Here is a 72,089-nt window from a genome sequence, read left to right on the forward strand (position 1 = left end):
TATGACAGCGCGGTTCGCGCTCAAACGAAACCCATCCCAGGTTCCACTATTCGTCGAAGGCCTCCCAATCCATGGTGGGATAGCCAATGTTCCAAGCTTTATCAGGATAAATCGAACGCATTTAAAGCTTTTCGGAAACGTGGAACCATTGAGAATTTTCAAACGTATTTGGACCTTGAAAATCAATTTAAAAACTTGATCAAAGGGAAAAAACGTGCTTATTGGCGAAATTTCGTGGGAGGTTTGTCACGAGAAACGTCAATGAAAAAATTATGGAAAGTGGCTCGAAACATGAGAAATCGCTCTTCATCGAATGAAAGCGAAGAATATTCACATCGATGGATTTTTAATTTTGCACGGAAGGTTTGTCCTGATTCCGCTCCTGTGCAAAAAATTGTTCGAGATATACCACAAGATAGGTGCGATCTTGATTCCGAGTTTTCGATGGTAGAATTCTCTCTTGCTCTCCTTTCTTGTAACAATTCTGCTCCAGGAACGGATAGAATTAAGTTCAACTTATTAAAAAACCTCCCTGATGTGGCGAAACATCGCTTGTTGAATTTATTCAATCGGTTTCTGGAGCATAATATTGTTCCAGATGATTGGAGACAAGTGCGAATTATAGCTATTCAAAAACCCGGAAAACCCGCGTCCGACTTCAATTCGTACCGCCCAATAGCAATGCTGTCTTGTATACGGAAATTGTTGGAGAAAATAATCTTGTTTCGCCTTGATCAATGGGTTGAAACGAATGGCCTCCTCTCAGATACACAATATGGGTTCCGCAGGGGCAAGGGGACGAATGATTGTCTTGCGTTGCTTTCTTCAGAAATTCAAATGGCTTACGCCGAAAAAAAACAAATGGCTTCAGTATTCTTGGACATAAAGGGGCCTTTGATTCAGTTTCAATAGAGGTTTTGTCAGACAAATTACACTCTCGGGGTCTGCCGCCTCTGTTGAATAATATGTTATATAACTTGCTTTGTGAGAAACAGTTGAATTTTTCTCACGGGGATTCGACAGTAAATCGGGTCTCCTACATGGGCCTCCCCCAGGGCTCATGTTTAAGCCCCCTTTTGTACAACTTCTATGTAAACGACATCGACAATTGTCTTACACAAAATTGCAGCCTAAGACAACTTGCAGATGATGGAGTGGTGTCTGTCGTAGGATCAAACGAATCCGACCTGCAAGGTCCCTTACAAGATACTTTGAACAATTTTTCAACCTGGGCCATTATGCTAGGGATCGAATTCTCCACGGAGAAAACAGAGATGGTGGTTTTTTCTAGGAAGCATAGACCAGCAAAACCAAAGCTTCAACTTTTGGGTAAACCGATCACTCATGCTATGTCATTCAAGTATCTTGGGGTCTGGTTCGACTCCAAATGTACTTGGGGGGCCCATATTAGGTATCTGAGTAAAAAATGCCAACAAAGAATAAACTTTCTCCGTACAATTACCGGCACCTGGTGGGGAGCCCATCCCGAAGATCTTATAATGTTGTATCGAACAACTATTCTCTCAGTGATGGAGTATGGCAGTTTCTGTTTTCAATCAGCTGCCAAAACACATCTCATTAAACTCGAGCGAATTCAATATCTTTGTCTCCGTATTGCGTTGGGATGTATGCCCTCAACGCATACCATGAGTCTCGAGGTTTTGGCAGGCGTACTCCCACTAAAAGATCGCTTCAATTTATTATCTCTTCGGTTCCTCATCCGGTGTAAGTTTATGAACCCATTGGTGATCGGAAATTTTGAGCAGCTTACCGAGCTAAATTTTCATTCAGGATTCATGAGCTCATATCATGAATTCATCTCCATGCAGGTTGATCCTTCTTCGTATACTCCCAACCGTGTTTGTTTTCCTGACTACATCAATTCCTCTGTACATTTTGATCTGTTCATGAAGGAGAAAATCCATGGAATTCCAGATTATCATCGATCGGGGATCGTTCCTACGATCTTCAATGCAAAGTATGGGCGTGTCAATTGTGATAATATGTACTTTACTGATGGGTCCTCTATGAATGAGTCCACAGGATTTGGAGTGTTCAACGAAATTTTTAGCACCTCCCACAGTCTTCAGAATCCTTGCTCTGTGTATATTGCTGAATTGGCAGCGATACACTGGGCGCTGGACAGCGTCGCCTCACGACCTGTTGAACACTATTACATTGTAACGGATAGTCTTAGCTCTGTCGAAGCTATCCGTTCAGTGAGGCCGGAAAAGCACTCGCCGTACTTCCTTGAGAGAATACGAGAAAATTTGAGTGCTTTAACCAGACGCTGTTATGTCATTACCTTTGTGTGGGTCCCTTCACATTGCTCAATTCCGGGTAACGAGAGGGCTGACTCATTGGCAAAGGTAGGTGCAATTGAAGGCGATATTTATCAGCGTCAAATCGCTTTCAATGAATTTTATTCTTTAGTCCGTAAAAATACCATCGCTAACTGGCAACGTAAATGGAACGAAGATGAATTGGGCCGGTGGTTTCACTCGATTATCCCTAAGGTTAGCCTCAAACCATGGTTCAAAAGTCTGGACTTGAGTCGGGACTTTATTCGCACCTTCTCCCGACTCATGTCCAATCACTGTTCGTTAGACGCGCTACTCTTTCGTTTTAATCTTGCCGATGGCAATATCTGTGCTTGTGGCCAAGGTTACCACGACATCGAACACGTTGTTTGGTCGTGCGAGGAGTATCTTGTTGCCAGATCGAATTTAGAAAACTCTCTTCGGGCTAGAGGAAGGCAGCCCAATGTGCCGGTGAGAGATGTGTTGGCTCGGTTAGACCTTGATTACATGTCCCAAATATATGTCTTCCTAAAAGCTATCGATCTTCGTGTGTGATTGTCCTTATATCCTTATATTCTCCTTTTCCTTTTCCTTCGCGAGAAATCAAATCCCTTCTTACTAACAATAGAATAAGGTGAAATGTAAATACATGTTAGATATAAGATAGGCTTAAGAATTGAGTATGATGAATGTGAGTGCGAATGTGAGTGTGAACATTGTCAACATATCCTTATATCCCATCCTTTTCCTGAAACAAAATGTCACCCTTCTAAACTCGAGCAAACCGCGAGTAATCGGTTCTCTACTTCATTAACATTAGCATTAATAAAAAATGTTTATATATACTTGTAACTATACAGATAGGAGTTTGGCTCCTTTAAACTTATTTAACTGAGCCTGTAAAAATAAACGATTTAATAAAAAAAAAAAACATCCTGATTCCGGACATGTCACGGTGCATCGATCAAGATACATGAATTGTTTTGTTCTGTGTTTTAAAATTGTAACCAGCAGGGTTGCCAACTATAAAAATCAGGAAGAATGAAAAAAAAAGAAGGATAGTTTATATTGGTTTGTCCGAAATGTTAATGTCGTTTTTTGGGGAAACGAAAGCGTAATTTTTATAGGCAGCCCTGCTGCTTTTATTCTACATTCTATATTTTTTTGTTCTGCATACAATGTCACGCAGCTTAAAAATTGTATACTTCCAGAACGTGTTTGTTTTCTCGTATTTTTTATGCTGGCCATAGTATTTTCCATTGAAAAAAATTTGCATGGATCATTTGATCCTTTATATTTTTTCCAAAGACTTACAGCACCATTGCACAGAAACGAAAAGAGATCAATATTCAGAATTTCTTTGAATTCTTTGTTCAAAACAATTCATACAAATGAGGAAATTGTTCTTTTGAATGCTGAATGATTCGATTAAAGATATATTTACTATAGTTTAACCATTAAAGTTGATTCCACTTGAATTCGACGAACAAATATTCTATAAAATCGTATTACAGGGTGGACTCGATTATACACAGTTTCTGATTTGTTTTCACTGTATATAATCGAGTCAAAAAAAAATTTTTTTTTCATTCGTTTTTTTTGCATGTATTTTCGTTTTTTTAATGAAAAAAAAAATCATTTTTGATTCATCCCCTTAAAATCATAAAACACCTTTCTCATATGAAAAAAATAATTTATGCAGGGTCTCTCAGGAGGTGATAGACGATAATATTTGATGAAAAAATAGTTCTACGCATATGTTGGAATTTCAACAATGACAGAGTTATAGAACTTTTTTTTTGTTTCGGACTCTGTTGGCTAAAACTGGCTCTAAATTGAAAAGTACGCTACGGAAAACGATTCTGTTGCTTTCATTTGAAAGATGAGAAAATTAAGCACAGGATATAGTAGTGGAACATCAAAATTAGTGGATTTCAATAACCTTTTTGGAAGTGAGAAACTTCAAAGTTAATTATTTTTAATGTGCTATCATTGATTTTATTTCGGAATAAATTCGGGATTTTCACTCTGTAAAAGCTTATCCAGTCGATTTGCAATGATCATACTGCCGTTCTACGCATAGTTGTCCCATGTTACTTTTGGACGACTTCCACTTTTCTTCATAAAACGATTATGCAATAATCTTCCGGAAAGCACAAAAAAGTTATAGTTTGTTCCCAGATTTAAAAAAAAAACAACATCAGGCTCAATTGTCCCATGTTGATCTTCTATGCATAACTGTCCCTTCATGTATTTTTTGTAGATCCAAAATAAATTAATTGATTCAGGTACAAGAATGTTTTGCGACGCATTCAGCAAGGCTAATGCACTCATTTCTGGTTTGAAAGAAAGAAGTAATTCTCAAACAAATAGATAAAAATATTAACAGAACACATGTACACCTTGGTAGCGAATGCTTTAATGAGATTAATATTCTGCAAAGGAGTTGCAGGTCACTCCGTTCTTCGTAGAATTAAGTTTTTATCCATAATCTTTTGGAAAAACACAAAAACACTTATTTTTTGTTTGTAGTATTTCAAAACCAAACATCATCAAGTTCAATTGTCCTATGTTGATATTCTAGGCATAACATTCCCACCATGAATTTTTGAATTCATGATCAAGCTTGATTGATTCACGCGAGGGGAACTTTTCACATTTCATTAGACAATAGTTTACTGCCCATGAAAACCCGGTGTATTACTAAACTGAAATGCTTAAAGCTTCTGGTAGACAAATATGCTAGAAAACTTTGATTGCGCTTTTCTCAGTTTTTTTTTTATATACGGCAGTATACATATTGATTGTAACAGTTAAGTACAGTCTTGTAACAGGAGAATTTAATTAAATATAAGCATTATATATGTGCGAACCGAAGAGCTATTATGGAAGATCTCACCTTTGACAGGGATATCATTATATTTTAATACAAAAATACAAAAATCAGTAAAAATCAGAATAATTTCTGAAATATCAGGCAAAATTGAGTAATTGTAAGGATATCAGGATGGTTGGCATCTCTGGTAAGCATCAATTACGATTCATCAATCATCCAGCTAGCAACGTATCGACGGCGGCGGCGAGGGTCTCAGAGATGGCCTTTCTCAAGGCTGAGAATAAAGTTTCTACAGGGTCTTTCAGTTTAAACGCTCACGCAAAAGAATCGAATAGCTCCTTGTAATTTTTCTCCACTTTGGGACGATAACATTCGGCTACTCGTTCAGTCTGATCGGATGGTTTTCAGTGTCAAGATGTATAATTTACAAGAACATGTATTTTTAGTGAATTTGTAATACTCAAGCAACGGAAACCTGAATGAAACTTTGTCCTCTTATGGTAAGAATTTCAACATTTCTCGACGTCGATTACTTCCTCTGAGGGTACGTGAAGGACCGTTGCTATGTTTATAAGCCACAAAATTTAGAGGAACTTAAAGAAGAAATAACTCGGAATTTTCAACAGCATCGAAGTCATAATGCTAGAGTTGTGCACGATGAATTTTGTTCACCGTTTAAAACGCGTTATCGAAAAAAGAGATGGTCACATCGAAAATGTCCTAAAATAAGCTTTATTTTCGTTTTTAAAAATAAAAACCGGTTCACTTTTGTAGAAGTTATTAAAATTTGTTGCGTGAGTGTTTAATCTGAAATTCCCTGTACATTAGTCTTTTTCAAGGCTAGCGACGAATAACCTGCAAAAAAACCTCTGTAGTTCAACACTGTTTCTCTGTTTCTCTTTTTTTCTGTCTTCAATTTTTAGTTTCACTCTAGCCAGCCATCAGCCAACGCCATGTGTGAAAGCTGAAAACTAATTTAGAATTTGACATTTATTGATTTTTCAACTTTTTTGCCGGGAGAACTTAGGTTATTTTACAGTGTGATAGGGTTTATTTGTGGCTTTTTCCTATAGATCATCCAATTTTTGTGATTTCGAGCATTGTTTTCGGGTTACAAGTGGCGCCAAAGTACATCAGGTTTTAAGCCTGATGCGAAGAAGGTTTTTTTCTACGGTGAGAGCTATGCTCTTTGGGTAACAACTGAAGGTGTAAATTTGTTTCGCTGCGATTTATGTTGCCGCCGCTGCCACAACTCAACCGATTTGGTTTGATTTTTTGTTGCCGTTTTGCGAAAGGTGCTGAATACTTTGAAAATGATGTTATTGAGAGCGTTGGAAATGACAGTGAAAAATTACTTGGATATTTCAATAAACTTCAAAACATCAAGATAACGATTGAGGATTTTCTAATGTTGTTCCAGACAGGTGGAGGCATTTGAAAAAATCACATGGTACCCCTTCTGCCAGCAATCAAAGAAATGAATCATTTACGAGATGTGGCAATTGAATCACGAAACTAACGCTATTATCTTGATTTCACTCGTTTTCATTTATTATATTCAAAATACGCATGTGCTTTTTCTCCATACGACTATTTTCGCCATTTTCGCACAATATCTTAAGGGGGTATTCTAATTTTAAAAAAAATAATTCATAAAGACATTCTAACAATTGCCCGGACAATTCCTTCCTCGAGTTCTACTCTCATCAACACATCCGGCGATTTTTTTTTGGTATAGATAGAAGAAGGTATAGGAGTGTGTTTCATTACATTAAAATCCATTTCCAGTTTCGAACAAAGATCAATTTCGCTAGCGCAAACATCAAATGGACTAACCGCACTTGTCACTATGTAGTTGTAGAATATATGGGAATTTAATTTTCCGAATTTCCCATTTTTCCATCAGAGTTTTCCGAAATTTTCATTTGTCATGTTTGCAGGGGTGTCATACCATCATAGAAACATTTCTCATACCCAAAAACCCTCACATCCCAAATTGCGTTTGATTAGTTCGCGAGTAATGCAGAAGTTTGTGTTTCGTTTGTATGGCAGCCCCCTTTAGAGAGGTGGGGGGGGGAGAGTGTTTTCACCATAGAAACGTTTCATGCCCCGTAAAACCTTCACATGCCAAATTTGGTTCCATTTGCTTGATTAGTTTTCGAGTTATGCAGAAATGTGTGTTTCATTTGTATGACAGCCGACCCTTAGAGAGCGGGGGAGGGGGGTGTCTAACCACCATAGAAACATTAATTGCATCCTAAAACCTCCACATGCCAAATTTGGTTTCGTTTGCTTGATTTATTCTCGAGTAATTCAGGAATTTATGTTTCATTTGTATGTCCACCCTTAGAAAGGGAGATGGAGAGTCGAACCATCATAGAAAGATTTTTTGCACCCTAAAACCTTCACATGCAAAATTTGGTTTAATTTTCTTGATTAGTTCTCGAGTTATGCAGAAATTTGTGTTCCATTTCTATGGCAAACCAACACCCCCCCCCCCCCTCAAAAAGGTGGAAGGATTGTTGAACCACCTTAGAAATGTTTCCTGCCCCTAAAACCTCCACATGCCAAATTTGGTTCAGTTTGCTGGATTAGTTCTTGAATTATGCAGAAATTCGTATGTCAGTGACCCCACTCCAAATTTTCCAAAATTTGTGTTCATTTGTAGGGCATTTGTGTTTAATTTAGCTAATTGACATTTTTTTATTTTTGTAGTGACCGTTTTGAAATGAAACACTTTGAAGTAGCTCGGTTGCGACTAGCCCATACATGCAAATCAAATGTCGTGGTATGGATACGTTCGTAATTCTTAGGATCGTTTGCCGTTCACTGACAACCGAGTAACTGACTTTAGAGAGTGCCTTCTCTATAATGTGAAAACTGCTCTACTGGTACTCATTTAAAAACATTTTTATGTTCCCTGTTTAACCTTCCATTCGTTTTTAAAAATGGCTAAGAGTAGAGAGTAGAGAGTAGAGAGTAGAGAGTAGAGAGTAGAGAGTAGAGAGTAGAGAGTAGAGAGTAGAGAGTAGAGAGTAGAGAGTAGAGAGTAGAGAGTAGAGAGTAGAGAGTAGAGAGTCGCCTAGATGTGGTCCCAGGGGGAATAGGCAACGAGTAGAGGGCTTGGTTTTTGTGGGTGCGATCCCCACTCGACGTCTGGGTTAACCCTTCACAGATAAGGCTGGTAGAGCGTTCCTCACCTCTATAAAAAAAAAAAAAATAAGAGAGTAGAGATTACTGAGTAACGAGTAGAGTGATTTTAATTTCATGAGGTTTAGTTCTAGTTAAACGCTTTAGACAAACGTATGAATTCAACGATTTGTATTTGTACTGTATTCGCATATATTTTTCATATATCACAAGGCACGCTATTCGCTACAGATCGATTGCGAGTAGTCCATACATGCAGAGAGAGGGAATACTTCACACAAACAAGGATGAGTGTCTGTCCTTAAAGCATTATTCTAGCCTAGAAATTAAAAAGAACCCTTGAAAGGACTTTTCGATGATCAAAATTTCGACCTTACGAAACGTATACTTGCGAAAAACCTGGATTTTTGTTCATAGTGCACAATAGTTCAGAAAGTCCATTTAAGTAGAAGTAGAAGCAGTAAGTAGTAGCGCTCCTTTTTATGTTGTCAAAATTAGCGTGAATTTCGATTAATTAGAAAATCAAACTTCCTCATCTTTATAGAGAGAGGTACATATGGTTTGTCAATATTGTAGTCCCAGTTAATTTAAGCAACTGTTTAGAGTTTTTTTTCTATGTTACGTTAGGCTCACCCTGAAAAAAAAAATGTTTGTTTTTGCTCTAACTTTTTTATTTAAATTTTTTTATAACTTTTATTTTATTAAGACTTTTAGTTCTTACTAAGACAAACATTTTGTAATGCAGAACTTGTCAATATCTCAACTCTACTCAAAGTTATTGATATATCTTCCCCAAAAATACGCTCTCTTCGTTTGTTTGTCGTTCTTTCTGGGGCAAACATAAGAAATGTTCATTGGCGATATTTAAAAGTGCATATTTGACAACATCTCTGCATGATAACACTTTGTGCATGTAAACTGTCTTTAATGACAATTCTTTGTTTCAGCTTTCACCTATTATAAATACGACCAGAGATGGGACAGATTCAAGATTCAGTTCCATGAATTACAGAAACCCATTTGTGCCTCCATCCTGTTGCTGCACATCGCACAAATAGTGCAGTGAGTCTTTGGTAGCGGTTCATAATTTATGTTGCACAGTATCTGGCAGACAAAATTACTTTGTACAACGAGTAAGTGCGTTTCCATAAATCCAACTTTCGTTGAACCAGAATAGAACGTTCGTATTTCCGTCGCTACCGCCGTCGAAGGATATGTTTGAAAGTTTATATCATTTAACGGCGCAATGGCGCAATGTACGGTGAGAAGTTCCGGAATACATAAATGAATATGCATTTAGTTCTTACATGGCGTTACTTCATCACAAGTGATTATTTTCGCTGTTCGCTTTTTCTGCTTTTCCCACCTGCATGCATCCAAGGCCCTAGCATCCCGATTCACCATATTCCCCAACGCTATCTCTCGCATGTGAAATGCAATTCTCATCCACACTTTTTTTCTCCGTCATTCGAGAGTAATGCGTGACGCTGAGCTGAAAATATATTTTCCACAATGCAACAGGTGTTGAAATAATAAAATAATTTACAGCCCCCACTGTTCCTCACCACAGATCTTCAGCCATGGCTCGTTATCCCAGGAGTGTGTCCATCGGCAAACCGCACGTAAGCCATATGTGGGAAAACTTTAACCTCACTCTCTCCAAACTTCTCGAGGATTTTTTCGCTGGCATTTTGTTGCTGTAGCTGTTCTCCGATAAGTCCAATTTTTCCGGCTCTTAATTTCACATTCTACGACGACGACGACGACGACTACGACTACGAAGGTCCGCTCGTTCTCGACTCTGCTCTGTGTAACGTACCTTTTGTTGCTCCAGAGATTTGCTGTGATTTAGAGGATTTTTTCTGCGTCTCAACCCCGTTCCTGTGTGGCTCGATTTCCCCGCTCGACCGGAAGAGACGAGTTGAAAGCTTTTATTTTTTCCTGGTCCTGCGGCGAAGAAAACGTATGGCTCTTCGGTAAACTTCTTTTAGCAGTGGTAAAGTTGTTAAATCATGTTCGGGGGTATTTTCGAAGCTTAGCGGAATAATTGTCTCGAATGGGTTGAGTTTTTTTTCGTTTCATCGTTTTTCATTGTTTCTTGAAACGATGAAATGTTGAATGAATTGGATAAGTTCAAACAATCGAGTTCGACTATTTCATAAGCTGATTCGATTAAGTTCAACACTCGGTGAGCATGAGTGGGTATATACGATTAACAATTAGGTTTATGAAGATCATAACTTACACCACCTGCTGCGAGTGTTGATTATTTCCAACGTTTCATGGTAAACATTTTAAACTTCCAAACACGTTAACCATTTCCCGTCAATTACCGCTAACTTTACTACCTCCCGATGTTGTCGGCATTAGCAAAACTGCCGTTCACCCTCCCTGGCTCGTAAAACATCTAATTATATTTATTAGTTTGTGCCTTCGCCGAGGCAAGCAGAGAGATTCCCGAATTGGCACCCCTCGCACATAATTCGAACACAACTTATACGCACACAGCCTTCCACGCAAAACGTTCGCATGTGAAAGTGATTTCCAGGCTATAAATAATAATTTGTTTTCCATTCACGACCTTTTACCGCAACCATAACACCTCCGGAGGCTCTCTCTCTCTCGTGCACGCAGCACTCGCCCCACCCCCGCGTTCACGACAGGTGAGAAAATTTACGAGTCTTGCCAGAACTGATTCATTCCACCATCAAAGGAGTATATCACTTCAGGACCCTCGGCAAAGTCCAACACGTGGCTCGTTTGGAGACGGCTGCACGCGCTTAACTGTTAATATGTGGTTTTTGAAGCCAGACCGCACCATTGATTTAATGTGGAAATATATCGACAGCTTGCCCACGGTTGTTAAATTGTGTTTCTCGCGGATTATCGCGGCCATTTAATTGTTTATTTTAGCGTGATTTGTAGATGGAAGGTATCCGATGTAATGGAAGGATTTTGAAAATTTAGAATAATTGCTGCAAAATTTAATGGGTTTTGTATAAATTGTTGTTGCAAGTGAGATTATTTTCATTTGATGCTAGATGGAAGTTTAAGGGAGGATTCCGATCTGGAAAATCGAGAAATTCGAAATGATTATTTTATACATCTCATTTCGGGTTGCTTCAAACATCAAAAATGGTAACTACCTCAAAAACTGAAAGTAACTTATTTGGAATCATTTGTTTTATTCATTTCAGGGTCAAAACGCTTCTTTTCTAAACGGTGTCCCACATAAAATTGCATCACGGAAAAAAACGCTATAGAAAATTACCTAGTTGGTCTTACAAACATGGGTACGAAAGTGACCTTATTGGCTTCGTACCACTCCCGGACATCCTTTGAATAATAGCGCGTAGCTAGATCCGGCCAGAAGACCGTAGGGCCCTCATGTTGCTTCCACAGATGACCGGCCGTTTACAGTCCCGATTGTCACGAACGGCGCATTCCATTTGCCACATGAGAAGATCGCTTGCCAAATCGTGTATTTCTTGGCAAACTTTGAAAGTTTCTGCTTCCTTCCTTCCTCCACAATGTCAAACTTGTGCTGAGCGGTGAAGAACAGTAGTCTGGAAGCTCTCGGAAGTCCGCCTTGACGTAAGTCTCATCATCCATCATCCTCATTGTCTCAGGCTTTGTCAGCATCTGGGTGTACAGTTTCCGGGTCCGTGACTTTCCCACCGTATTTTGCCGTTCGTCACGGTTTGGAGCCTTCTGCACTTCGTACGTATGCAGTCCCTCCTGGTCCTTGGTTCTCTGAACGAAAGACTTGGATAATTCAATTTTTTTGGCCACATCCCTGACCGAAGCATTGGGATTCCGCTTAAACGCATTCACGACGTGCTTGTGATCCTGATTTCCAGTTTTCAAAAAACTGACAGCGATAAAAATACAGTGTAAACAATATACTGTAAGCTCCTTCTACCCTTCTACCCAGCGTTCTTCCCGTGATGCAAATTGATGTGGGACACCCTTTATTATAACGATGCCAGGTTGATATTCTCAAGGCTCTCAATGCCGGGGTGTGTGTTGCGGAAAAATAGTCTACAATTAAACAGCATTTCACTGAAAATGTTACTGCTTACAGGAAATCACAAAAACTCACATGTATACTCACATGGCAATTAACATTTTACATAGGGGTAATGGGGGTAAATTGGCCATGGAGGACAAAGTGGTCACCTGTTTGTTTGGTAGTATTACTATTGACTATTGACACCGTATTGATAGGCACCTCATGTTTGAGGAATTTAAATTCTTTTGAGTCATCCTATACTTCAGTAGAGCTGTCGCATGTCGAAATATAAATAAGAACAGAAATTGCTCTCTCGATAGTCATTCGGCCGTAGTTCTGTGCGCATGGTATCTAAGGAATTTCTCGTGAAATTTAGTTTATTCAATCTGATATGTTGGACAAATCATCAGTTTGGACGACTGTTCACATATCCTAGGAGAGTTGAACATAAATTTTGTTCGATCTCAGCAATTAATTAGCAAAGAAATTACTCTGATGTTTGGGGGCAAAGTGGTCATAGGTGCATAACGACTTACAATGTTATGTTTACTAAAGCTAATATACCCCATCAAATTCTGCTCTTGAAGAAGTTCCTTTTGTTGCTTTGACCCTGGAAAAATATGCCACTCCAACTAAATCAAGCTTCATAATGCTCAACGTTATGTGTTTCTTACAACGTTTTTGTATGCATGAGAAAATTTTAATTGAGGCTCTAGGTGAATAGACCAAGCTAATTTCATGCATGTACCTACTATATCGAATATGATTTGAACAAATTAGGACGAAAAAACGCTTAAATCTATCCCATTTAGCTTGATATGTATGAGTGACCACTTTGCCCCCACTAGGTGACCACTTTACCTCCAAGCAAAAAAAAAAAGGTCGATTTTTCACCTTTTTTTCTGATGATGAAAAGTGTACTATTTTGAATTTTAGTTTTTTTTTATAGTAAAAGCCGTTTGCTACCTTGAACAACAATGAGTTGAACTATAATATTCTTCGAGAAACGGGGATTGAAGCGGTATGTGGACGCTGGAAATGGGCATATTCCTTAGGGTGACCACTGGGGTGACCTTCCACAATCATCATGGCGTTGCTTCAACTGATTTGTGCGCGAGCAAATGGGACATACGGTATCCAAAAAACGTTGTAGTTTACTCGGCTTCTGCGCTCCACAATCGACAATCGCGTAGACCAGATCATCTTCTTCAAACTCCCGTCTGATTATGTTGTGGCGTCTGGTGGCTTGACAAGATCAAGTGTTCCCAGGAATAGGTCAGCGGATGACTTTCCTTCAGGAGCGTTCCTGTACATGAATACCAGAATCTGGAGTCGTCGAGGATCGGTTTCACATCAGACCCGATTAGCACAGCAGCGAAGACGTAATCTGCGTTCGGTCTATTGTTATCAGACGTGACCAAAACTTGCAGTCGACACGAACTGAATGTCAAAGTTGTAGAGCAGCAGCGTAAGTGTCCAGCGTTGGAGGCGATTTGCAGTGTAAACTGGAATACCCTACTTGCTTCCAAATAATTTCAGCAACGGCTTGTGGTCGGTTTGAAGAGTAAATCTGCGTCGGAAAACCATTTTGTGAAAATAAAAAATAAAAATAAGTGCCGGAGCTTCCTTCTCGATTTGTCCGTAGTTCTGTTCAGCAAGCGTCAGCGACCTTGAAGCGTGTGCGATGGCCTTGACTGCGCCGTTTGGGAACCGATGCATAATCACTGCATCCAGATAATTCTTGGAAGCGCCCCTTGCAACGGTGATTTCCTTATCTGGATCGTAATGAGTCAGCCAAAAACCGGAGAGGAGGATTGTCTTGAAACGCTCGAAGGACCTCTGGTATTCGGCTGTCCAATCAAATCGGGAATCCTTCTTCATCAGACGGTCCAGTGGCGCACGAAGTTCTTTTACCTGGCCAACGAATCGTCCGTAGTAGTTGATTGCTCCCGAATAAGATCGCAGCTGCGAGACGTCCTTCGGGCTGGCATCTGGGAAATGGCGCGCGTTCTCTCAGGATCAGGGCGAAGACCATCCTTATCGATGATGTGACCCAGGAATTTGAATTGTGGAGGAGAGAAATGACACTTCACGGTACGGAGATGGAATCCATAGTCTTGAATTGTTTCCAGGATGGCGTAAAGGCTGCGATCATGTTCCTCTTGTGTTTTTTCAGTGATCATGATGCTGTCGAGATACGGTTCAATACCTGGAATGTCGGCTATCATGCTGTTGATGGTCCTCAGGAAAGCACCAGGGGCAGATTTGACTTCGGTCGGCAAACGGTTGTACTGGAACAGCACTGTCAGCATCTTACGGGATTCCTCTTCGACTTCCACTTGGAGCTATACGTCTGATAGATCGAATTGCGAGAAAAAAAAACGGGAACCAGCTAGCTCGGCAAACATGTCTTCCGGATGTGGCAAAGGCTGGCAATCGGATTCCAGCGCGTCGTTGAGACCCGTAGAGTAATCACCACAGACACGAACGGAGACGTTGTCAGCCTCGCGGATAACCACGATGGGGGTCGCCCAGTCGGAGAATTGAACTGGTGAAATGACTCCTTTATCTTGCAATCTCTGTAGCTCGGCGTCAACATTGGGAAGCGCAGCAGGGTCCGAAATCTTCGAAAATAGAAAATGAATATCTACTCTCCTCCCAGACGACTTCGACTAGCAATATTTCGGCATTCACTGTCAACGTGATTTGACTTGACTAGAAAATGAAATGACGAGCGTTGAGAGCGAGGATGACTGATGAATTATTCTAGTCAATGATTATTGTTATTGACGTGATTAATGAATACAAATCTACCTCTTCATTCAACTGACTTCAATCCATATTTCTACTTCCCCCTGACACGAATCTTTACCCGCGTACGCAATCTTATTTTTACGTAATATAAAGGGAAACGAAAACTTGATTGTTGTGAAAAAAAAAAACGTACAGAAAACGGGTTCATATCAATAAAATTGATAAATTTGTCAGTGGTTCTGAAGCCAACGCTGCACGCTATTTTATATGTGTGAGCAATCTTCGTGTACGATACAAAAAATCTAGCATTGTTTTCATTTATTTGAAAGGAATTGCGTTGCGTTCGTGAAACTGCGTGACAATCTTGCGTAGAAGCAGCCTCACTTCCACGTTGTCGTCCAACTGATTTCCGTCTTCCTTCAGAACGTCTTCAAAATGAGCATACCACGATTCGAAAAATATCTCGCCGACTTCGACTCGCTGTTGCTTGAAGTCTTCCTTCAAACGTCTTCGAAAAGGGGAACCGGAGGGTTGCTTCCGGAGGGGACATGAATTTCCTCGTTGCAAAAATATGTTGTGTTCTTCAGTATTTAATAACAACTAATAACTGTTAGGAAATATTTTAATACTTCTAGTTTCTTCGGTTGTCAAGATAAGAATAGCGAATCATTTTTTCACAGCTGTTATTTCATAGCCTTGACAGGTCAACTGACGAAAACTTGATTTCTGATGCAAAAAAGTAGTTACCCCATCAATGGACGGTTATTGTCTACCCATCGTGAACTCAAACCAACGAACTTAGACATTTATCAAGTATGTTATAAAGGTCCTCGCGTTAGTATTAGTAAATAGCGAGCAAAATAGCGCACACACACTGCACGCTATTTTATACGTGTGAGTAATTTTCGTGTACGATACAAAAGAATCTAGCTCACCCGTAGCGTATGTTAAACCTCGTTGAACTCAAACATTGATGCATGCATACATGATACATGGAAGAGAGAGAGAGGAACGAATTCGTTTTGGGGGAAGTCACTTCTAAATGGAATGAAGTAAATTTGACTGGGAAGAATGAAATGATATAGTCGAGCCGGTAGAGGGAGTTTTGGCGGAGAAACTGTGTGAAGAAGCGAAAAATCAGTTCCGACTGAATACGGATATAGTCAGTCAGATAGTCAGCTGACTATCCTCAGTTGACTATGACTATGCCCGGTCTGTAAGCCATACCGAGTGTATTGCTTTAATATACTTGTGTGTATGCTTCTAGTTACCGTTAGTACCGTTAGAATGTAGTTTGTATAAGTCTATGCCGGCATTATCGCGTAAAGTAAATGAACGACACAACGTGAAGTGCAATAGCGTTTTTTTTACTAGTGATATCTATCTAGAGAAGTTATTATTCACTGCGGTGTGTGATGTGATTATGTAAATACGAACAATTGACCTCTCGACAAAACAAAAATCCGAAAGTCTCATGTAATACAACACGCGGCAGAGATTTTCTTCAGGTATCCTGAGAAGGAGTTGATTGAATTGGTTTCGTTTTCATATATTATTTATCGTGTGTACTTTCTATCGTAATCCATTCGCGACGGCGGAGAGATATCTTTCGGAAACCTGAAAAGGTAACCACGAGAACTTCTCTAAAGCTATTCGTTATACTCTAAAGCTACAAGAGTCTAAAAAAATAAACAAATGGGTTAAAAAAATAGTAGAGCTAATGAATTCCTTGATTGAGATTGATTCGTTGAAAACATCAATATTAACTATTTGGATGTATTCAGGAAATTGAAGGGGTTAATGGTTAATTGTTCGATAAATAATGATAACTTTTCGGACAACTCAATAAATATGTTATTTCTCCTAGAATGTTTATTAACTTTGTCGAACGCCGTAGACATAGTGAGTAAAGTAGTAGTGGAATAAAACATAGTGAATTCCGAATTACTATGTTTTATTAAGTCTATGATTTCGGGTGCACCCTCATAAAAAATAAGTCGTAATAAAAAATGGTCACACGCGAATAAAACATATTATAGTGGACATTCGCCACTTATGTCCAAAGTTAGGGCGGTCGTTCAATTTGGCGTGAAAAAAATCTATAAGATTATGAAAATCGTTTCACAGAATAACATCAACGTAGTAGGTCGTGGTTAGAAATGATGTTTGATTGATGTTCTTGGCGCCCGTTTGTGTTTGTTTAATATTGGAGTTGTCGAGAGTATACCAGCAAACGACGTACTTACTAACTAAATATCAGTTATAGTGTCCGTGTTTTTTGAAATATAATACCGTTAACAAGAACTACCAAGCTCTTCTCCAAATACAAATCGACAGGCCACCAAAAGAACACACACACAAAAAAACCTTTCCAATTGGATTGCTTCGGGAGCAGCTTTACTGCGGAAAAGCAACAATCCACCTCGGGGTGGCAGCGCGATCGAGATGAATTTGAAAATATTTTTAAATATTCAATGGTTATTTTTTATTCTATTTTATGGATGCAGCAGCGGATGCTACAAGGTAAGCACGGATAGAAATTTACTACTGGGAAGTCGTACTTTATAGCATGCGCTCGTTCCGTTCCGTCGTTCCTCCGTCGTGTTGTGTCCTTGAGTGAAGGGAAGAGGAAGGAAGTTCTCTTCATGAAAGCAAATAGCGAAACATGAAATGGTACAGAAAGGTGGGAATCCTAGAATTAATACTTCTGGAAACAGATCTTCCTAGTTGCCGTCAGATCGGAAATATACTTTAAAAAAATAATTTTGGTATTTTTTTAATAAATTAGTTCCTGTAGTTGCTAGCAGCAAACAATATTTTTATTAATTTCTGAAAAATGTTACAATTCGTCAGAAACAACTACCCTTACCGCTGATAGCGTACAATTTACACCGTTCGTTTCGGGAACCGACGGATGGAAAGTTCCCCGGTGAAACCACACCGTTGTACAAGATACCAGCTTTTCTACTTTTCATTTGCTTTTTTCTTGTTTTAGTTCGTTTTTTTTTCCTCGCAAAGCTCTTCCTGTGCCAATGGCATCACGTCCGGGTGTAAGGTGCATCGTACGACCGCGTCTGCTGTTTACTCGCTCGACCGTTTCGGTTCGCCAATGTTGGGATCCTTTCGAATTGGTCCAGGACAGTGTAGCCTTTCAGTTATTGTTGAACTTTTCGATACTATCCTATAAAATGCAGCTCGTTTTGGCTTTTATATGTGCTTCTTACCTTTCGGTGGTTTGTTCCATGCTGGTACGTGCGCCCTCCTGGTTTCTCTCTTCCTCATCATGCAAGGGGTTAGGTGATGGTTAGAAATTTTATTTTCTTCACCAAGCTGCCGTCGTATGGGTGTTTAGGACATTCAGGGGGAAGCTAGGTAAAAGAAAAGAAACTCACTCCCAATTACTGCCTGTCTTTGGTTTCTCAATTTTCGATTCCATGTTGTGCTGTTGCTGTTTCTGTTAACATATTTACCGCATGATTACATTTTAAGCCACTCTTTTTATTACGAGGATGTAATTTATAGGACCCATCCGGTATCGGGATTTTAGATTATGGCTGTTGTTGTTGCAGGGAATGGACTTGCAGACGTTGCATGCTTATTCGAGAAGTTGTAAGTGAATGATTTTTAGTTCGGTTGGTTGTCTATAGCATTCCATACAAATTGTTTTTTTTTGTTTATTGCAAAAAATTAATGATCGCAGGTCGTATACACCAAATCTACAATTTTTAACACATAAAATATGTAGCTGCATGAAACTTCCGAAGTTTTAAATGAGGGGCTTAGACTGAAAGGGGTGTAAGTGATTTGATCGATTTCTCTACATCGACTCTCTCTTTTGGTCATAGCTTAGCCTCAAATACATTCCCAGCTGTATTTGACAATGTGGAAGATAGGTCAGAACCTCACCTATCAGATTCTATAGCAAACTTAAATTGGAACGTTTTTGCAATTGAGTTATTAACTAAAGAAAAAGTTGATGAAGAGAAATCGGTCAAGTCACTTACACCCCTTGCCTTCTAAGCCCCTCAAATATTATATTCAGTCATTCCATGTGAAACCGATATAGTGGTTCTCAGATTTTCGTCAACTGTGGTAATTTTGCTTTTTATCGCAAAACATTATCCCCATATTTTTTTATTTTTGAGGTGCCTATTTCTATTTCTAATTTTCTATTTTCTAATTTTTCCACTTTTTCCCAAAAATGCCTTTTTTTTGACGTGGGAATACATCTAACCGGAGTATATAGGGGGTAAAATGGAAACCTAAACACAGAACATGCAGGAAAAAATTAAAGATTCCGAATGCTTATAACTCGAACATTTCTTACTGGTTCGGAAAGATGTTTGCATCAATTGACAGGGAATATTTCAACGCATCTATCGCAATTAATAAAATGTTATTTTTGATTAGATAAACAATTGAATAACTGTAAAATGTTAAGCGTTATCTAAAGGTCCTAACTACCTTGTTCTGATTGGCCCGAATTACGGTTTCCTCAACACAGCCATAATAACCAAACAGCCTTGGGGAAATGGGCAATGCAAATACATGAAAGTATGGGGATATTTGTTCTCACCGAAATGTGTTCCCTAACACAGATTTCAAAACCAAGCAGTGTTGGAGAAATCGGCATTGCAAATACATGAAAGTTGGGGGTATTTTTGTTCCGACTGAAATGTGTTTCCCCAACAAAGAACCAATGTGTCTGAGGAAATTGGCATTGCAAATTCATGCAGGTCTGGGGTATTTTTGTTTCGATTGAAATGTGTTTACCTAATACAGACTTGTAAACCAAGGTGTCTGGGAAAATCGGAATTGCAAATAAATTCAAACTGCGAGTACTTTCGAACTCGTTTGCCTTTGTGCAGACTTAACATGGTCTTCTAAACTTAGGAACCTGGAAAATCTTGCAGACATTAGACAGACAAAGTATAAGTTGAAGTTGTTGCTTCATGCAAGCCGGGGGTAGTGTTGCACCCGCATGTTTTTTTGCACTCCGAAAGGGTTTTCCTAACACGGATTACAAAAACGGGTACGAACACAACGCTCTGGTTCGGTTATTCAAGATTGCATTGAAGGATATGCCTTCATATCTTCTGCTCACTGAATTTCTGGCACTGAGTGCCTGAAGTTCATCAAATCAAACAAATTCGTGGTTCGAGAAGTACGTACACTTGAGAGATGGAAATGTAAAATAAAATAATCGTTTGATAATTCTTCCGTTCACATACTTTATCCTCGGCATCATACCAGACGTAAAAGGACTGTCATTAAATTTAATTGTAACGAAGAACATAATCTATCACAATGCATGAATTGACCTTACATGGCATTTATCCAATCTCTTTACTCACAAAGTATATATATTGAATTCGATTGAATCCGGAAATTGTTTCATTCAATCAAAAATTTTATCAATACAAACAAATGATTGCTAAGCTAAGCTAGTCCCACGTCAACTTTGCGGTTATATCATAGATATAACCCACCCATTTTTCCAAAATAATAACTTTTGAACCACTGAATTTAGGTGATCATCGAATTGAAGCCAATGAGCTAGCCTTTTATTAAAAATACCTAACTTACAAAAACAATGGATTTTGTTTTCGTAATTATTGATTGTAGTCGTTTTTTATTGTTTTCATGGCTTTGGTCTAGAGGGCGCTATATTTTTTTTCTGGAAAGCTGAGGATTTTTCACATAACATATTTCGATATTATCGATGCTATTTTTTTCGTTTTTGGGGTTTTTCAAAGTTAACCGGTGGTTTGAAAAATCATTTTTCCCCTTTCATCAAAAATTACTTTCTGCAAAAATTCATAACATTTGAACCGATTTAGATGATTGATATATAAAATTAAAGCCAATAAGCTAACTTTCTTCGAAAAAATATCACACTTGCGGGAGAATTGGATCCTAGTCGCATAGGTCTAGTCGAGTCGCATAGGAATGTTGAAAGAAGACTTAAAACATGTTAAATTTGCGAAATAATAACTCAAATACAGAAAAAATAGCATCTCTGATATCGAGATATGCTATGTGAAAAATTCTCGGCCTTCCATAAAAACAACTTTTTTTGAACCCTCTCACTTCATCAACTCTTAACTATTCCAGTAATGAATATTTTTTCTCCGTTCAGTTTTTGTTCTATTGTCAAAAGATAGATACACAAATAATGATATAATGGATACTAAAAATATTATTTGTTTTATTTTTACGGAGCTCGAAAAAACGTCCAAAATAAGTGTCTCGAATATCCCTTTAAGTATGGGTTTAGTTTTTGGGTTCCTAGTTCTAAGTCCGTTGTTTTAGATTTAAATTTTAGATTCCGATTTAGATGCTGGGTTCGGATTCAGGATTTCAGGATCCATAATCAGATCACAGAAGTGGATTCGAATTGCAGATGTTTCTTTGAGATATTCGATTAAATGTTGGACTACTAATTCTGGAAATCTGAAATTTGATTGAAGATTAAATTTAAAGATTCGAGAATGCAGATTTCACTTTTATTCATTTCATTCCTCGAAATAATTGAAACTTTTGACTAATATCCCACGTATAAATTATGTACCAGGTATGCATGTGGAAATTGTCCGGATGATATTTTAGATGTTACTAACAGGGGTGTATGCATTCCTCCGATTTGACAGTACAGTATTTCGTCGGGTTTATACAGATGTCGAAAAATGGGTCGGCAAAAGGTTTTCGTCGAAATAGAAGAAATTTATTGGGAAGGTATCCACAATTTGCTTGATAGATGGGCGAAATGTGTAGAATCAAACGGGGAATACTTTTTGAAATTCTTCTGGAAATTATAACTGGAAAACCCGGACAATTACATCTAGAACACCTGATACCAGATTCTATTTTGAACGTGCGTAATCGAGTTTTTTACCTTTTTTACGTAACTTTATTATATTTTTTTATTAAATCGTTTATTTTTACAGGCTCAGTTACATAAGTTTAAAGGAGCCAAACTCCTATCTGTATAGTTACAAGTATACATAAACATTTTTTATTAATTCTAATGTTAATGAGGTAGAGAACCGATTACTCGCGGCTTGCTCGAGTTTAGAAGGGTGACATTTTGTTTCAGGAAAAGGATGGGATATAAGGATATGTTGACAATGTTCACACTCACATTCGCACTCACATTCATCATACTCAATTCTTAAGCCTATCTTATATCTAACATGTATTTACATTTCACCTTATTCTATTGTTAGTAAGAAGGGATTTGATTTCTCGCGAAGGAAAAGGAAAAGGAGAATATAAGGATATAAGGACAATCACACACGAAGATCGATAGCTTTTAGGAAGACATATATTTGGGACATGTAATCAAGGTCTAACCGAGCCAACACATCTCTCACCGGCACATTGGGCTGCCTTCCTCTAGCCCGAAGAAAGTTTTCTAAATTCGATCTGGCAACAAGATACTCCTCGCACGACCAAACAACGTGTTCGATGTCGTGGTAACCTTGGCCACAAGCACAGATATTGCCATCGGCAAGATTAAAACGAAAGAGTAGCGCGTCTAACGAACAGTGATTGGACATGAGTCGAGAGAAGGTGCGAATAAAGTCCCGACTTAAGTCCAGACTTTTGAACCATGGTTTGAGGCTAACCTTAGGGATAATCGAGTGAAGCCACCGACCCAATTCATCTTCGTTCCACTTACGTTGCCAGTTAACGATGGTATTTTTACGGACTAAAGAATAAAATTCATTGAAGGCGATTTGACGCTGATAAATATCGCCTTCAATTGCACCTACCTTTGCCAATGAGTCAGCCCTCTCGTTACCCGGAATTGAGCAATGTGAAGGGACCCAGACAAAGGTAATGACATAACAGCGTCTGGTTAAAGCACTCAAATTTTCTCGTATTCTCTCAAGGAAGTACGGCGAGTGCTTTTCCGGCCTCACTGAACGGATAGCTTCGACAGAGCTAAGACTATCCGTTACAATGTAATAGTGTTCAACAGGTCGTGAGGCGACGCTGTCCAGCGCCCAATGTATTGCTGCCAATTCAGCAATATACACAGAGCAAGGATTCTGAAGACTGTGGGAGGTGCTAAAAATTTCGTTGAACACTCCAAATCCTGTGGACTCATTCATAGAGGACCCATCAGTAAAGTACATATTATCACAATTGACACGCCCATACTTTGCATTGAAGATCGTAGGAACGATCCCCGATCGATGATAATCTGGAATTCCATGGATTTTCTCCTTCATGAACAGATCAAAATGTACAGAGGAATTGATGTAGTCAGGAAAACAAACACGGTTGGGAGTATACGAAGAAGGATCAACCTGCATGGAGATGAATTCATGATATGAGCTCATGAATCCTGAATGAAAATTTAGCTCGATAAGCTGCTCAAAATTTCCGATCACCAATGGGTTCATAACCTTACACCGGATGAGGAACCGAAGAGATAATAAATTGAAGCGATCTTTTAGTGGGATTACGCCTGCCAAAACCTCGAGACTCATGGTATGCGTTGAGGGCATACATCCCAACGCAATACGGAGACAAAGATACTGAATTCGCTCGAGTTTAACGAGATGTGTTTTGGCAGCTGATTGAAAACAGAAACTGCCATACTCCATCACTGAGAGAATAGTTGTTCGATACAACATTATAAGATCTTCGGGATGGGCTCCCCACCAGGTGCCGGTAATTGTACGGAGAAAGTTTATTCTTTGTTGGCATTTTTTACTCAGATACCTAATATGGGCCCCCCAAGTACATTTGGAGTCGAACCAGACCCCAAGATACTTGAATGACATAGCATGAGTGATCGGTTTACCCAAAAGTTGAAGCTTTGGTTTTGCTGGTCTATGCTTCCTAGAAAAAACCACCATCTCTGTTTTCTCCGTGGAGAATTCGATCCCTAGCCCAATGGCCCAGGTTGAAAAATTGTTCAAAGTATCTTGTAAGGGTCCTTGCAGGTTGGATTCGTTTGATCCTACGACAGACACCACTCCGTCATCTGCAAGTTGTCTTAGGCTGCAATTTTGTGTAAGACAATTGTCGATGTCGCTTACATAGAAGTTGTACAAAAGGGGGCTTAAACATGAGCCCTGGGGGAGGCCCATGTAGGAGACCCGATTTACTGTCGAATCCCCGTGAGAAAAGTTCAACTTTTTCTCACAAAGCAAGTTATATAACATATTATTCAACAGAGGCGGCAGACCCCGAGAGTGTAATTTGTCTGACAAAACCTCTATTGAAACAGAATCAAAGGCCCCCTTTATGTCCAAGAATACTGAAGCCATTTGTTTTTTTTCGGCGTAAGCCATTTGAATTTCTGAAGAAAGCAACGCAAGACAATCATTCGTCCCCTTGCCCCTGCGGAACCCATATTGTGTATCTGAGAGTAGGCCATTCGTTTCGACCCATCGATCAAGGCGAAACAAGATCATTTTCTCCAACAATCTCCGTATACAAGACAGCATTGCTATTGGACGGTACGAATTGAAGTCGGATGCGGGTTTTCCGGGTTTTTGAATAGCTATAATTCGCACTTGTCTCCAATCATCTGGAACAATATTATGCTCCAGAAACCGATTGAATAAATTCAACAAGCGATGTTTCGCCACATCAGGGAGGTTTTTTAACAAGTTGAACTTAATTCTATCCGTTCCTGGAGCCGAATTGTTACAAGAAGGGAGAGCAAGAGAGAATTCTACCATCGAAAACTCGGAATCAAGATCGCACCTATCTTGTGGTATATCTCGAACAATTTTTTGCACAGGAACGGAATCGGGACAAACCTTCCGTGCAAAATTAAAAATCCATCGATGTGAATATTCTTCGCTTTCATTCGATGAAGAGCGATTTCTCATGTTTCGAGCCACTTTCCATAATTTTTTCATTGACGTTTCTCGTGACAAACCTCCCACGAAATTTCGCCAATAAGCACGTTTTTTCCCTTTGATCAAGTTTTTAAATTGATTTTCAAGGTCCAAATACGTTTGAAAATTCTCAATGGTTCCACGTTTCCGAAAAGCTTTAAATGCGTTCGATTTATCCTGATAAAGCTTGGAACATTGGCTATCCCACCATGGATTGGGAGGCCTTTGACGAAAAGTGGAGCCTGGGATGGGTTTCGTTTGAGCGCGAACCGCGCTGTCATATATCAAACGAGAAAGGAAGTTATACTCCTCCAATGGAGGTTACGTAACTTTGTAAACCAATAATCTTTTAAAAACATCACGAGTTGATGTTTTTGTGTTTTGTTGTGTTCTAAATTGGCTTTGACCGCACGCTCCGGTCTTGTTATAGTTATCAATCGATACTGGAACCTTCAGTGTAAACCTTGTGTCGCCTCATGTTATTGATCTCTAGAACAATGAACATATGTGAACAATTTATTCAACAACTTATAGCAGACATTTTCACGCATCTAATCTTGCCTCCCTTTTGACAGCTGTTACTTACTTTCAACGGAAGCAAACGAGTTTGTCAGTTCAGATATCGAATGGCGTTTCATCCATCACAGTTTCCTTTCTGGTATTTGGTGTATGTGGCATGTGTTGCGTAATTAAAAATTTGCTCAACCCCTTCGCCATTCTTCCTCGCTAGTGCGAGTGAAGGAGTATGCCTCCTAGCTATAACAGGAACCCTCGAAATGTAGGCGTTATGCCGCAGATCAAAATTCCACCGCAAACGCTGCTGCTGCTGCTGCACATTCAGTCGAAACATTCTAGCAAACTGGTGCTGCCGTTTTCGAGAGGTTCGAGCTGCCATTCCATCTCTCTCCCGGAACGCGCTGACGATGAGCGCACAGGAGGAGGAAGGCTAATCAACATAATGCTTCCACCCATCAGTCATCCACCCCTTTCGCACCAGTATACACACGTTTAAACTTACATCTTTCTCCACGTTTGGAGGCCTATACGATGGGAGTCTCGTTTCCTGTTTGCTGTTAAAATGGAAGGACATATGTGTATGACGGCGTGCAATGAGCACTACTAAAAATATTACAAATTTCACGCAGCAATAATTCTCCGATAATTACCACTACTGTTTTCAGTGTAAGTTTTCTCCATTCTCATGCGCTACGCTCGTATGAGCAATTTATGTTCCTACACTCAGTCGGGTGTGTTCTTATCTAGCGTTTAAAGAGGAAAAAGACGCAAAGCACGTTTCAAAATTTTCACAGTGTATCTCAGTGGAATGAGAACGGCAGAAAAATCATCAGCGTAAGCACAATGCCCATCATAACTGGCATATCACTTTCGTTTTATTGTTCAGTGTAACGTTTTATTTTCAGTTCTAACCAAAAAATTTTCATTTCGCTCTTCCCCTTTGCCATCCGGTTCCACCCCCTCACAAACAATCTCAGAAGGGGGTAGCATTTTCCGTTTCACGTCACTCATCTTAGCCATGTTATTGCACACCTACCCACGAGGTGCACTTTTTATGTTTTTGCTGTTTATTTTAAAGCTTCTGAAATGATTCCTCACTCGACTGATCCTTGCCGGTCCAGTGCAAGAAAATTTTCGTAAAATCACCAACCCCGTCCCACCCACAATTTTTAATAGACCAGTTCTTTATGAAACTGCAAAAATCAATGGATGAAACGGGCATAAAACGAGCAAAACACACACACACAGACACACATAGATGAGGTCTGTTCTTCGCTCCAAGGACGAAAAATGATGGACAGTTGAAAAGCAACCAACACGAAGAAGAACACCGTTGTTAATGAAAGAGTTGCTTACGGTTCGAGCGATTCCACGAGGGGACAGACTCAACAGAGAAACTTGCTTTTGTTCAGTAAACCAGCAACCGAATCCTTCGCCATCCACCCACTCATTCATGTTTTGTTTTTTTTCTCTATCTCGCATCCACTAGTTGGAATTTGGTTTTGTTGCTCATTTTGGCCGCGTGGAAAGGAATTATGAATTGTTTTCATATTTATTTTTCCCGCTTGGTTGTTTTCTCTCTCTCTCTCTCTCTCTCTCTCTCTCTCTCCTCTCGGACGCTTGCTAACTATTCCTCGTGCACCAGTGACAGTTTTTGAGTGATTAAATGCCGAGATTGAAGCGAAAGGAACTGGCAAACTTTTTCTTTTATGTCTACGCTTCCACCTTCCGTTTGTGTATCCCTGCTGGGCTTACACCTCGAGGGCCTCGAGGAAGGCAACGCTGAGTCGAAAAAAAGTTCCTCCTGCGCTGACGCTCTTTCTTCGTAGCATCAATTTGGTGGTTTTCCATTCCGCAGATTATGCTTTTAAAATGATTGTTTCTCAAATCAAATAAGTATTGTTTGGAAGGGTAACGGGGTTTGTAATGTGCTAATTGAGGAGTCAGAGAAGAGGTCTGCACTGCTCTGCTGAATGGCGATGCCAAATCGGGATTTTTTTCTCATTCTATACGGCGTTTCTTGATTCAACTAATGTTTTTTATAAATCGTACAGGCCAAGGAGCCAGATTCGAAATATAACAGTTCGGCTGAAAAGTTTATAAGGTAACACAGTAAAACTATTTTTTTGCAAAATTCAATTTTATTATTCAACATAATTGCCTTCGAGGGCGATACAGCGATTATAGCGATCCTGCAACTTTTCGATACCCTTTTTATAGTACTCTTTCGGTTTTTCCTCACTTTCTTTCAATTTTAGTTCTAAAGTATATTTCCATTATATTTATATATTGGCTTATTCTACGGTCAATATTATGGGGATCGATTACTTGCGGACGATTCGAGGTTAGTAGGGCGACAATTTTTTATCATGGAGAGAAAGGGACATAAGGAGATTTGGACAATACTGATGATTCAACACGGAGATCGATAGTTTTGAGGAAAATATAGATTTGGGATATGTAAACGAGGCCGGAGTTAAGCAGTGTGAAGGGACCCAGACAAAGGTAATGAAAAAGCACTAAAAATTTCTCGTATATAGCGATAGCTTCGACAGAGTTAGGACTATCCGTCACAATGTAATAGTGTTCCACAGGTCATGAGGCGACGATGTCCAGCACCCAGTGAATCGCTGCCAATTCAGCAATATACACTTAGCAATGATACTGGACACTGTATGATGTGCTAAAAAATTTGTTGAACACTTCAAATCCAGTCGACTCGTTCATAGAGGACCCATCGGTAAAGTACATATCATCACAATTGATACGCTCATACTTTGCATCGAAGATCGTTGGAACGATCCCAGGTTGATGATAATCCATTGATGTGAATATTCGTCGCTTTCATTCGTTGAAGAGCGATTCTCATGTTTCGTGCCACTTTCCATAATTTTTTCATTGACGTTTCTCGCGACAAACCTCCCACGAAAATTCGCAAAATAAGCACGTTTTTTTCCCTTTCGACGAATAGTGGAACCTTGGATGGGTTTTATTTGAGCGCGAACTGCGCTATCATAGATCAAACGAGAACGTAAGTTATACTCCTCAAATGGAGGAAAACCATCTCTGGAATTGATGGCTAGAGCAATCGCGTCCGCATATTCTTTGAAGTGAATATGTCTTGAGAGGTCATATGCCTTGTTTGTAGATTCAGAAGAATTCGGCCCAGTGGTGATGTAAATTTTGGTAGAAAAGTGATCACTACAGTTGGGATTCTTGACCTTTTGGGGCGCAATTTTTTTCACCGTATTATATTTCATCATTCAATTGAGTAAAAAAAAAACATCTATTGCTTCTGTCCGTACATGAAACCATTAACCTCTCCTCGATTTTCGCAAAATTGAAACAACATCACATTATATCAATACCATTTTGTTTTTTGCTAAGTATGCCTGGACGCCCTTCCATGCTATGCGTTGTTTTCCAGTTATTGCTTAAGGGCGGGTCCCTGTCTGGAAGATCAAAAAAATAGATGTATTTTCCATTTTTTAAGTGCACGAATAATCATTATTACGCTGTTGGCGGCTGGATGTGTAGATGCTGTCTGTAAATTGGAGCCTTGCTGGTGGTATCGGTTCTGAAGCAACGGGGTGTCACAGAACGAATCCCAATAAATATTTTGAAACTTTAGGATAATACCTAAAGCCTAAGTTTTTTTTGGACACTCGGTTTTTCCGTCTCAAAAAATCGATTTTAGACATTTTTTTTGAGATAGCGCAATCATGCAGCTCTAAGACAGTTGGCATAAAAAAAATAGAAACTCCCATTTTCCGTAATTTTTTGGTTTTCAAAACACTCAAATTTTAACGTCTGTGACACTTGTAAATGAAATCCGATTGAGCTAATACATTGGATTGGGTATATTATCGTGCAAATTAAAAAACATTACGCAGCAAGTTCAGAATACCATGCATTTTGTCTTGTATTACGAAAAAACAAGTAATATACCCAGTAAGGTAATGGTAATGAAAAAGCCGATCTCTTAGCAAGATTAGGATCTTCAACTAAATTCGTCGGGCCTGAGCCATTTTGTGGATTATCTACATCATGCATGAAATCGGAGCTCAAAACCTGGGAAATATCAATGATTGAAGCCAACTGGAGGGCTCTATCAAGACCAAGACAATCCAAATTATTCAATACACCTTGTAACAGAATAACACGCAACCTACTCAGCTTGAATAAGGTAGATTTGAGTACATTAACCGGTCTATTGACCGGACACTGTCCGAGCACCTTAAAAAAATCGGGAAACTGGCAGATGATAACTGTCGTTCCAGCAATTTCGAAGCTGAGACTTCGGAACATTTACTGTGTCAATGCAGTACACTAATTCAGCGAAGACTGCGAATTCTTGGAAAGGGCATTCTTATGCCTAACGAGATTTGGTCTGCTGAACCAAAACAGATAAGGAACTTCATAAAGGAAATCATACCTTCGTGGGGGGATATGCAAAGTCCTGATGCGACTATCACTTATTCCCTGAGTGATGGAACGAACTGACACTGCATACATGGCAAACTGGAGTGCACTACAATAAATCAAACTAATGGTCGCAGTGGTACAATGCTCCTACAGAAGAAGAAGAAGAAGAAGAAGTCCCAGTCCAGTCCCAGTGTCGATTTTTGACAAGACATTTTTTTTCGAGATGACAGTAGATCCCGGCTCGTTTTCTAAAGTGCAATTTTAAGAGATTTGACTCTGATTTCCTCTACTCTCCCCTTGGGTGATTTATCGATTTTAAAAAAAACTCAAACTTTGACCGCTTTGCGCCACTCTCCCTTAAGGTCGATTGAGCTGAAATTCGGCATAGGGTGTTTTTTCGAGGTGGTGAACATTTTGTATGAGGTAACTTTTTGATGTTTTAGGGTCGATGTTTTTTCCATACATTCATTGGCACCCTAATGTGCATGGATCAATTGAAGCAGATTGCGACAAATTTCGGGCGAAAGTATTCTCTAGATGTTGAAACAGAGGAACTTGTTTCAGAGGCGGAAATGTTCTAGACGCGGATGATGACCTTTTCCCTGACCTGAACTTGAACATTTTTCTCGGATATTCTCTCGAAGCATTTTATCCTAACATTGAGACGGCGCTACGAATTTTACTTCCAGTTACGAGGACACCGTGCGAACGCAGCTACAGCAAGCTTAAATTGATTAAAAATTATCTGCGTTCTAAAATAAGCCAAGACTCAATGGATTGGCAATTCATTGGAAAAAAACGCCGAGGAATCGCTAAGACCTTAGTCAGGGATACTTGTAATTAATAATCTATAAATAAAAATGGAAGGCCAAATGTGTTGGTAAGCGCAAAACCCGAGGAAGGAATTGTTCAATTTGAGTCATCTATATTTCGTTGTATTCGTCTCTTCCCGTAGATCAATATAGCGGTGAGAAAAATCGGAAAATTAGGAAAATTGAATTCCCATATGTTCTACAATTTGCTAAGCGTTGTTAGTCCATTTGATGTTGGCGCTAACGAAATTGATTTTTGTTCGAAAGTGGAAAAGGATTTTCAGACGGAATAACGCATTCCTATATCTTCTATCTATATAAACAAAAATGGAAGGCCAAATATGTTGGTGTGTCCTAAAACCGAGGAAGGAATGGTCCGATTTGAGCTGTCTTTATTTTGTAATAGTCTCTGTATCAAACATGTACTCCATGCAACGTAGAAAAATGTTATTTCCAAATGCTTGAAGAATCTTGAACGAGAATTGTGTCTGAAAATAATTTTATATTGTAAGGACGAACCTTTGAAGAAGTACTAGACAATTTATAGTAAAAGGAAATTATAAAGGGTCAAAGGGAAATCAATCAATGAAGAGTTCAGTGATTGGACTCACTAACATTCACTTAGTAAGAAAACGTGGATGTTTGAAAGTATTCAAATCAAAAAATCTATTTTGGGCGGGACGATGTTCGTCGGGTCAGCTAGTTATCAATATAATAATATTTTAATACTTTCTATTAAAATATTAGTCATTCTTATAACAAATTGGTACACGTAACACAATTTATACAGTATCTTGAAAGTTTCAATTAAGAACTTGTGGTAATCGATTTTTCGATTAACGATGTTTACATCTGGTTTGCCACCAATAATATTTTTCGTTTATGTCGATCCCTGGAAAACCGACATCGACCCCAAGGGGTCGATAATAAACGAATCTTGTAATGATATTTCTAGCCTTCTAAATACGAATAAACTGCTCGAAGTGAACATTGGAATAAGTGAATAATTTTTATAAAATATCGCAATCTGAAAAATAGTGAAAAAATAGAAAGAAAGTGGTACTATTTGGGGCGCTATTTTCATAGTTTAGTGAGTCTAAACTGATCAGTTTTATTTCATTCTGAGTATCGGCACTCAGTTGTGATTTTTCGGAGGTTTAGATTTCAAATCACTCGCTCAATCAGAGAATTTACGCCTGGCAAGCACGATTCAAATTCTACAATTTTCTACAAATTACCGAATGGAATGCTCGAAAATTCCAATTCATTTTTCATCGATTTTAGTGTTAACGTATGCATCCAAAAAAATTAACCAATTTCGAATGGCGATGAAAGCTAATTTATAGGAACAAATTTTCTTTAAATCTTACGTTTATTAAGTCTACAACACAAATGATTCAAGGCTGTTGATTTGCTGCAGCAGCACTGTCAAGCAACTTGATGTTTTTTCCATACTGCAACCCCACAGCGAAAGAGTTGGCCATCCTGAGGCACTTTGTGTCCGCCAGATATAGCCGATCTGGTATTTACAATATCATCTCTTTGCCGCTCCTTAAGCCAGGAGATCGAAGCAACCAGCCAAACGGTGGACAAGAATCTGGCCAAAACGGACATTTTTATGCGGAAGCGTCAGAAGGGACCGGCCGTATCTGAGTAGCTTGAGATGCTGGTGAAAAACTTCTTTCCGGTGAAAGAAGTGAAAAACTTCTTCTCGTACTCATAATGAAAGACGAGACGTACTTGATGACAGAATTCAACGAATGACAGGGGACCGGGTACTTTACGTTCCCCAGTAAGCGATGACGTCGAATATATCATTCACATCAAGTTCTCGAAGAAGTTCCTTTTCTGACAGACGTGAAGGGAATGTCCAAGGCGCTCTTCTTTCGAGTCATATGGTGAACGGGGAGATGTATAGTACGAAGTGCTTGCCGGATTTGGGAAGGTGATGTGGTCTTTATACCGAACCTGGGATCAGTCCATTATGCCAAAAGATCACTGGAGGATGGATCGGCTGGAGATAAACATTGTCGCGAAGACCACCAACCTTCCCAACATTTCCCAGGTGCGTCCGGTAGAAAACTTTTGGGCGAAATGCCAAAATAGAGAGACATACGACCACCAAAGCCCCGAAAAGGTGAAATAACACGCCGATATACATCTTTTCATCGGTCATGTTTCAGGTTCCGGCCAACTTCCGTAAGACCGCCCAGCGCTTCATTTACGATATTTCAACAAACAACTCTGCCTCTTCCTGTCGAGTATACACTAGTTCTTCCGGCTTATTTAAAATGTTAAACCCTGACCAATCTTTGGTTCCCTAGGACCAAAGATGAACTTTTCGATGGTCCCTGCGAATCAATAGTTCCAGTTGACACTCTCTAAACAAAAAGCCCAATGTCGATGCGATGAAACCAGCTCAACGTATCAATCTTTGGATGATTTAGAAGCGCTCTTGAACAGTCTGCCAAATAAAAGTTTTTTTGAGGTTCATCTATTTAAGAAAATCAACATGATCAAATTGTGATATTAAAATATATTGATATCGCGGGACATTTTCGTTTCTTTTGTCAAATGCGGGACGTTTCGCGGGACGGAATCTTACGCGGGACATTTTGTTGGAATGCGGGACTGTCCCGCGTAACGCGAGACGTGTGGTCAGTTTAGTCTAGCAGGAAGTTTGAGTACACGTGTTATGTCGCCATTGTTCAAAACGGACATATTGAAGCTGTTACAAAGGTCATATAACAACAATGAATGGTTGTCATTGTACTGTTTCCCCAGGTGATTCCGTGAGAGATGAAGTTTCCCAAGATTAACCGTGGCTCAGGAAGGAGTGAGCATATTTCAGCAAGATACTTCCGGCTAACTTGAATTTTCGGAGGCCAATACAAGCAGACAATACACAAATATTTGCCTTTGATGTATGCATGACAAGCAACATTATCACGATCCAAGCGTATAATATTAAAATCGTCGAAAAAGAGATCATTTCGCGAAGAAAGCCAAGTTTTGGACAGAGCAAAACCATCACAAATAATGTTATGAATCAAAAATTTGAACGTATCCATTTTAGGGATAAAACAACGACATTCCACTGTAAAACGGTGATATCTCCGACCTCTAGGTTGTTGTTGTTGATGTTGGGCCAATGGTGAAGCACGCTTTAAAGTTTACACGAAAGTGCGCTTCGAGCGCTCCTTTGAAGAAACCTTCTGTTTCTTCCAGCGGCTCTTGCCGAGAGCTCATGTAGGCTTCCCCTGTAATATGAGTACTTATGCTCAGTCGCTCCACGGCGTTCGCTCACATGATGCTCTCCGCAAGTGGCACAGCGCTAACAAGGGCGCAATGGGCTGCAATGTAGTGGCGTAGCGTGACCGGGTGACACCCGGGGCGGATGCTTTGGTTGTAACCCCTCCAATTAACTCTTGTAATCATTTTTTTTTAAATTTTTCAATTACAAAGAATCAAACAACTTATTTATTCTAATATAAGGTAAGACAAACAACCAATCAATCAACATGTGACATAATTGACAACAAGTCGTTTCGTAATCTAACCTAAGAATGAACTGTACAGTGAGGGGCAAAATAAAGTGTCCAAATATTTTTTTTTTCATTTCTTTCATTTTTCTGGATAAAATTCAACGAAAACACATCGTAATCATTTTTAAAATATTATTTATTATGTTCTTTCCAGGTTTGGTAATGTTGCGCTGGTAAAAAACAAAGTTTTTCTGAAAGAAAAAAAACAGTTAATATTCAAAAAAAAAAACAGGGGCAAAATAAAGTGTCCAGATCAGTACAGCTTCAAATAAATCAAACTGAAGGCAAACAAGAATTTAATAATGGTTATGGCCTCCTGTAGCCTTCAACACCTCCTGCAAGCGCTTCGGCATACTTTCAACAAGGTTGTGCAAGTGTTGTGGGTCGAGTTTTTCCCACGTGCGCTCCAGGGCATCAAAATTAGGTAAAAAAAAATAAAATACCAGATTTCAGATTCCCAGATTCCCAGATTCTCAGATTTCCGGATTCCCGGATTCATAAATTCCAAGTTGAATGAACTCTCGGATTTTCAGATTTCCAGATTATCAGATTCTCTGATTCCCAGATTCCCAGTTTCCCAATTTCTCACTTTCCCAGATACCAGATTTCCAAATTCCCAGATTCCCAGAATTACAGATTTCCAGATTTCTAGATTCCCAGATTCCCAGATTCTCACATTCTCAGGTTCCCAGGTCCCCAAATTCCAAGATTCTCAAACTCTCGGATTCTCGGATTTTGAGATTCTCAGATACCCAGTTTTCCACATTCCCACGTTCCCAATTTCTCAAATTCCCAGATTCCCAGATTCCCAGATTCCCAGATTCCCAGATTCCCAGATTCCCACATTCCCATATTCTCAGATTCCCGGATTCACAAATTCCAAGATTCTTAAACTCTCGGATTCTCAAATTCTCAGATTATCAGATTATCAGATTCCGGTTCCCAATTTCCCAGTTACTCAGTTACTCAGTTTCCCAGTTTCCCAAATTTCCAGGTTTCCAAAATTCCCACATTTCCAAATTCTCAGATTCCCATTTGTATTCGTCGGTCCACAACACTGTTTTCCAGTATTCGAGCGGTTTATCGGCGTGTTCCTTGGCGAACTTGAGCCTTATTCACCTGGCTGATGAAAGGCCTTCTCACTGTGATCTTGCTATGGTACTCCTTCGCTTGGATGCGGCGACGGACAGTACGACGCGATATCGAAAGTTGGAGCTCTTCTGTATCTGCCGGATCGTAATTTTTGGGTTTTTCTTCACCTCACGAATGATTTTTTTGTCTGTTCTGGGATCTGTCTTGAGCTTCCGTCCTCTTCCCGGGCGATCCACCACCGATCCGAACGTTTTCATCTTCTTCATGACTTTTGATACCGCTGTCTTGCTGATTTCGTAGTGCTTTTCCACTTCCCGGTGCGTTTGGCCGTTATTGACATCACGAACAACCAGTTTCCGGATGGACAACGGAATGGAACCGTAAAGTTTTGCGTTCTCCATATTTTACAACTTATTCGAATGTGGACACCTGTTTGAATGCTCCAGAGCCAAGCCAGTTGTTTATGAAACGTCAAAATACACAAAACAAACAAATTCGAGGGGCAAATTCGAAGATTGTGAACGGCATTTCATGAAGCTAAACCGTTCATCTTCAGTTGATGAAGGATGTCGTTAGCTTTTTTCCTACTCAAAATTGTGCCACCCATTGTGCAATACATAAGAAGTGCTATCGTTCATATGACTCGACAGGATCTCAATGAACTTGTATCTCTGGAGAAATATATGGTCGGTGTTAAGTCAGAGCGGACCAAGTCGCAAAATTAAAAAATTTCGAATTATTGATTGTATTAGGTTAAACATCTTGTAAGCTACATTCCACATTTATCAGATTTGGAAAATCACGCGTACAGCAGTAATAACTTGCCGAGATTGTTTTGAACGGTCAATGAAAACCTTTACAGCACCAAACTTCAAACTCGTTTTTCTCGAACTCATGAAAATGTCACATGGTCCGGCCTAACTTAACACTGACTAGACGGTACTTAATTTGTACCGCAGTGCTACAGCTTCATTATATGGTCGGTGTTAAGTCAGACCGGTGCTAAATAAATCCGACAAATGTGGTATGTAGCTTACGAAATGATTAACCTGATATTATCAATAACTCGAAATTTTCAATTTTGCGTCTTGGTCCCCTCTGACCTCTGACACCGACCATATGCTCCTTAATCCTTTCGCTACGAGCGTCGTCTATAGGCGACATCCGCGCGACGACCTGTATATACGAGTGTCGTTTATGGACGACATCGCGATGATCTGTGTGTACGAGCGTCGTCTATAGACGACATCAGGGTGATACTGCACATCGATCACACCAGTGCGATATGCATACTTTTCGATGCAATGCTCCGTTCAGCGATAGCACTTCGACGGAGCACACTGCCGTAGTGAAAGGGTTAATCTCTAACTACCTAGATTGTAGTTCTGATAACTCTACAAAACTTTCCATACATGACGAAGATTCATCGTGCTTGTGTCCTCAAAAAAACAAGGTTTTGCTTAACCAGAAACACTGTTATATCGCATAATTGATGCCTTTCATACCTTTCCTTCGGAGGAGTCGATAAAATTAAATTTGATCGATCAAATTTTGGTCGATATTTGAATTAGGTTTAAGTTTTGTCGTCATCATCTCGGTTGTACATTTGCACTTTTAGATTAAGCTTCCACCAGCTTTCCGAACCAGTTACAAATGTCAAGGTTGTCTCCGTAAACAGCCTGTAGCAAAACCAAAATCATTTTTGACTTCTCGGATTATACATCATCCAAGTACGTAGGATTCTATCATCATCAGGAGTTACAAGAAAAAAAGCCCTCGTTGATTGACACTGTGCACCAGATTCAGAAGACGAAAAGAGCGGTCCATTTATGTTCTGCAATATTGCACTTACCATCTGGATGATGTCTACTCTCAAATTGTCTGTCACAGGTAATTTTTACTAGAAAATATCACACCACGTCGGCATATCACAAATCACACCAAATTCATCCAAGTACAACAAGGTATGCTTAAAAAATTTCACCAAATATTACAATCAATCACTGACGTCACCCCTCGAAATCTTGGAGATTTTCTTTTCGAAAAGCATAACATACCAATCAGGTCGAGGTCGTCCGCGCGGACCGCCCCCATCGCCTCCCGTACACTGCGCTACTGCTGTAATGTGACAAACTGACTTGCATTTTCGACAAGTCATGGGCTTTGGTACGAAGAGTCACACCGGTAGCCTCAATTTGCCCTTCAAAACGTGGACAGGGAGGATGGAACCAGCAAAAGTGACTCGAAACAAATCGGACGGCATAACATTCGATTTTCCCCATTCTGAATGACATTGAGAAATTTTCCTTTAGGCCGGAAGTAAACAACCCATGGGTGCATCTTTTGGATAGACCTTGACACGAGAAGGGGACATAACAGAAGGGGAAATTGTTAGGAAACCTAATCAATACTGATGGGACCGCGAAACTTTGTGAGACTGAAGAAGGTGTTTTCACTTTTTTTTTCACTTAATTTTTTTCTGCTGGAAGCAGTGACGATTTCTCAGACAGAACTTATGGCTATGGAACTGGGAACATATGGCGGAATGTTAGTTTTCAGAATAATAGCAAAGATAGGCTGCCGATATAAATGTTATACGGATTATATATATATATATATATATATATATATATATATATATATATATATATATACATATATATATATATATATATATATATATATATATATATATATATATATATATATATATATATATATATATATATATAAATATATAAATACAGGATTTCAGGTTCACATTTAAATCGTAGATTCCAAACTCAATATAAGAAGTTCTTAATAAAATCGATTTCTGAGTAACAATATCGTTTGAGAATATAAAATCAAACCATTGCACAACAGAAACGAACAGAAAAAATTACCAGATTGAATATTTCGAGATTCCCTCAAACCTCCCGCGTCGTTCAATTTCACATCCAACTCCGTTGTACAACAATTACATCTTATTTTCACAATCCATCTGAAGCCGCTCATTTGTTTGTTATTTGCTTATTCTGATCAGTACTTCCCTCACCGATACGACGACTATCATCATCCAGCGATAGTCCTTGTAAATTTCGAAGTTTACTTTTTCTCCGCAAACAAACAACCAACCATCCAAACGCAAGCACATTTATCCACGCATCTCCCCGCCGCACGATAAGGTTATTTGTTTTTCTGATCCTGGGATTACCGGTGTGCATACATTTACAGTACGCGTGGATGGGGGAAGGGAGGGAAAACATATTTCTCCGATAGCTATTTTTTTTGAGGCGCAGTGGCTGCAGGATAGAAGAAGGCAATGGAACATGAAATTTGCCTCATATGCGCCACTCGTCTCAGTGTTCGACAGATCCGACTGAGATTCCATTCCATACCGAGTCGCCGAAGACTCGGCGACCAAATCACCGGGGAGAAAATCTTGGAATCATGTTATTATGATTATTATCCCTCTCGTCGTTGTGTTTGCCCCACCCATGCTTGCCACGGTATGAGCACATCGGGGCTCACCAAAGGGAAAAGGAACCGAATCCGACTGAGTGTGGATAAACAGAACCAGCAAAGGACTCGATATCGTGAGCCTCTTGTGGCACGGCATCGAGTAGCTGACGCAACAATTCCAGGAATGCAGTTCCTGTGCAAAAATTCAGAGTTACACAAATAGAACGGAACAGTTTATTACAGTCATCGAAGAGAACAGACGGCACGACCGAAAAAAATAATTTAGAATTTTTCGACCCATTTGCATATTTGACTTCTTTTCTGGCAGTCAATGTTAAATAAAGCGATTTGTTATTGTTTATTCGGACTAACATCCAGAGCAAATAGATTTGCGAACGATGCCGAGCATTCCTCGCTAAGAACACGACGACGACGACGGAGCAGTAGGATTTCGTTTCGGTAGCTCACTTGAGTTGTTTGGCCTGCAATTTATGTTTCAGCAAACGCGCCAAGCCGTCGCAGGAAGCAGCTTTGCGTTTGGCCCGCGGGGCTTACAATTACCATCAATCATTGTTCCATTAGGCTGTCGACTGAGCTAACGAACGCGATCATTGAAAAATCACGCAGTCAATGCTTCTGCTGCCGCTGAGAGGCTGAAAAGCGGCTAGGGGATGCCGATAATCATTTCCTGCCAATTTTTTCGCGGGTGAATTGCCGCAGAACCCGCGAGCGAAAAACTACTTGACTAATGAATAGCTACTGTGTTGGGTGGAGTGGGTGGAGCTCATTAAAATATTTCCACTAGACAGAATACAGATCCATTATGCCGACATTTATTGCGTTGTCGGTTCGTTCGAGTGATGCACTTTCGTACTGGATCGACCAGTATTCAAACGTTCAAGAACATTTTCTAAACACAGAAAATTCTACAAATAAAAAAGTTCGAACCACGTTCCAAAGGCGCCTGGTGATGGTCCTGTGAGAGAGCCCTTAATGACATAAGCAGCAAGTTGCATTGCGGGCTCATTTTCCTCCCTTCAAAACTCCCCTCGCACCGCTCAGCAAAACCGAAGCACTTTCGAACGACTCGCGGAATCGACCACACAAAGCGTTTTCCCTCGCGCACAAGGCATCAGGTGGCCAAAACAAGCATTTATACACTTTCGCAAAGCTTCATATCAATTTTATCCCAGTGCTTCCAAGGTTTCCCTCCGTTCGGTGGAAGCGTTGTTGGACAACTTCGTGAATTGCCTCCGCCCCTCTACTAACAACAGCATTACAGCTTTACGAAAATAACGAGAATAATATAATATGTTATTGTTATTAATTTACTCCAGCCGCTTTTCGGTTTGAGTGTACTTCTGTACTTCGTTGTCCACGCGTACACAAAACCATCGTCGTGCTAAGCGGTAATTATTCCTGCGTACAATTTTGGAATAAAATTCTATTTGAAAATAAACTTTCGCGCTTAGGCGGTGGGAGAGCGGATGAGACTTTAGCAATTACCCTCATTGTGTTTGTGTTTGGTGAACCGCTCGGGAATGAGCCGAACAGAGGAAAAAAATACATCCTGTTGAAATCCTTACCCCCAGGGTGGGATCAACAGTAAGCAACTTAATTGCTAGATTACGCCACTGAACCAACATTGGTTCGGTGGCCAAAGAAACAAGTGGTGGCGTAAACGTTTACCAACCGAGTTGAATGAGTCCACGTGGTCGGTGTAGAAAACGAAGGAGATTGAATTTTTTTGCCTTGTGAAGCCATATTTGAAACTACGCCAGACGATCCCCGAAGGATGATGATATCTGTTGGGGACATATAAATCAGAAAATGCGATAAACTTTATTCTATTGCTGGATTTATTCAGTGGATATGCTCAGAGAGAACGAAAATATGGGTGTAAGATGATTAACAGGCATAATGTGATTTATTTCACTCGAAAACCGGTAAATTATTCTTTATTCTTAAATAAACGTGTGGGAGTATAGTGCTAGGCGATTCAAATTAGCATAATTTTCTAAATTTTTATTCTAAACATCGTTAAAGGATATAATGCTTATACACTCGACACACAAATTAGGGAAGGAAAGTGCGACAGCCAAATTTTAAGTGATTTTAGAAATCTTGTTAATTTTGAATATTTATTCAGCTGAAGATTAAATACAGCGAAATAAATATCGGGAATTTTACGTCAGAAATATATTTGATTGAACTACAAAATTGTATTAGATCCGTATTTTTTATTTTTTCATTAGGATGCTTAATTCCATTTTAGGAAGGTCCGAAAAATTGATTTTTTTGCCTTCTTTTTCAAATATGAGTTTTTTTTCGTAAATCGATCATCCAAATCGGTTCAGTAGTTCAATAGTTTTAGAACTACTGAACCGATTTGGATGATCGACATATCAAATTAAAGACAGTTAGTTGTTTTTCTTAGAAAAATATTACACTTGCAAAAAATTTGATTTTGTTTTTGTTATTATTGATTGTATTTGTTTATATATTGTTTATATGTTTGCTATATTTTTATATATTTTTTTTTCTGAAAGCTGAGTTTTTCTACATAACATATCCAAAAATCAGAGATGTGATTTTTATCGTTTTTAACCCTCTACCGCCCAAGCTTTTTATTTATCTAAAAAAACCTACTCCACTTTTATCTTGAATTTCCGGCTTTCAACATAAAATACTCTTAGCAGAAAGCTGCCAGCATAAAAACAATGTGTATGTGTGTTAAATGGAAATATTCTAAAGACGTTCTAGTGGGGGGTGAACATTGAAAATAATGTCTGAATAATTTGAAAAGAGTATCCGCGAAGCCAGTCTAAAGGCGGGCTTGGGCTGTAGAAGGTTAAGTTATGATTTTTCAAAGTCAACCGATGCTCCGAAGAATCATTTTTTGCCTTTTCTTCCAAAAATGACTTTTTCAAAAATTCATAACTTTGGAACTACTGGACTGATTTAGATAATCGACATATAAAATTGAAGGCAATGAATTTAAAAAAAAAATATTACACTTGCGAAAAAACTGGATCCAAGCCGCATAGATCTAGTCTAGTTGTATAGTAATATTGAACGAAAACTGAAAACAAGTTAAGTTTGAAAAATCATAACTCAAAAACGAAAAAAGATGCGTCTTTGTTTTTTTGGTTTCGTATGGTATGTAAAAAAACCTCAGCTTTCAAGTAAAAATAGAAAAATATAGCGTTCTCTATTTTTAGCCGAGAAAACCATGAAAAACTAACACAATCAATAAATACAAAAACGAAAACCAAAATTTTTAAAAAATTTCGTAAATGTAATACTTTTTTTGAAGAAGACTAGATCATTAGCTTCAATTTGATATATCGATTATCTGAATCGGTTCAGTTGTTCAAAAGTTATGATTTTTTTCAGAAAAGTCTTTTTTGGAAAAAGGGAAACAAATTATATTTCAACCATCGGTTAATTTTGAAAATTCAGAACATAAAAACGAAAAAAATCACATCTCTGATTTTTGGGTATGTTATGTGAAAAATCCTCAGCGTTCAAGAAAAAATATTTAAAAAAATGATGTTCTCTCCGACTTTGGACCATAGTCATGAGAACAACAAAAAACAAATACAATCAATAATTACGAAAACAAAATACAAATTTTTGGCAAGCGTTATATTTTTTCAAAAAAGGACAAATCATCTGAATCGGTGGGAAAATGGATTTCAAACCACCCTAAAATGGAAAAGGAGACCCTAATGAAAAAAATAAAAAATACGGGTCTAAAATTTTGCGAGACAGAACAAATCTACAAATCTTTTCAAGAAAATCTAAGAACCATTATATAGGTTTGGCATGAAATGGTTGTTTGATTATGAATATTTTATGGAATTAGAAGATAATATACTTTAATTATGCAAATATTTCTGCAAATACTTTTGTGAACAGGTGAATTTTTAGTCTGATGTAGCCCCGAAATCCCTGCATTTTTTTATATCGATACGTTTAGCTGTTTTTGTTTCATTATCAATCAGGAAAAAAATACATAGACGCTTCATTACAATTTGTTCCGGTAGTTCAAAGTACAAAGCGTATCCTTTGAATGAAACGAAGTTTTCATGCATTTGGGGCAGTGTTTGGAAATCTTTTGATGACTGTTCACAGTTTTGAATCGCACATATCATCTCTCTCTCGCTATCGTGATTAATTGATGCACAGATGAGCACAAAGCGATGGATCAAAGATTCACAAACGCCATCATTCGATCCTCATCAGTGGCGAGCGGCGAATGAGAAAAGGATAAAAACGAGAAAGGTTTTGTTTCTCACTGTATCGGTGTAGCTAGTAGCACTTTGCAATCTACATGAGTGCAAATTGTGTCGTGAGCGGGATGCTGTTGTCAATGGTTCTATTACTTGACCCGCGAGAATGAAAAAATTTTGGTTGCGACATACAAACGCAAGTCAAATTGATTTCTCTACTAGATTGAACATAGAATATTATGAAAATTAAAATTTGTTTGTCTCAAAAATATGTTTTTTTAATTCTAAAAAAAATGGATATTAATATCACTTATAATTTTCTATAAGTCACCCATACACCAGAAGATGGGCACTTTTACAAGAACAAGGTTTTTTTTGTAATAACAACTTTCTCATGTTTTCTTCGAAAAATTACTAGTAATGTTCAACTCCTAATATTTATACGTATGAATTATAACAATATACATGTTCTGTAAATTTTCTTCTATTTTGAAATATGTCAAGATGATGTTAAACGCGAGAATTCACACACAAAAATGTTACGAGTAGAACTATTTTTTTCAGGATTCTCCGTATAAAAATGCCATGTATTTCAGGAACAATAAATGATACAAAGTTGATGTTCTCGACAAAAGTTCATATTTTAATAAGATCTAAAACTTTGTCGAATACACTATATCGCTCTAAACAAAATTAGGATTAGTTGCAATTTTTCAAAGAAAACATGTGACAGTTGTTATTAGAAAAAAGACGGGTGGGTAATGTCGGGGACATAACCGGAGTGACGTAGGACTATACAAAGGGGACAGCTTTTGTTAAATATATATTTTGAAATATATTGTTTTATTTTCTTCTCCTACGTGAATACCTACATATCTACCTGAAAAATGGATTAGTTTACTGTTTACTCTTTATGAATATGTTGATGGTTCTGAAAAGAACCTTTGGTGTTGTGTTTTTGTTATCACTCGATATTCCCATCTTGTTCGGTTAAACCTTCCTGTTTAGCTATTGCGTTTGCCACTCGCCACAGCTTTCACAGTTGGAAAATTTCTTCCCATCCAGCTTGTGACATGTTGTTCAGTAAATCACATTTGATGCAACGTGCCGGAGAAACACTTTGCCACTCACTAAAACTAATTGTTGCCTTGATGAGCGCCGAACCGAAGCTGCTCTGTTCTTGATGCGGGTTTTCTGATTGTCGTGAGCAGCTTTGCAAGCCAACTCGAGCACTCCGACGGCCGAAACTCTATAATCGCTGTTAGGTATACTGGTGCTCCGGCACCAATCCGTTCGGCATAGTTACCCTTGCGGAGCAATCAGTGAATGCGACCAACAGGGAACTGGAGATCTGCAAGGTTCGAGTGAGACTTTGCCTTTCCCTTAACTTGTCCTCCTTTGTTACGTCCACGATGTCGATGCCGTACAACCACACGGGTTTACGGTTTGAAAGAAAATAAGATATTTTTTTGGGGTCCGCGTGTTTTATACTCTAGCGGTACACACTCACAGGACAGAGACAAATCGGCAGACTCAGCCAGAGGGGCGAGTCCAACGAGACGAAGAATGAGCGTTAAAAGGGAGCGATGGCAAAAAATACATTCATTACGATTTGTTCGCTCGTTGGATTCACATGCAGGCTAAAAAGGGTCCTTTTCAGGATCACAAAATTATCTTCAATCTAAAGAGTTTATTGTTTTGTTATCACTCGATATCCCCATCTTGTTCGGCTAAACCTTCCTGTTTAGCGATTTGTTGCCACTCGCCACAGCTTTCACAGTTGCAAAATTTCTTCCCATCCAGCTTTGTGACATGTTGTACAGTAAATTATATTTAATGCGACGTGCCGAAGCACCACTCAGTGTCGCATTGGAGGTGATTTTAACCTGTAATTGAACATTTGCGATGACAGTGGTACAGTGTCGACTTTCAATGTGGGGTCATAATTTGGATCTCTATGTTTACAAAAATGTCCAACTAAATAAGTCGCATTACATGTCCGTCCAATTAGCTAAATGTCGAACTAATTGTAAATTACTGTACTTTCAATCTGGAAACAATTTAAGAATTGGTGAAAATTGAATAATCAGGAAAGTCCCCAACTATCAATAAGCTCAGAACAACTTTCAAATTCACATACTCATCAGATCCTGGCAAACAAATTATGAAAAAATCAATTTGTGTTTTATTATTATTTTGGATAATGTTTTAGAAAGCATTGAACTGTATTTCCTAAACTCTTTTTTGGAAGGTTTAATGGCCCTGAAAAGTGCCTTGTTTTATGGAATGGTTCCAATTTAGAAAACTTAGTACTCGTGGTTTTGAAAAAAAACCATTTCGAACGCCCTCGATGCCGCCTTGTTCTGGATTTGCCACCAAAGCAGTTTGTATAAAGAACAAACTTTTTTCTTCTGCTACCTGATGCCGTTTTGCGATTGCGTTTGCCACTCGCCACTCGCTGCAACTGCCTGTTGTCTTGATGTCCACCGAACCGAATGTGTTCTGTTCCGAATGCGGGTTTTCTTATCGTCGCGAGCAGCTTTGCCAGCTAACTAAATCACTTCGGCGGCCGAAACTATATAACGCCGGCTAGGTGGACTGGTGCACTGGTACTAACGCGCTCGGCCTAGCTACCCTTGCGGGGAACTCCAGATCAACACGGTTCGAGCGGGATTTTGCCTTTCCCTTCACTTTTCCTCCTTTTTTGGTTTGTTGATGTGTTGTGATGCGAACCGATGTGGTGTACGGTTTGAATGAGAATGATCGTTACGGAAGGAAGGAAGGTATTGTATTATAGAGACTTTAAACTTTTGCAGTTCATTCGTCTCTAGCCTTGAGAAAGGCCCTTTGAAAACTCTACTCTACTCTATTACTCTACTCCAGCGCTACCACTCGATCCCTCGCCGTCCAGCTCGTCCAGCAACGATGTTGTCCAGTCGGTGTCCACACAAAGAATGATCGTTACGGTAGCGAAGCGGGGATTTTTAAGCTGACTGGCTGGCTCGAGAATTACGCATGTGTGAGACTGCGACCAATGTTTCGTTCATTTTTTTCTTTTTCCTTTCCAATCGTGTTTCATTCTATTTCGCTGCTGCTCTGGTTGCCCGTTTTGGTCGGTACGATTTGAGGAGCACAAAATGGACCAATCAAAAATGGGCACATAGGGCATTTTAACAATGCTTGATATTTCACAATTATTCAATTATTTATCCCATGAAAAATTAAATGATATTCGTTATGATAGATGCGTAGATATATTTCCTATCAATTGATGCAAAAACCTTTGCGATCTATTGAGAAATGCTCGAGTTATAAGCGTTCCAAATCTTGCATTTTTTCCTACTTGTTCAGTGCCTAGATTTCCATTTCACCCCCTATATCTTCCGGTTAGACGTAGTCCTACGTCAAAACTTTTTCCCTGTAAAAGTGCCCATCTTCCGATGTATGGGTGACTTATAGAAAATTATAAGGGATATTAATATCATTTTTTTCAGAATTGAAAAAAAAATTTAGAAAAACGAATTTTAATTTTGAAAATAATTTTTTTCGGTTTTATTTATTTTTAATTTTTTCGGTATTTTTTATTAAAATTTCAGCACATTCCTACACTTCATCTTCGACCAGGATTTTGTAGATATTATAGTTTTCATGTTATAATTTTTTTTTTAAATAAAGGGAAAAAATCGACCTTTTCAAAAAGTAGTCTAGATCTTTTTAAGATTTTTAATATTTTAAGTATGCAAAGTTGCTTAAATGTCCAATGTCTTTACACCCACAACGTTTCACTGCTATCTGAGATGATGCTGTCCTAAGACGAGTGGGCATGAAATCCGGCAATTGATTTCGCTCTGAATAGAATTGGGTAGGGGAGACGAGCCAAAAAGTAAGTAGAGTAAGAAAACTCAAGGGATAGTAGCGTTGAAAATTAAAATATAATCTGACTACCCTTTTCTGAGTTTCCAGATAGCTGTTCGAAAACTTTCAGCACCGAAAGCGATCATGACGTTTTGGTTCGCATGCATATACAACATGATGTGCTAACAGAAGCAGAGTTCTCTCGCTCTCGTTTGTCCCATGATTCGTAGCATGTAACAACAAACGGATGAGAATGAAGAAATGAATTTTTCAATTCTCCAATTCTTCATTTGTGTGGCAAATTATGGATTTCTTTTCAATAAAACTTTTTTTGTTTCGACGAAAACAATTTGCCGATCCGTTTTTCGATACTTTATATTAGTGCTGCTCTGTTAAGTGCATGTCCCATTAGAGCAAAAAGGTGATAAACTGACGAGGCCAAGTCTGGAGAATAGCATGATAATGTTTCCCAGTTTAAGGGCTTCTTCATGGCTTTAGCAGTGTGCGCCAGTGCGTTTTCATGCTCTAATATTCCTGTAATGTGTTTTCGGGTCCATTCCTATATTGACGTAGGACTACGTCTTTGATTTCTATATAGGGGCGTCATTCTACGAAATTGAAAATAAGGCATATAATGATTCATTAAGATAATTGAAACGCATGTTACGCAAAATTATATTGTGAAAGCAAAATTTTTTATCCCAGTCAAGTTCCTGTCCGTGCCCCAAGGCCCAGACCCATCTATTTTTTTTAGTCAACACAAAGCTTAAATGTATCATTTGTTGTCGGTAGTGATCCGTATTCACCGTTTCACTTGATTTTAGTAAAAACAATTTTTTTCGACACCAAATGTCTAAAAATCGCATGAAACGGCGAGATTTAATATTATCTCGAAAAAAATATTCGTCAAAAATCGACTTTGCAGACGAAAAAACGATCAAATGCAAAAAAGACAATTTTTGACCAAAAAATTTTTTTCGAGATAACAGTAAATCTCGACGATTCATGTTTTTGTAAGACATTTGGCATCAATTTTCTTTTAAACCCCGATTTCCTTTCCACCCCTTTTGAGTGATTTTTTGATTTTCAGAAAACCTAAATTTTGAGATCTGCGACAATAGTAAATGAAGTCCGAATGAGCTAATATTTTGCATATGGTATTTTATAGTACAAATCAACATCCTAAACCGTTCGTATTCCGACAAAACGGCTAAGTTCCAGAGTGTCGATTTTTGACAAAATGTGGGAATCTGTGGGAATCTGGGAATTTGGGAACCTGAGTATCTGGGGAACTGGGAAACTGGGAAAATGGGAAACTGGGAATCTGGGAATCTGAGAATCCGAGAGTTTAAGAATCTTGGAATTTGTAAATCTTGTATCTGGAAAATCTGGGAATGTGGTAAACTGGGAATCTGAGAATTTGGGGATTTGGGAATTTGGGAACGTGGGAATGTGGGAAACTAGGAATATGAGAATCTGAAAATCCGAGAATCCGAGAGTTTAAGAATCTTGGAATTTGGGGATCTGGGAATGTGAGAATCTTGCAATCTGGGAAGCTGAGAATCTGGAAATGTGGAAATCTGGCAATCTGGAACTCTGGGAAACTAGGAAATCTGGGAAACTGGGAAACTGGGAAACTCGGAATTTTGGTATTTGGGAATCTGGGAATCTGGGATTCTTGTAATCTGGGAAGCTGATAATCTAGAAATCTGGAAATCTGGGAATCTGGGAATCTGGGAATCTGGGAATCTGGGAATCTGGGAATCTGGGAATCTGGGAAACTGGGAAACTGGGAATCTGGGAATCTGATGATCTGAGAATTTGAGAATCCGAGAGTTTAAGAATCTTGGAATTTGTGAATCCGGGGATCTGGGAATCTGGGAATCTGAGATACCGAAAATCTAAGTATTTAAGAATCTTGGAGTTTTGGGAACTGGGAATCTGGGAATCTGGGAATATGAGATTCTGAGAATTTGGAAATGTGGGAATTTGGGAACCTGGGAATTTGGGAAACTGGGAAACTGAGTAACTGGGAAATTGGGAACCGGAATCTGATAATCTGATAATCTGAGAATTTTAGCATCCGAGAGTTTAAGAATCTTGGAATTTGTGAATCCGGGAATCTGAGAATATGGGAATGTGGGAATCTGAAATCTGGTATTTTAATTTTTAAAATCTATAAATCAAAACACATCATTTCTCAAATCTAGGTAATCTTGATATATGGCAAAAAAGACCCAGGAACCAAGCGTCATCTTGCATCGACAGTTTTATTGAATTATTGGATGAAAATTGTCGATGAATCTAGAAATCCCTTTGTGCAAAAGAAATTGTATTAGAGATTGACTTGTTCTCTGGAATTGCTACTTAGCATTATCTTCTAATGAGATACAATAATCACTGCTACTAAAAAACTGATATTAGAAAGTCATCAAAACTCAACCACTAACAAGTGGAGATGCGAACGAAAGCAAAAATCTATTAATGCCGGGAAATTCCGACACCTTCCGCGATGCTAGCAGCCTTTTCGGGGAAAAATAAAGCATCATTTCTTGGACTCGTTTGGAAAAGGAAATATGAGCGACAAAAAGTCGAGATTGTAATCGTCACAATGATTCTGTGACAACCGGCGGGAAGCAAATTGGCATTAGTACGATACCATTCAAGGAATTCTACCGCAAATTGCGATGAATGAAGTGAAAATAAACTGAACAGATTGGAGGGCGCTTCACGAAACGGACTGAGTGGACTAGTGGAAGCAGAACTCCTTCTAAGGGTAGTTGTGGTGAATACATTCTGCAAAGTACTTTAATTATTTCACTTGCGCCGTCCAAGAAGGGTGACGACATTTATAGGAGCACCATCGTGCATTCATTGAGTTCGCCGAAGCAATTTCCACCGACAACTCGTCTTGCCTTCTAGGGAATCCAAGAGGGGATATTCATTTCACTCTATTTATTTGTTGTTGAGCAACGAATTGGTGGGTTATATTGGGTTCTTCCCAGATACTTGGTTTCGCAGAGAGGGGTGCAGATAAGATATGATTACGATCTGATTTTTATTGAATATTCTTCCTTGTGCTCTTCGGTTCAGACGGTATGTTTGTGGCAGCAGCTTCCCTCCAATTGGTGCAAGTGAGGGAATGCGGAATTGTAGGCAGGCTCTGGTGGATTTGGAGTTTTTTTTTACTCTTGCGTTTGACACCGAGCCTGGGTCCAGATAGCCAGACGGAAATGGTTTTCGGTATATCTTGGAGTGTACTATTATCATATCATCATTATCCTTATTATGGGCTTCGCGTTATCTGCTTGCTTGCCGCACGAATTGTCCCGTATGTGGGAACATGCTTCTGTTTCCGATATTGTTTGTTCTCTCTCTTCTTTCGGATATTGGTTTTCAATTTATGTTAATAATAGATTCTGTGTTATCGTTACAAGAAAATGGAATGTAAGCCCCTTGTTTTGTTCTGGGACGGCAAAAAACCCCTGCAACTCGTTCGTAGGTAGAGTAATCTTTGCCTTTGTTGCCAGCGGGGGCCTGAAATCTAAAGGATTACAATGTAATCTCTATAATTATCTGAGTCACATCCCGACGGCGAGAGTTTCCCGCTTCCGTATCCAAACAGACTTAGGCGTAATGGAATTTCGCCCGAACCAATTTATCATTTCCATTAATTTATTCACCACTTGGATCAATTATCCGACCGTCTTACGTTTCGCTCGCTCGTACTTCCGTAATTGGTGGAAAATCGCTGTTTACGTAATTGAATCACAAAAGGTGACACTCACCGGTGAGCGGAAGTGATAAGTGTCATTCGGGCTGGGGAATGGCGGCCATTGATTTGACGGCAGACGATGAATCGTCCACGGGGGGTTTGTTTTGCGGTAATTACCGATTTTTCAAAGGTCTTTCGGTTTCATTTAATGAAGACCAATGATTTGTTTACTCGCTAGATTGGAATGATGGTAATTTCGGCAAAAATAGTACAGAAGCAGTATAGGTTTCCGTTAGGTATATATTTGTTTTAAATTTAGTATTACTGCCACTTCCACTTAGAAGCTTTTGTTTATTTTACGATTTGTTTGGGTAGTTGCACTTACATGCGACGGATCATATCCTATGTTTCTGATGCCGAGCCTGGTCTCCTTATATTTTTCTCCTCCCAGAAGTAAATGTCTGTACCTAGCGGGTAGCAAGTGGGGCTTGCTTAATGCAAAACGCCACTTTTCCACTCTGAAAGGTACTGATCCTGGGTAAGTCAGTGACTCTCATTAGCATCTCTAACCCTGTTTTCTTCGTACCATGTGTTGGCTGCCAGCGGTGGACGAACCAACCATACCCGGTAGGGCAAGGTTTCCGTTGTGGCCCCGATTCAACTTTGTCAACGTCGAAACTTGAAACACGAGCCGACATTGGTGGATGTGTGGAAACATTTTCGGGACAGCAAAACTCGCCTCTTTTGATTGCCTGTTTGGGGACATTCTCAGTGGCTGTGGCCTAAAATTAGACCATCCACCTTAATGGTGTCTGGCGGCAGAACTTAAATTACGTTACACATTAAACTATTAATTTTACATGAGTTTCTGTTGCACACAGAGCGTGGAAGCAGTAGCAGCAAAAGTGGCCCACTCGCAACAGATGCAGCAGCAGCAAAAGCATTATCGTCAGTGGTTAAGATATGAAAATGAGCCGGCGAAAAGACAGAAACGGTCCATATACAGTGCAGAATCGACGCAGTTAGTGTCGAGAGGAAATAATAGAAAGGATTTCGAGGAACACAAAGAGACTCATCCGATGCAGGAAGAACATGACCACTATGAGATATCACCGATATTGACACTGAATCGAAGTGATTCTCTCACCACGGCTGGTGATGATATGGAGGCAGCAATTAGTATAACTAGTAAAGAGGAAGCTAGAAAAGCGTTGTTACGAAATGGGCCGAGAATTTTAGGTAAATAAGTTCATTTTGTTTACGGTTTCATATTATTTGCATATACAGGCAAACCTTTTTTGTGCGCGGGATAGGGACCGCACAAAAAAAGTAGCATAAAAAAAATCATGCTAAACTTCACTAGTAACTTTAAAAAATTGTGTTCGGTACACATTTTGAAAAAATTTTTTTTTGTGCGGTAGATAGGGACCGCATAAAAAAGTTCCCCCCAAGAAAATAACTCAAATCCACGCCATTCGCCGTTCAATTTTCTTTTGTTTCCCTGCTTTGCGATGGGACACTTTGCCACTTTTCGGTGGTGCGTTAGTTGCATGTCGAAACGTGTTGCTGTTAGAAATCATGTCATGCAAAAACTTAGAAAAACTTATGATGTATTTGATGAAAGGTGAGGAATGGTCTCAAAAGTGGATAATTGAGACGCAAATATCCTTTTTTCGAACTGAAATGCATATAAACAATCAAAAAACTAAATGGACGATAATTTCGTCAAATATGCTTCCTTTCATACACCGCACAAGAAAAGATCGCACAAAAAAAAACGCACAAGAACAGAAAATCGCACAAAAAAATCACAAAAAAAACCGCACAAAAACAGGTTTTACTGTACTGAGAAATTGTATATTATTATTGGCTTCACAAGTAAGTTACTTTGATATTGAATTAAATTTCCCTTTGAAATAGAGCAATTCCACACTAAAGTACCCAACCGCTGGCCCGACTTCGTATTTAAACTTTGTATATGAGGTTGCAACCTCCCAAAATAACAACTATCATTATCATGACAATGAAAATTATAACTGTGGGTAGTCCGTAAAATCGAAGATGTCGGATAGGAATCGGGTGCTTTTTGGCTTATTTGGAGTTAAATTGCTGAATATCACAAAATAAACTCAATAAGGCACATTCTCATCATCCATTCCAGCCAATATTCTAACCTTACCAATATAAATTTTATAGATTTTCCAGTTTTCTTTTGATACAACTGAAAACTAATCTGAAAACATAAAGTGGTGTCATAATTAATGCAATGTGGATATGACTATCAATACGTAGAGTTGGCTGATTACTATTATGGGATTGTGTAATTCTAATCAGGTTTTGTTCCTCATACTGGATGTCATTTAACGGATACTTCACCCTGACAGAATCTCGCTGCCCGCGTACACAATCTTATTTGAACATCCATATAAAGTGAAACGAAAACTTGATTTCTGATGCAAAACCACTTCACTATATCTAAGGCAACCCAGAAAAACAACAGAAATGTAAATTTTTGCAAGTTGAGGAACAGAACCGATGCGCACGAAAGCAAATACAAATTGGTAACCTCAAGTAGCGAAAGTGCGCATTTCATACGTACAGGATATGTACAAATTAAAAGTTTCGCGCAACGAAAACAAGCAACACACACCAAGCCAACCACTGGTGTCTTGAAGCGACTTAACACGTTGAGTTCCGAATTCTTCTTGCAATGCCTTTCATTCAGTCCGCATCAAGAGTATTTGAACAATATCTGTGTCGGCCCCTGCTCCCGCAGATATTTATCGTATATGAAAAATAGTCAGAAATTCGTCTACAAAGTAGTCACTAGGGTGGCAATGAATGTATGGAAAAAATTCTTTAAATTCGATATATTTTTCATACCTTCATTGCCTCTCAAAAAGTCGATTTCGGCCAAAATTCGTTTTTCGAGATAACACCAGATCTCGACGTTCATGCATTTTTAAGTCATTTGGAATCGAAACAAAATTCAATTTTCCAAATTTCCTCTGCTCCCTTCTTGGAAGATTTTCGAGGATTAAAAAATCAAAACTTTGAGCGCTTTGAGGCACCCCTAAATCATGTCCGATTGAGCTGAAACTTTGCACAGATAATTTTTTCGGGCCAATAAACAAAATGAACAAAATGGTTGGTTTTTGAAATTTCACATGACCATTTTCGCGGCCACCCTAGAAGTATCACAGCGTAAAACATCCGAAAAGAAATATTATTTTATATTTCCTTATTTTATAACTGTCAGTTCTAATGATTAACGTTTATTCTAACGAAAACTTCAACGTCAATCCCGACCCGACACAGGGATTAACGTGTTAATATACACACACTTATAATCATTTTGCACTCTTCTCAAAATAAACTCTTTTGTAAGTATTATTAGCCTCGAAAAGAGACCATTGCTTGGAGAGATGCAGTTGCAGTTGTGTTGCGTGAATGTCATTCTTGGTGGAAACAGTTTTGCGAAAGGGCCGCCGAACTGAATCACACATAGCATTCCAGCCAAAGAATCGTTTTCCTTGTGAGCCGGTGATGATAGCCCAACTTGATTTTTCCCAATATAATGTGCCGAAAAATATTATGATTACTGCTGCTTTGCCTCGGCTCGATGTGTTGATTACAATGCCAGATGCACAACGAGTGAAATAATAAATCGCGTCCACAACTCGAGAGGAAACGAAGATGGCAAAAAACGAGCAGCATAAGCCATGTTCGTTGTTTTTGGTATAGAAAGAGACTGCGACTTTTCCTTCTTTTTCTTCTTCTTAAATTATAGAGACTTTGAACTTTAATACTTTCATGAAATTATAGAGACTTCAAACTTTAAAGTTCATTCGTTTCTAGCCTGAGAAAGGCTTTTGTGAGGAAAACTCCTTCTCGACCTTCCTTGAAAAAGACAGCGTACTTACTGTTCTAGGCAGAGATGCCAGGTTTGAAGCCATTTCTTCAATTTGAATACATTTGACTTACCGTGAAGACATTCGATTTTCTGAAGATATTTTGAAGACATTATGAAATATTGTCAGAGATTTCAGTATGATAGTGTATGTGGATTTTGCGAAGTAATATTTCTATAAGGTTTTAATATTGGCCGAAAATATCGTAACCCTTTTGTCTCAGTGTCATTCGTTTGTTTTTTAACAGTGTCACTTGTTTACTTTTGTCTTTAGTAAATCATGGCGAATTTTGTCTCGGAGTCATTCATTAGCTTTTTTTCACGACCACTTTACAAATCGAATATTTCCCTGTTACATACCGTTTCAATAATTATTTTTTCTGGATGTTGTTTCAGTTACAACCAAAGCTTCAAAAGTGAAATAAACGAATTGAGCTATTTACAAAAAAAAAAAAAAATTGTGAAAGTATTGAGATATTCACTCAATCAACGGTCAATTATCATTTCTAAAATCATAAAATTTAGTTCGCCGTTGCGCAATATATTTTTTGTTCATGTTTGTTGAAATAAATTTCAAAGTCTGAAGGTAAGTTCAATGAAATATACTTTATAACAATATCAATTACAAAGAATAATCTATCGAACTCAAATCGAACCATTCCTTCCTTGGGTTTAGGGCACACCAACACATTTGGCTTTCCATTTTTGTTTATATAGATAGAAGATATAGGAATGCGTTATTCCGTCTGAAAATCCTTTTCCACTTTCGAACAAAAATCAATTTCGTAGCGTCAACATCAAATGGACTAACAACGCTTAGCTAATTGTAGAACATATGGGAATTCAATTTTCCGATTTTTCTCTCCGCTATATTGATCTACGGAAAGAGACGAATACAACGAAATATAGATGACTCAAATTGAACCATTCCTTCCTCGGGTTTTGCGCTTACCAACACATTTGGCCTTACATTTTTATTTACATATATATGAGATATGGAAATGCGTTATTTGGCCTGAAAATCCATTTCCACTTACGAACAAAGATCAATTTCGATAGCGCAAACATCGAATGGACCAACAACGCTTATTATGGTGTAATTTTCGAACATGTGGGAATTCAATTTTCCCAATTTTTCGACCTTCCTCCAGGATTTTCCGATTTTTCTCTATATTAATCTACGGGAAGAGACGAATACAACAAAATACAGGAGGCTAAAATCGGACCATCCCTTCTTCGGGGTTTCCGCTGATCAACAGATTTTGCTTTACATTTTTATTTATATAGATTTTGAGAGAAAACCAGCTAGGTGTACACAGTAAGTGTCAAAAGTATTGATACACTGTATTGCAAGTTTGTAAATCGTGCCAAAGCACCCGAAAAACAACAAATTTTGACGCGAGCCTCTTCGATTTTATTGAAATTTAGTATATATGGTAAAAGTTACCCAAAGTGACGATTTTCCTTATCATTTGACCAATTTAAATAACGACTGATTTTTCTACGCCATTAATTCAAAATCATTGATCTTTCTTTCAAAAAATCGTAACTCAAAATAATTAATAAAATTAACACACAAGTTGACCCTGGATTATCGCCAGTGCCTATAATGGATTTGTGACGGTGTTAACCCTTATGTTTGAAATGTCGTAGTATCCTGGCTAATTTCGCTGACCAAGAATATGAACCAAAATAGACCCTGAGTATTCAGAGTACAGCAACAACGAATTGTTTTGAAATAGCAATCGCTAGATCAGGGAACAACCTCTTGAAAGTTTACATCGAGAATATTAATCAGTCAGTTCGACAATTTGTATTCATAGCATTCATTCTCAATCTAGTCGTTCCAGTCATTTTTTTTTAATGTTGGTTTTGCTCCCAATAGGTATTGGTCCTTCGGTGGGGCAGAAAGTCCAAGGGGAGGGGGCTTTCGTGGATGCTAACAAAGATCAAAACAACGACGATGCCGATGATGCTATGGAGAGGACTGATTACAAGTATAAAATTGCAAATCTGGCCCCGTCGAAACGAGGTGCTCCGGCGGAAATCGATGATATGGAAGTCGTCCGGGGTAGGAAATCAAGTTTGTCATCAGCGGGGACGGACAAGTGGCGTCAAGAAAAGGACAACAACACTATGAGTGAGCAGAAGGAGCAAAAGAAGAAGCAAGAGAAGTCAAGTCCGTTAGTTGGAAGGTTGAAAAGAAAATTACTGTCTATTGTGGGGGAGTCGCTCGCTGCTACTGATGACAGAGATGGCGCTGGGGTTGATTATGATGATGATAAGCGCGGAGGAATGGGGAACGTTCCGACTAGTGGCCATTCTTATCGTAATGAAGATAGTGCTGACCCAGGGAAGGCTGGTGTTCGGGAAGGTGATTACTATTCGCAGATCAACGACAGCGGAGGTTCGTATGGGGATGTTTCCGAGCCGGATTCCAGTCTGGGGGATGCGTCGATTGAACATGCGACGGCTCCGAGGGACACAAGAAATTGGCACAAGGTTAACAAAGAGCGGAGAAACGTGAAGGAAATGGATCGACATGTTGATAACCTGAATAAGGCCACTTTCCACGGGCGGAAAAGTGTCAACCCGGTGGGAGTAATCGATGTTGCATCTCCGGATAATCTGATCAACGAGAGAGGAACGACGGAAAGGGAAATGGCCCAGCTTCAACGTACTATTTACCATCAACATTATGATGACTTGGGTGATTCAAAATATGTCGAAAGCGACACATGCGATTGTGCTTTGAAGTGTGCAAGAGAGCGGGAACAGGCAATGAAAACCATGGAGCCGCCGGATGCTGATGAGGAGTTTACAACAGCGGTAGTGGAGGAAGAAAACTTTGCGACGGAAGAGCCTATTGATAATCTAGAAGCAACTGCGAAGGCAGTTCCAGAAGCAGAACAGCAAAAAGAGGTTTATATAGATTTGAAAATTGCAATTAAAAACACTGGAAATGGAAGCTCGTCCGAGCTCGAACCGGTAGAGTTCCATAAGAAAATAATTGTGAAGCGTGATGGGCGTTCTGATAACACTGGTGGACTTCCAACTTCCAGTCAACAAAAATCGACGCAAGCTCAATTCCCGGCAGATTTAGTTAAGGTGAGTTTAATAGAGATTTTCTTCCCCTGGCAAGAAAGTATACGATTTTCATCCCTTTAGTGGTTTAGATTGAGAATGTACACCTTCAATTTTCCCTTATCACATGATTTGCTCTTGTACCCGTTGTTTTTTTTTCTCCCACGACGTCAACTATCTAGGCCATCTATCAATTAGTGGACAAGAATGACAGCCTTCGGAAGCATCTGGGTCCAGGCTTGCCAGACCCAGCCAAGTTGTTATTCAAGCTGGAGCAGAACCGAGCTAGCCGGGAAAAGATTAATGACCGACGTCGGTCGTTGATCAGTGGTGACGGTGACATTCCGGAGGTGGTGTATCGCATGAAGGTTAGTGGTTCTCCGGCAAACCCACCCTCGGGGAGTCAATTATTTCCGATTTTCTGGGGGAAAATATTTTTTACGACTCTTTGAAAACCTTTTCCAGTGAATGAAGCATTTTCTTTCATTTTTGTAGGATAACCGGAACAATTTAAAGGTAGTACAAGCTGTGCTTCAAGCAATCGGAGAGCTCATTCAAATCGACACAAAATTGTAGCTTAAATGTAGATATGGGTAATCATCGATGAGAATCTTCAAGCGAAAAAGTGTTCTATTTTGTATTGTAACCACTATTCCTATGTATCAACTTATTTCATAAATTATTCTTAATATGACTTCTATTGGTAAATCAGATTTTTCATAAACAGTTAATTTTTACTGTTTTCAAAGGTGTTTTTATGAACAGATTTCTTTTCGATCTATTATTCAATATTCGCCACATACAAGTAAATCGAAAATCACCGCTTTGGAATTCAGTCGAACCCATTGGCGTATTCATTTTTGTAATTATCGAACGTTGAAGGGTGTTCAACTTAACACATTAAGGACCGCTCAGGAGTTTTCTAGTGTCTCGCGTTCCGCCTGTTACGGATGGATCACGAAATAACTCGTGTTTTCTACACTTGATGGTTCAATCCTTGGTCTGCCAAGAATCTAACAAGGTCTACCGATGGCTCGCCTTCGTCTCATCCACACCGAAGGAAACGATCTCATTCGTAGAATCCGAACAAATGAAGCGTACAAGTTTTCCCCAAAACATGCGGTTCCAGGTGTAAGTCTTACAGATTTCTATGCGGTCCTTGATGTGTTACCAAGGCGCTCAGAGAACCTTTTTAAAATTCAAGCAAACAGTGGCCAATTTTGGTCTTCGAAATTCACGGAAGCCCAGCGCATTTTATAGGATAATCAATCGTCGAAAGGAATTAGAGTGCCATGTATCATTATTCTTGTCCAATAATATTTGTGGATAGGAATGCCAAGAATCCCATAAATGTCTCAGTTTAATGCATTGCACCCAGGTTCAATTGTTTGAACTGATGAAATTATAACGATAAACATAAATTTCCAAAAATATGCGATTTTATATGTAACGGAAGCCCAGCGCATTTTATAGGATAATCAATCGTCGAAAGGAATTAGAGTGCCATGTATCATTATTCTTGTCCAATAATATTTGTGGATAGGAATGCCAAGAATCCCATAAATGTCTCAGTTTAATGCATTGCACCCAGGTTCAATTGTTTGAACTGATGAAATTATAACGATAAACATAAATTTCCAAAAATATGCGATTTTATATGTAAAAATAGAGCAATTTCACACTAAATCAGCCGGTCTCTTCCTCGACCCTTCGCGATTTCTTCGAAAATTTGTATATATGGTAGCAGCTACCTAAAATCACATTCTCTTTTTCTGATGACAAATTTTAACTACGGCTTTTTTAAGGGCTTTTGCAGAATCATTTATATTTTTTGAAAAAATTTCGTAAATCGAAATCTTGCTGTAGAATTGAAACATGATGCACAGAAAAGTTGTTGGGAAATCAATTAACTATTTAAAAAAATATATATATATTTCAAATACACTGTTAAAAAAATTTGCTCAAAAAAGGAATTTAATATTAAAAATGTTGTTGGAACCGCGAAATATCTAGTAGACTGTAGAAGATTCCGTTGTTCACCAATTACGGGTCTAGGTAGGCGTAATGAAAAACGACAATTATTGGAGCGAAGATTTCAGTAGAACTGAAGGCGACAGACGTACAGGGCTAAAAGCAATCTATACCCGTGCCGGAGAAGATACAACCAGACTTAGTGAAAAAACTAAAAATGTAAGAATTAGGTGATTATTTATATGAATATTGAGCGCTTTAGAGAAAATCCGCTACAGAGAAGTTTTTCCTTGGCCATTGCGGTCCGAACAAATGTTTATGGCTCAAAACCCTTATAATTTAATATCTCTATTTTAGTTGGACTCACCAAAATTGAGATATGGGTTTTCAAATGTTCCTGAAATTTGAATACTTCGCGAAATCTCAACCGTTTAAAAAAGTGACATCAAAAATGAAACCTTCATGCGATTTTAGATGAAAATCTACGTTTAACGTTTTTATCCCTGGATTAACCGATCTCGAGATATTATAAGTTTTGGATAATGAAAAAAAAAGGTTGGTAAGTTATCTTTACGATGTCGGAACCTCAGTTGTAATGACTAGCAGCAGCATGGATTCTCTATTATTTCAGAAAATAATTTTCATTATCTTAAACATGTAATATCTCTAGAACGGCTAGTTATGGGATAAAACGGTTAATATTGTTTTCAACGTAAAATCACATGCAGATCACATTTTTCATACTACTTTTCTTGAATGGGTACGATTTCGCAGATAATTGAACTTTCAACATTTTTTAAAAATTTATATCTTCCTTTTGGTGCAAACGACACGGCACCACTATACGTCAAATTTTGTTAAATTGAAAGAGGTTTCTAATGAAAATGTTTTTCAATATATCGAAGGGGACATGTTTTCAGCTATAAACATTTTAAATATTATATTAAATTTGTTTCCTTCGTTGTGTCCCCGTTTCATATCCCTCCTATCCGATCGATAAACTTTTACTTAGTCGCGGCAATACATACACACACACTCTTTACAGATGCACGGGCCGAAGGTTGTGCAGTCCAGTGATCATTCAACAAGAGCCAAAGGTTGTACCGCTCATGACAACTCTACACGAGCTGATGATTGCGCCGGCTAGTGATCATTCTATCCTGGATTCCTCGAGTCGAAAAAGACGCACCACGCTAGATATGGGGTACAGACTAGGGGGGCGTTGCTGATTAACGGTCAGCTGCATCCCAATAGGAAGTATCCCGTGTCGGGCACACGTACAGAGCATCGAAGACTGCAACATACCAATTATGAGAACACTTGTAATACTAACCTCGAGCCAACCGCGAGTAATCGGTTACATATCACTAACATAGTTGTAAGACAAAAATTGTCAAAATATTGGACTCCCGGCCCCGTCAGGCTAACGCCACATGTGCCTTAATAAAATATATATTTTGGAAAAAAAATTATATTAAATTTTTGAGTGAGATTTTTTAGCAGTGTATTTAAAATGTTATTTTCCTAAATATCCTATTATTTTCACAACAACTTCGCAGTACATCATATTTCAATCAGACATCTAGATTTAGAGTTTTGATTTTTTGAAAAATGTAAACGATTCTGGATACGCCCTTTTAAAATACCAGTCTTAAAAAAATGATAATCATCTGATAATGAAAGTTGTTATTTTAAGTAGCTGGTATCATATGTACATATCCGGAGAAAATTCTATAAGTATAAAAAAAATTAAGAGAGGCGCAAAGCGGTCCTCCAATCAGTATAGATCAAACCTCATTGACTATATTCGATCTCATCATTTCTCAAACATCGGGTAGCCAGTCTAATCTATACTCATCTCTACTAGAACTCCGCTATCTGGACCGATATCGTTGTTGTTTGGTCAATTTTGTGTTAATTCAGCCCCAATTTCTGGACAATTCAAAAGTGATGGAAGACGCTTGTGAGTCTTAATCCAAAAATGCCAAAAATCCAAAAATGCGTCAATTTAGGAGAGATGATTACGCACTCTGCCGAAAGGTTGTGGGGTTGATATCGTTGTTATTCAAGGAGAAGAGTCCCTTAAGAAGGCAATTCTGGTACCGACCATGTCGCGTAACCCATTCAAAGCGATCAGACATGGATAGTGTCTTGAAATGTTCGCACAAGAGCAGGTTAGATTCATATCTACCGCAAAAGCGGGGGGTTGTGTTGGTAAAGACTCGCTCACAGATTTTGTTTTTGACATATGAGAAGTTTGCGGAGCGTAGACTCGCTGTTCCAAGTAGGTGAGAAAATCCTTCAGTGTCGCTTTATCTTCCATGGTGGTGGTTAGATTGTACCATTGAAAACGAGTGTCAATGTCTAGCCTCATTAGTAGCAGGTAAGTAAACCAGCAGTCTCGATCTCCTCGTTGGATAGATTGAGGAGTACGCCGAACATCGTCTGCTGTATCGGGTAAATGTGTAAAGTTGTTTGCAAATGCAACAGTACACGGAGGAATATCCGTACGGCTCGGTAATCAACGCTACCCTTTGAGCCAGGCTATTGTGAGCCATCCATGGCAAGCGCCTTAATAAATGTGTTGAATAACTACGAATCAATAACAGAGGGTCGATTTAGGACCACCTTTTTTAGGCAGGCTCAGAACCACCCCGACATTTTTAAATAACGGTATGCCGGGCATAACAGGCAACAGGTAGATTCAATTTCTATACATTTTTTCGCAGACCATAAGCAATCGAAAATGTCTAGTTTTGTTATGCTTCGCCATTTAAAAAAACATTTTACTCATTTTCCGCACAGGTCATGTTTCCCTTTTTTATCTATGTTTCCCTTTTTTAAAGCCATGAAAACACAGAGTCCGGACGGATTAGGACTGCCTTTTCTTTATTTGCGATTTTTGTTTGAATAATTTAAATATCAGAGCGATGCAGCTACGGATACATCTTGGGTGAAGGTCAGACTCTTTCCAAGACAGCATGAAATTACGTCGCTAGTTAAGCAATATTTCAACTAGTTAACTGCTCGGGTGACAATTCATAAAATTTCGGTAAAAAATCCTCACATAAAGAGGGCTTAAAAGGTTAAAACTCCTCATCTTACACCATCTCACCTCGGAAGACGTCTGAGTTTTGCCAAAGCTCACATGAACCGACAGTAGGCCATGGTATGTTGCTACGAAAAATGTTTCGCAAAGAATACATTTTTTTTAAGAACTTTTTCAATGTATAGGTTATTGAAGAAAAAGTTCTTCAATGTATAGGTTATCTTCACTGACGAAAACAAGTTCAAATTGGATGGTCCTGATGGTTTCAACGGGTACTGGTGTGATTTATGGAAGAAGGAACAGTATTTTTCAACCAGGAATTTTGGCGGAGGCTCGTGCATGGTTTGGGCAGGATTCTGCGCAACCGGAAAGCTCAAAACAGCTTTCACATCGTTCAAGGATTACACACATATTCTGAAATCCTCCGTCCTACCGTTTTTGTGTGGATATCAACACAAAACATTCACATTCCAGCAAATCAATGCTTATATTCATACCAGCAATGAAACTAAGCAATGGATTAAGGACCAAAAACCTAATTTTTTGGACTGGCCGGCTCGCTCTTCAGACTTTAATTCTGCTGAAAATCTTAGGGGGGATCCTTGTACGCAGAATCTACACTGAGGGAAAACGGTACACCACGATTGAAGAACTCTACGTCGCAATTTCGGAAAAATGGAAAAATATCGAGAAATCCATTCAGCAGAATTTGGTAAATAGTATTCCAACAAGAATTTTCAAGGTCATTAGTCGAAATGGCAAGGTTACCAATTATTGACATGTAAATCAGCCTATTATTTTGATTTTTTCATTGATAATACTTATTAACTTTGAAGTGGTCTTATATAAACTGGACAGCTAAAATTATCATATTTAAGCACAATAAATACACAAACAACTCTTTTGAACGGAATTGACGTTAAATATACTTTATTCTAAGCAGTCTACAATGTATGATTGTATCTTGTTTAAATTCTAACTGTTTGTGTTGCAACGAAATAGAATTAGGGTGGTCTTATAGAAGTTGGACAGAGTGTATTGTTCGAATCTTCTGTACCAAATCCAATTAAGTTACTTCGGCATATAATCTTAGACATTAAAACATATACTTCATCATACAAGACTCGATCTTCAATCAATCTTTCAATCATTTGAGCTGTTTACGATTTTCCCTGTAACTAAATCCATCCATATCTATCCAGTATAGATAACTAAAGCGAGTAACTTCTTGTCTGGTAAATTTTGCAAATAAAAAGCATGATTACGTAGATGTACGATGAGCTTCTTGAGTTGACCATCTCCTGCCATGTGATAATTGATGTTGCTTTGGTTCCAACAATCTTACAAATGTCCGATTCAGTACATACTTTCCGCATGAGAGAAGCAATTTTCTCAATATCCGTAGTTGATTTGTTATGTGAGGCTCCCTAAGTTCAAAAGTGTAGTTCTGCCGTTCCAACGTTGGTTACTTTACCATTCCAACGTTGATATCTTGCGAGACAGCTTCTGTTTTTATTTTTCCCGGCATGGATCAGATGAACATGAGACAGAGAAAATGTATGTCTTCTTCACAAACAACCTTCTTGGCTGTACTTTGAGACTTCTTGACTATACTGTTGAATTATTCAAAATCTACGGTTTGGAGAACGATCGATCGGTCGATACACTGCGTTTCACAACAATAGAACCACTCATTTTTTCTCAGTTTCCAAAGATATGTAAGAACTTGGTTGAATTGAAGTATATAGTGTAGGATAAAATAACTATCTTCATTTAAAAGACTGGTCATTTGAACTTTACTGTTGTGTTCAGGCGCGAAACATTAAAAAAACTAAAATTCCAGTGTTTCATAACTATAGAATCAGATGGAAAAACTCTCACTTCTTTACAAAATTATCATCAATTTCACATGAATTACAATAAGTTTCTTATTCATAGGTCATATTAGGTCTATTCAAGTTGAATTTCTTTAATTAGAGAAGTTCTCCTGGAATAGTGAAACCCATGGCATTAGCTTCAACATTAGTTTTTGGACCCGCAGCTTTGGAGATGGCATTTTTATGGTTTGGTTGGAACATTTTCTCAAAAAGTCCTGGTTCAGATAGCTTTTCATCAACACCAATGTACAGTCAGAAGTGCAATAACGTGCTTCAGAATCATTTACTGCTGTTTTTGCATCCAAAACAATGTGATAATTGGGTAATTTGGCATCAATTCATAAAATCCGGAAGGTTATAGCATGGTTTAATGAAGAGGGGCTTCAGATTTTGGACTGGTCAGCTTGTTTACCAAATCAAAACCCTGTTAGGAACTTATGAGGAGTGATCAGACGAATAGTAAATGCAAATTACAAGCAGTATGAGTGATTTGAAGAGCTTAAACGATCAGTATCTTCTGCGTAGAACGAGATACACACTACAACATGGCGCAGCTTGGTCAAAACTACCCCGAATGGGTTATTTGAACTAATTGGGAACTGAAGATGATCTATGAATTAGAAACTTAATGTAATTCATGTGAAATTGACGTCTATTTTGTAAAGGAGTGAGAGTGTTCCCATCTGGTTTTATAGTTATGAAACACTGGAATTTTAGATTTTTGAACATTTCGCGCCTGAACACAACAATAAGGTTAAAATTGCCAGTCTTTTAAATGAAGATAGTTATTATATCCTACACTACATACTTCAATTCAACCGACTTTCTACGTATCTTTGGAAACTCAGAAAAAATGAGTGGTTCTATAGTTGTGAAACGCAGTGTAGAAAACACGGAAGTGACAAAAATCGAAGGTTATGGCAATTTTCAAACAGAATCCGTTGTTGTCATCTAGATACGCGGCTAAAATGGTAGAAGTTTCGCAGTACTATTTCCAAATGACTGGTTTGAGAAATTTCTAGGCACAATTTGGACCGGACCGTAACGCGAAGCAAACGCTTTACGTTCCAGCACAATGGCTGCAAGTAAACATTAATGGAAGATTTACGAGAACTTGCTAATGCAATACACAATCTGTAGCTGCCAATTTGAAAGTGGCGTTTTCGTGATTTTTGGAATTATGAACATGGAAATTTATTAAAAAATGTGGCATTTGACTCATTTGTCGAAAAAAAATATTTATTTAAAATTATTGAATATTAGTACTCCCCAAATTCCATTTTTCATTCTTTTTTAATTTTTTGTTAAATTTCCTAAATTTTTATTTATTTTAAGTTGCTACTACTGTCAGTGATTTTAATGTCAATTTTGAACGCGATATGCCATTTAATTTTTTTATAGTGTCATTAAGAACAAGTAAACTTTTGCAAGTAAACATTAATGGAAGATCTACGAGAACTTGCTAATGCAATACACAATCTGTAGCTGCCGATTTGAAAGTGGCGTTTTCGTGATTTTTGGAATTATGAACATGGAAATTTATTAAAAAATGTGGCATTTGACTCATTTGTCGAAAAAAAATATTTATTTAAAATTATTGAATATTAGTACTCCCCAAATTCCATTTTTCATTCTTTTTTAATCTTTTGTTGATTTTCCTAAATTTTTATTTTTTTTAAGTTGCTACTACTGTCAGTGATTTTAATGTCAATTTTGAACGCGATATGCCATTTGATTTTTTTATAGCGTCATTAAGAACAAGTAAACTTTTTTTGCTTCGCAATTTTGGATATGGATAATTTTGTTGGTTAAAAATATATGGATAATATGGATAATTTTGTTGGTTAAAAATATTGTGTGAAATTTTATGTTGCAAACAAAATTTGTTGTGTCGAAACGTTGAAAATGTTGCAGAATACATTCGATGACTCAATTATGTCGAAAACGCGGGTGCATGAATGGTATAGCGCATTCAAAGTCAGCCGAGAAGAGATGAATGATTTACCACGTCAAGGACTGCCATCCACCTGATGGAAACACCAACCAAATAACAGGAATGATGCTCGGAAATCATCATTGAGGTTGAAAGAGTTAGCCCGTGAATTAAATATTACTTACGAAACCATTCGTTATATAGTTGATTTTTTGGGCATGAGAAAAGTTGCCACATGACAAGTGTCAAAAGAGCTCTATATTCTTCAAAAATTTAATCGCGATTAAGTGGATTGAATGATCAAAATCAAATTATCAAATTATCGATTCGTGGAACCCGTTTTGTCAGCATTGATGGTATACAAACGGATTTGCTGCGTGAAATTCCTGAATACATCTATAGTAATCTATAAAGTGTTACGAAGAGTAGATTGTTCGTATGGAAAAGTCTATTGCTTCAGAATGGGTTTATTTTGAAGGCGATAATATATAAATTTAGATGATAAAGAAAGCTTCTCGGTATATATTTGACAAAATGTTTGCTCTGGTTGAAGGCCTCTTTAGTGTTGAAAAATCGCTTTTCAAACCACAGATGCAATCCAGATATTTTTTTTTTTGAGAATTTGAATAGTTTCATGATCTCGAAGATGTCTGCAATCTTCCCTATTCGTGTAAAACTCTTTTTCCAGAAGCTGCTCGAAGTCCGATTTTGATAACTTCGCCTGCAAGAACCTTGGATTTTCGCCATGCCGCCATGCCATCTATGAACACTCAGGAGAAGTACTTCAAATTTAAGTTAACCATTTTTCCATCGATCCACCCTCTAATAGCGACACTAGTAAATTACAGAGCAGTACGGAAATAAAAAAGGTATATTTGCTCTACCACATTATTTTTAAATTTTGTTATTACAGTTTTCCATTTTATTTTGTATGTTTGTTTGTTTTTTACGTTGCATTGAATTGATTTTATTCATTATCTGAAGGTTTGACAAAAATCATAAATCAGTTCTTTTTGAATTTTTCTACGTCTTCATTTGGGTAATTGTTACACTCGAATATGTTTTGGGTTTGTGGTAGCCTAATAAATGTAGTACAATCCTTGGAATAGCTAGGAGCTTGGAGTTGCTGAAGCGTATGAACTTTTCATGCATTTAGAAACATCCAACAGGCTGGAGAAATGGGTACCACATGAATAATCTGAAAACACCAATCAGTATCTTTTCTACATTAATGGTTCATGTTTTGCCAGATAAAAAAGGATCTTCGCAGTCATAGTGGAACATCGTTATTACTATTTGGTGGGATTAGTAAGAGGAGTTTTATTTTGAAACAGCCAATCGTCAATTAAATGAAGAAGTTGTTGCGAAAAAAGAAATTCGAAAATCATGAAAAAGTGTGAGAATTATTTGGATGATTTGTTTGTCTCGGAAACAACATCGTTTCACGGAGATGGTATCTTCCAGTTGTCAGACAGTTTTTTTGTAGTTACGCCTTATTCTCAGCTTTTTCGGGTGGAATCTATGATTAAAGTCGTTATATAAACAAGATGTGTTTGTGGTTTACTCGATTATATCTTCAACCTACGCAATGTCATCTATGCGGTGTATTTCTTTTTTCGTACCATGTAATACTTAATGCAATCTTTTCAGATATCTTGTTCCAACGAACTACATTAATTTATTTGAAAGATAAGGTGATCATGCCGCTGCAATTGTCGTCCAACCTGCGTGTGCAATTGACCTTGCTGGTCTCATTTAGTGTAGATTGCACCAAAGATCATACTAAATTTATAGCAGCATCATGGCTTCATATTTGTTAGATAAATTGATTTTTTCGTCCATTTGTTCTCCCGTGTTTCTCATCAGCACCGCTGAATCCATTCAATCTTAACCTGAGCTCAGACCTTAACATCAAAAGCTGCACATCTCAAAGCAGCTAATCTGTTACAACTGAAAACAACGGAGAAAACTCCACTTCATCTAGAGGATTGATATTTGATTCGAATCATCGATATATACGGATTGCATCCCTTAAGGAATACCGCAGAGGAAGATTTTGGGAGAGCGAAAAAAAATCAACCTGAAAACAAACGAAAAGAATCTTCTTTTGAACAACAGTCCGTATTTCCAAGCTGCATATTTAATCAGCATAAATCAGGTTTCGGAAAAGGGTTGCTTCTGGCGGACGGTGCAGTGGGATTTCCCTCCGGTGAGAAAATTGATAGATTAACGATCCGTTCCCTCCATCGGTGGTTTTTGCGGGGTGTTCCGATGGGATTTGAAGTTTTTTTTCTCTCCTCAACGCAAATGGGTATATCATTTTAGCACCTCACAAACTTGCATCGAGATTCCATTTCCTCGCATTGAATCCGGATCGCGTAATACGTCGCGCTTTTGTTCGCGAACCAAACCATAACGAGGGGATAAACATAAATAAGGAGTGTACACTCGTGCCTCGCCCCGCCTCGCTTCTACCACGGAACAGCTAAGTCAGATCGCGACGCTGGCTTTCCTCCGGAGCGAAATAAATAAGAATTAGGGAAAATTCTCCCACAAAACATAATCTGGTTGGTTCCAGCTTTTTTTTTCTTGCGCAGATGCTGCCGCTGCTATCATCTCACCCGCAATAAGTATCCTGTTGCTTTCTATTCGCCGAGAAGGAGACGGGGTAAATATCGGTGCCCGGATGCAGTATATCCGACAGTTTCCAGGTTGAACCAGGACGTCGCATTATTTTATTGTGTGGCTTATTTTATGTCATATTGATAAGTCAACGCAATGGCTTGAGAGCGAGGCCTTCGTAAGTTGTGGGAGCCAAGCTAGCAAAACATGCACCCGATTCTTTCGCTGGGAAGGCCCTCATCTGGAATTGAAGGATTTTGACGAGTGTTACGTGTTGGCCCAATGCGTTAGAGTAAAGTTATCCAAATTTATTCTATCAGTATATTGGATGTGACATTTGGAAACAAGGTGTATCGAAATGCCTGGCTAGAGTTCGAGAGGGAAGGTTGTCTTTTATGACTGTTTGGGAATTGGACCGCATTGGGATCGGATGAGTTATGTGCGCCATGTAGCCTGACTGTGCGACGTGCAGTTGATATATCGTAACAAATTGGATTCTTTAAAAAAATGTCCCTTCTCGATGGTTAGTATTGGTAGCAAAGAATGCTCATACATTAACGACAGAACACTACAATAAATATATTTTGTTTGCTGTCCGGAAAAAGCGTGCAAATTTTCCGGGCAAAATTAAATCGTGACTAAATCACAATTGGAAATTGTGATGCAAAATAATACGCTGGTCAATTTGGCTTTGCATCCTTTACGCAAACCACTCTGTATCAAACTGCCAACATTCATCCTTTTTACTACGCCTCACGGGTCCTCCCAACTCTAAACTTCCCACAGAAGGACTCGCGCAGGAGTTTATTAAAATATTTTGCAGCAATCGGCGAAAAAATCTCGGCATTTGCACTGAAAAGGGGATGAGGGCGGTAGTATTGTATTTGCCTCGAGCAGCAGCAGCAGCAACATAAATCCTACGTTAATTGTTTTCTGCATTTTTATGTTTTGTGCACCCTTTGCCAAGATCATCATTTCTTTGCAGGAAAACTGCCGCTGCAATTGTGCGGTTTTTATTGTCGATGTTTTGTATTTCAACAATGACAGTGGCTTTGCAAACCTCATCACAAATCGCGTATGCCCCCTGCTCCGCTGGTAATGACGCCATCGGGAGTCACCGATGTTTGGCTGGATCTCGGAAAGCGGAAGATATCCCGAATCAGCGGATTTTGTTGGTTTTTATTGAATGTCAAAGTTGTTTAAAAAGGAAAGATGAATGCGTCGACTGATTTGAATGGGAATCTTGTCGAGCACAATCAAAACGCTGGAATCTTCGTAAAATCTATTATAAATAAATATTTTATTTTATCCTGTAACGTAGGGCCCGATCCGGAGAGGAAAAGCATTACGTCATGTAATCCAATGTAATTTCATCTCTTTCAATATTGATTGTCGTTACCCATACTTGAATTCAATCGTTCGTTTTGTTTACGGCCACGCAACCCACCCTCTCCATTCTTCCGCTTGTCAGGGATTGCGGAGAACCGCTCAATATCAAGGTACACGTCTCACTTATGAGCGATCGGAGCACTTGCTTCGGTTGTCGCATTTACTGGTAGCTGGGAGCCCCTGGCAGCGTATGATTTATCGTTTATTCTGTTTATGACGCCACAAACAATCACACATGTGCTGCTGCTGCTGCTGTTGCTGCTGCGAAAGAAGATTGTTTCTCCCCCTCGAAATCGAGGGAAAAACATCCAGCAGAATTGGTGGAATGTGTCCATCCGTCCTTCCGGCCGGTGCCGGACAACAACTGTTCCGATTGCGTTTGGTGCCAGTACTCGTTCAGAGTACGACCACAAAACGTTTCCGAGCGTAATTGAGACCAATTTGAGAATAGTTTTCGCTTGACTTGGCAATTACTGAGTTCAATTTGGATGTACTCTCGCCGGTGAGGTTGAAACGGGAAATGTTTCCAGAACGCAATCAACCAACCGAGGGATAGCAGTGGGGGTGATCAAATGTCAATGGGTGGAAGCCACTGATCTAGGTATTAAAATAGTATGGTTCTGTTTTATGAGTTTCTAGCCATTTTCAGGGAAATCGATACCATTTCTTATGATTTGTGTCCCCTTTGAACTGCTGAAGTCGTGTTGCTGCCAAAACAAAAAAAAAATAACTGGTCAGCAAGCAGGAAACCATCCGAATAAAATTTTAATTCGTAATTGTTGATAATTTATGCTCAAAAGCATTGTTTTGAAATTTCGTCTCCAAAACCGATACCTGGTTTGCGTTTTCCTGACAAGAAAACTGCGTCCTTATGTTTTGTAGATTGGATGGTCAAACGGCAGAACTGGTCTGATTTTCAACTGAAAATAGCCAACACCAACGTTGAGCAGGGCATATCAACAAAACAGGCTGCCTAGAATTCCTCCATCAACACTCATTGGCTACACAGCCGGTGACTGCTCTCACAAGCTGAGATCCAAACACTCGTGTCTGATCCGTACAAGGAGTTTGTCCGTCACCTAATCGATCTTGGGAACCGTTTTTAAGATATCCTTATTATCGATATCCATCGTTTGGGTTTTAATTTGCCTAAAACAACTTTTATAAGGAAAATCAAATTGTTGGCTTGGATTTCTAGCTTGGTTCTGTAAACCAGAGGCTACTTCAGTAGCGAGAACTATAGAGTTCGATAAGCCATCAGTGAACAGCGTTTTTTTGCATTAAAATATTTTTTTTAATCGTTCGAAATCTTTGCAAAACAGTTACGTATTATTTGCAACTATCTCAACTCTTCCTTTCTAGAGCTTCCACACATTAGATATACAGCAATTCCTTGCCAAACCGATATAGTGGTTCTCAGATTTTCGTGAAGAGTGGTACCGTTTTGTCTTATATTCCGAACACTTAAGCTTTGATGACCTTTAAACAGTGTCTCATTACTCAAAATGGTACTCTCTCGCGAAATAAGTTTGATTTTTGGATACAATAGAACCTCCTTTTTCGTTATACTACAATAAAATTGATTTGCAAATACATATTTATGGTGAAAAACTAATCACTTTTGTCTCAATTTCCGAACACCATTTTTGTCACTGACTCATATTCCGAACACTTTTGTCTCAAATTTCGAACAGCAAATA

At 38.7% G+C, this 72,089-nt stretch overlaps 1 protein-coding gene across 2 annotated transcripts; it reads left to right on the top strand.

Moving 5' to 3' along the window:
• Positions 1–17,308: 17,308 nt before the first annotated feature.
• LOC129777686 (uncharacterized) lies at positions 17,309–58,160 on the top strand. Of its 2 annotated transcripts, none has more exons than XM_055784110.1 (5): positions 17,309–17,575; positions 51,436–51,793; positions 56,350–57,572; positions 57,731–57,916; positions 58,044–58,160. In XM_055784110.1, the coding sequence occupies exons 1-5, from the start codon at positions 17,498–17,500 to the stop codon at positions 58,122–58,124; spliced, it is 1,926 nt and encodes a 641-aa protein (XP_055640085.1). In that variant the 5' UTR covers positions 17,309–17,497; the 3' UTR covers positions 58,125–58,160. The 2 variants fall into 2 exon arrangements, with proteins under 2 accessions (XP_055640085.1, XP_055640086.1); XM_055784111.1 differs by having other exon boundaries at positions 58,014–58,063.
• Positions 58,161–72,089: the final 13,929 nt, after the last annotated feature.

Source organism: Toxorhynchites rutilus, chromosome 3 (genome assembly GCF_029784135.1).
Source record: "Toxorhynchites rutilus septentrionalis strain SRP chromosome 3, ASM2978413v1, whole genome shotgun sequence".
Lineage (NCBI taxonomy): Eukaryota > Metazoa > Arthropoda > Insecta > Diptera > Culicidae > Toxorhynchites > Toxorhynchites rutilus.

Coding starts and splice junctions, on each gene's coding strand:
- LOC129777686 (XM_055784110.1), top strand. CDS start 17,498: ATGAATTTGAAAATATTTTTAAATATTCAATGGTTATTTTTTATTCTA. Junction 51,794..56,349: donor AAATGGGCCGAGAATTTTAG/GTAAATAAGTTC, acceptor TGCTCCCAATAG/GTATTGGTCCTTCGGTGGGG. Junction 57,917..58,043: donor AGGTGGTGTATCGCATGAAG/GTTAGTGGTTCT, acceptor TCATTTTTGTAG/GATAACCGGAACAATTTAAA.